Raw genomic sequence first — 72,089 nt, 5'->3', positions numbered from 1 at the left:
CAGTGCTCTCAATTGTGTTCAACTCCGTTGTGTTCTCTCTTTCAACTTTTCAACCTCTCAAGGTTAGTGGTTTCACTCATTGGTCGAAGAAGCAACTTAGTTTTACCACATATCTTCCTCTTCCTTTTCCCTCCGGCGCCATCCTAGATCTCGGGACGAGATCCTCTCATAGTGGTGGAGTGTTGTAACGCCCCGGATGCAACTTTCCATATTCGTAACTCCAACTCTTGCCTTTTCCGGAGATGATGTATGTTATTTCCTCCGTGGTTGGGTTTTTATATGTTGTTTTGCATTTTGTTCTTGTTATGCATCTCATCTCATGTCATCATCTGCATTTCATCCGCATGTTTTTCAAAACTTGCATCCGTTCGTGTTCCGCCGGTTCTCTCCGTTGTCCGTTCTGAGCCCGACCACACTCGCACGCGCCCGCGCCACCTCCAAAATATTATTTTATAAGTGGCATAAAAATGTTCTTGGAATGGGTTGCAACTTGCCGTGCGGTCTTATTATAGTGTAGACAGGCCGCCTGTCAAGTTTCGTCGCATTCGGAGTCCGTTTGACTGCCCAACCGTTAAATATATAACCGCCATATAGTCAGTCTAGCTTCGGACGTTTTTGGTATACGGAAGTTGTTGCCGGGCCTCTCTTCTCTCCTCTCCTATCAGCCCGAGGCCTCTCATCAGAGCCCGTCTAGCCCTCCTACACTTCCCCTCGATCCGGAGCCGTCCGATGTCAATCTGAGGCCCCGAAACGCTCCAAAACCCCCCATAGACTAAACCCTAGCCCCCTTTCCTATTTAAACCCCCCTCCTCCCAAATCTGGTCGCCCTAACCCCCCTCGTCCTCTTTTTTCACGCCAGCCCAACCCGCAGCCACCTCCTCCCACCTCGGGGGCCGCGCCGCCGCCTTCCTCCTCCAAATCCGGCGCCCTCCAGCCCACCTCCGCCACGTGGCACGTCTTGAGCGGTCAGCCGCCGCCCGGCCATCGCTCCCCGCCAACCAGGGATCGCCACGCGGCCTCCCAGCGCCCCCCTGGCATTCCCCTCGCGGCAGCCCGTCCAGGCCCAGGGAGGGCCCGCCAAGCCCATCGGGGCCCGTCCCCGAGCCCGTGCCCCTGTGCCTCGTCGATCCAGGGAGGAGAGGAGCTCCTCCCGTTCCCCTCGCCACCACCCGATGCGCCGCCGGCCGCCGCGCGCCTCCACCTCAGCCTCGTCCCTCTGCTCGAAGCGCCCTGCCAGGTCGCGCCGCCCTCGCCATCTCTCTCCATCTCTCCTCGCCCGGCCTCACGATATCTCTCTCCCTCCAACTCTGTAGGGCTTCGCCGGCACCGTTCTAGAAGGAGCCGCCGTCCTCGACTTGGATCCGGCCGGAGCTCGTCTTCTGGCCCCGGATCTGGACGATCCCGACCACCTCCGCCCGTTTCCCCGTCCCCGGCGCCATCTGCAGCTGCGCCAAGCCCGGCGCCGTTGCATCCTCTCCTTCCCCTGCTTCGAGTAGTGGTTCGAGAAAGAGCAGCTCGCCCGCTCTCCCCGTTGACCGCGCGCCTGGGCTGCCTCCCCTCCAGCGCCCTCCCGATCGGGCTCGAGCCAAGGCCCAGCTCGCTTCCGCCGCCCCTCAGCCTGCTGCCTTCACCGACTGGGCTAGAGCCCATGGTGAGGCCACCCCCAGCCCTCTCTTGTTTGCTGTTGGCCCAGCAGATTTGGCTCATGCATGTTTTTTTCTTCCTGCTGCGAATTTAACCTTATCGAGAAAAACTGCATATTTGCAGATTACCCCTTTTGTTCATGCATCTAATAACTTCATAATCATGTATCGGATTAAAACAATTTATATATGTAAAATGCTCAGAAAATTGTGTAGATTTATAATATGCCATTTTCATCCATGTTTAAAATGTTTAAAATGTTGTTTGTTTAAATTTGCATAAATCACATGCTAAAATGATTTGTTTCATAACTAAATAACCGTAGCTCCATTTTAAATAAACTTTATATGTAAATGGGGTGGAAAAATGCCTAGATTAACATGGTCCACTTTATTTTCCTGTTTAACAACCTTAAAATTGTGTTTAGGGCAGAACAGTACCAAATCCATAATTTGCATATGGGGATTTTTCGGAATTGTTGTTTGTTACTTCCGGCCTCATTTAAATTTGCATAGATAGGTAGTTTCATTATGCTTTACCTTCTGCCATGTTTAACAACATTTAATATTGTTTGGTAGCTTAAACGAGATCAACTAAATAACTCGATGTGGTGTTTCGTCAATATGCAACTCGTTGCATATTGAGCTCCACTTAAATTCTAGTATTGTTTGTTGCACTTTGCCATGCCATGCCTCTTTAAACCGGACATGCATCATACTTGATTGTGCATCATGCCATGATTATGCTTGTGTGTTTACCATGTTGTTTGTTTCTTTCCGGTGTTGCTTCTTAGTTCCGGTAATGTTGCGTTCATGAGGATTTGTTCGACTACTCCCGTTCGTCTTCTTCATGGACTCGTTCTTCTTCCTTGCAGGATTTCAGGCAAGATGACCGCTACCCTGGATCTCACTACTATCATTGCTATGCTAGTTGCTTCGTTCTATCGCTTTGCTGCGCTACCTATCGATTGTTCTTCAAGCCATCCCAAATTGCCATGAACCTCTAACCTTTGACACCCTTCCTAGCAAACCATTGCTTGGCTATGTTACCGCTTTTGCTCAGCCCCTCTTATAGCATTGCTAGTTGCAGGTGAAGTTGAAGATTGCTCCATGGTGGACATGATTTTGGTTGGGATATCACAATATCTCTTATATTATTAATGCATCTATATACTTGGTAAAGGGTGGAAGACTCGGCCTTTTGCCTGGTGTTTTGTTCCACTCTTGCCGCCCTAGTTTCCGTCATACCGGTGTTATGTTCCCGGATTTTGCGTTCCTTACGCGGTCGGGTGATTTATGGGACCCCCTTGACAGTTCGCTTTGAATAAAACTCCTCCAGCAAGGCCCAACCTTGGTTTTACCATTTGCCTCACCTACCCCTTTTTCCCTTGGGAGTCGCGCATCCCGAGGGTCATCTTTATTTTAGCCCCCCCGGGCCAGTGCTTGTCTAAGTGTTGGTCTGAACTAGAGCCCTTTGCAGTGCCCCCTGAGGGAAACTTGAGGTCTGGGTTTAGTTGTACGGATTGCTCATCTGGTGTTGCCCTGAGAACGAGATATGTGCAGCTCCTATCGGGATTGTCGGCGCATCGGGCGGTCTTGCTGGTCTTGTTTTACCATTGTCAAAATGTCTTGTAAACCGGGATTCCGAGTCTGATCGGGTCTTCGTAGGAGAAGGTCTATTCCTTCGTTGATCGCGAGAGCTTGTCATGGGCTAAGTTGGGACACCCCTGCAGGGTATAATCTTTCGAAAGCCGTGCCTACGGTTATAGGTAGATGGGAATTTGTTAATGTCCGGTTGTAGATAACATCACACCAGATCCGAATTAAAACGCATCAACCGTGTGTGTAGCCATGATGGTCTCTTTTCGGCGGAGTCCGGGAAGTGAAGACGGTTTCTGGGTTATGTTTGACGTAAGTAGGAGTTCAGGATCACTTCTTGATCCTTACTAGTTGACGACCGTTCCGCTTGCTCTCTTCTCGCTCTTATTTGCGTATGTTAGCCACCATATCTTGCTTAGTCACTGCTACAGCCTCACCACTTTACCCCTTCCTTTCCCTTTAAGCTTTGCTAGTCTTGATACCCATGGTAATGGGATTGCTGAGTCCTCGTGGCTCACGGATTACTACAACAACAGTTGCAGGTACAGGTTATGCGATGGTCATTGACACGAGAGCGATGCTTGCTTGCGTTGAGTTCTTCTTCTGCTTCTTCAATCAGGGGATAGGTTCCAGGTCGGCAACCTGGGCTAGCAAGGTGGATGTCGTTTGAGTTTCTGTTTGTGTTTCATCCGTAGGCGGATGATGCTCTTATGTATTGTGATGCTGTATTCGTGTGGCATTGTATGCCTTATGTATGTATCCCCATCTATTATGTAATGTTGATGTAATGATATCCACCTTGCAAAAGGGTTTCAATATGCGGGTCTATCCTTGGTGGGACCTTCGAGTTCCTTTTGGATAGGGTCGCATATTGGGCGTGACACGAGCTCTCCCTTGGCCTACTCCAGGTCCTGCTTTAGTCCAGAGACCTCTGTAGTACGAGCGGAAGCGGCCAGCAGCGACGCCTGCTTATTCACATAGACATCTTCTGTTAGACTCCTGCGAACATTATTTGATCCTCTGTTCAGCTTTTCTTTCCGAACACCAAACACAGCATGAGGGGCTACTGTCTATACTGTGATATTCTCTTAGAATTTTATTACTTACCTCAAAGCCTGTTAGACTTGCACATTAGAAAACCTCGCCACTCTATCTAGACTTGGGCGCTCCCACCCCGACGCGAACGCTGCTTCGGTCGGGGTAGTTGCAGTAATCTCGGGCAAAATAAGAGTTTGGCAGGGGCCTGGACCCTGCGCCTGTAACCCGATAAATGTGGTTCTCTGGCAGGCACAGGAGCGGAAGCAAGGTAGCTTGCTGGGGAGACTCATTTATTTTCATTGAAGGGGCACTGTGCCTCTGCACGAACGTACACGTGATAAGTTCCCGGTGAGGGAGTCCTGGACTAAGGGGTCCTCAGACAGCCGGACTGTTGGACTTTGAAGATAAAAGATTGAAGACTTTGTCCCGTGTCCAGATGGGACTCTCCTTTGCGTGGAAGGCAAGCTTGGCAATTCGGATATGTAGATCTCCTTCTCTGTAACCGACTCTGTGTAACCCTAGCCCCCTCAAGTGTCTATATAAATCGGAGGATTTAGTCCGTAGGCAACAGCAATCATAATCATAGGCTAGCTTCTAGGGTTTAGCCTCAACGATCTCGTGGTAGATCAACTCTTGTAATACTCATATCATCAAGATCAATCAAGCAGGAAGTAGGGTATTACCTCTATTGAGAGGTCCTGAACCTGGGTAAAACATCGTGTCCCCTGCCTCCTGTTACCATTAGCCTTATACGCATAGTTCGGGACCCCCTACCCGAGATCCGCCGGTTTTGACACCGACATTAGTGCTTTCATTGAGAGTTCCACCGTGTCGTCGCGATAAGGCTCGATGGCTCCTTCAATCATCTTCAACGACGCAGTCCAGGGGGAGGTTTTCCTTCTTGGACAGGTTTTCGTATTCGGCGGCTTCGTAGTGCGGGCCAATTTGCTTGGCCACCTGGACAGTGCAACGCCCCTGGCCATCAGGTCAGGTTTGGAAGCTTGAACTATACTGCCGATATCCGCAAAGACTTGATCTTCGACGGATTCGAGCCCATGTCAGGTATGCCGAACAGTGCAATGAGCATGACTTAGATCTGCCATCAGATAGTGTTCGGGATATCGCACCTGCGGCGGCCCCGGGAATAAATCCGGAGCAGATTGCACCTTACGGGGACGGGTGGATGGACCCCGCCACGGAGGCTACACACTCATCGGCGTTGGAGCCGAACACTGATCCCACCTCCTGTAAGGATGGCGTCATCGGACCCTCGGACTCTTCTCCGGCCACCGGATCTGAACCGCGTACTCCCGTGCCTATCGAATCTGATTGGGCACCAATCATGGAGTTCTCCTCCGTGGATATTTTTCCACACTCGCCATTGGGTGATGTGCTAAATTCACTAAGGTCACTTTCCTTGTCGGGAGACTCTTGGTCGAACTGTGTCCAGCTCAAGTGGGAAGCGGACAACGAAGAAATTCGTTCCCCACACACCACCTACTTAATAGCCACTGTCGATGACTTAACCGACATGCTTGACTTCAACTCTGAAGACATCGACAGTATGGACGACGATGCAGGAGAAGAACAGGAACCACTGCCTATAGGGCGTTGGACAGCCACCTCGTTATACGATATATATATATGGTGGACATCCCCAAAGATGGCAATGGCGATGAGGCAACAGAGGATAAACTCGTGGAGAAGCAATCTACGCACCAGCATCATAGGCGCCGCTCCAAGCCCCTCCATAGCAAAAATAGTGATACCGGCACAAGAGATAACAATCAGGATGGGGCCGAAGACGAACACAATCCTGCCCAGCCAGGTTTCGAGCAGGCCGAGCAAGAGGATGGGCAAGCTAGCCCTAAGGAACAGGCAACAGATGGAGAATCAGAGGATGATAATTACATGCCTCTCTCCGAAGACGAAGTGAGCCTTAGCGACGAAGAATTCATCCCCATTATTTCCCTTTTCAACCAAGAGACCGGTTGGGTATTAGGTCTCTACTACTTTCACCATATTATTTCCTCTTTGAATCAAGTCCTAGATTCATGCTACAACTTTCCCCCTTTCTTCGTTGTTTGAACAAAGCCCTAGATTCGAATGCATGAAGTAGCTTTACCTCTAATAATACTAAAAATTTAGGTGGCTTTGGGAGAGCTGATGGGAGTAGAAAAAGATGCACATGCAGACACGTGGGGAGCTGGGGCAGTAGAGCAAGGCCACTTTCGAAGAACTTATACCTGAGGGTCACCGGGATGTCGACGGCAGTAGGTCGGATCTGCGGACAATACGGCAGGGAGGAAGAAGGGACGGAGGACCTCCCGAGCCAGCGTTTTGTCGGAGAGAACAGCATGGGCAGAGGATCGGGCCCCTCCGACAGCTGTCGATTTCCTCCCTCGGCGGCGATGACCGCGTGAACGATGCACCTTTTAGTCCTCTACACACACCGGCCGAAGGGATCCGGCCGGAGCTGTGACCAGCGGTGAGCAGAGAGAAAATGTCGCTACCGCTGTCTTGTTTATATCTGGAGAGGATGAGAGAATGAAGAGAACAACCCTAGTAAAGCAAGCGCTCAGGTCCCTACGTACATATATAGTGGAGTGATTATATTTTTTTCTCCACAACAAGCGTTTCAATTTGTGTACGTGGCATAAAGAAGAGAAACTCTCTATTTAAGGTGACTACTGTATGACTCCTACTTACTACTAGTAGTACTACAGTATTGCTCACTCGTGCTCCCAGCCCCTCCATTCATTGAACAACCCCACGGGTGAATAAACATACAGCAAGTATTGTATTTATATAGAACGAACAAGCTCGAACTATTTTCGCGTAGTTAAAAGTTGAGGGCGGGGCTTTTCCCAGGCAGTACGCGTGGCAGTTTTCGGGTAGGCGGTTTGACAGAGTGGCGAGGAGGGTGAGCGAGTGACGGATTCTCAAACATACTGCTGGAAAGGTCGGGCTGTGCGATTTGACGGCGCATTATTGCTGGAAAGACATGTGATATGACCACTCACTATAGTCATGAATTACTAGCGCTCCGACCGGGGTGATGCCCCCCTTCCGTTCCGCGCTCTAATCTGGTGCATGACACGTCGACCTGGATGCTAGCTCTCCCACATGTCGGAGTAGTAAGAAGGAGCAAATAATGATGCGGTATATACTCGTACTACTACTAGTCAGGTCGGAGGAGTGCGAACCACGGCAGCCCAGTGAACCAGCAGTGCGAACCACGGCAGCCCAGTGAACCAGCAGTGGGAACCACGGTAGCCTAGTGAACCAGCAGTAGAAAACAATGTGGTGATATGGCCATAAAAAACAATGTGCTACGGTCCACACTCCTCTTTGTTTGTTTCCCTGAGTTAGAGCTAGTTTGGGTTGAAATAGCCTCAAATTATCGAAACAAGAGGGGTTAGTTTGAGCTTGTTTGCTCTAACCCAGCTAAAAAAACTAGCCCGGTGGAGAGGTTCTAATTGGGTTAGTTATCCTCGGGCCCAGTAAAAGAGAACTAAAAAAATCTCCCATGCCCGCACCAGATCGCTTCCCCCCTCTCGCACGACTCCTCTTTGCTCCCCATAGGGCCGCCCACCCAAGCGCCACTCGCCCTCTCTCTCCTCCGGCCGCCCTCTCCTTCCGGTCTCCGCCGCCCTACTCCGGCCGCCCTCTCCCTCCGGCCTTCGAATGTCGCCCCGCTCCCCCTTCACCAGTTGTTTTTCTCCCTCTGTCGTGCGCGGCGGCGGCGCATCTACCAGGGAGTTCGCGAGAGGGGTGAGTTTGTTCGTTCCTTCTCTGTCTCACTTCCATATCATTGATCTTGCTTGCTCTAGCGCTAATTCTTATTTGGAAAAGTAGATCCTGATCAAACTTGGTATATATTTGTGGTGCACTCATGGAATTGTTTGATGCTGCTTGAGGAGGTAATAAATCTTTCTAGATGCCCAAATATTTAGTTCACCTTTCTAGACATTTCAATTTCAGGCTTGCATTATTTCTAGAGGCCCAAAGATTCAGTTCACCTTTCTAGATATTTCAGTTTAGGGCTTGCATTATTTCTAGAGGCCCAAAGATTCAGTTCATCTCTCTAGGTATTTTAGTTACAGGCTTGCATTATTTCTAGAGGCCAAAAGATTAAGTTCCCAGTCGGCGGCAAGCGGCCCTGCTACCCATGCCGGTGTTGACCTCAACTCGCAAGGGCCAGGATCGGAGGGGTTCCCGGGGCTTGGGATCTACAGAGCCTTCCTCCAGAGCGATGATGGCGAGCTCCTCCCTCGGTGCGTGAGGGGCTCCGGGCTCCCACCCTATCATGAATGACTTCCGTGATGAGTTAGCTCATGCTTTGTTTCATGAAGTGGTTTTTTATTTCGTGAAGCTTGATTGACGACTTGTATGTTTAAGTGGGATATCTCATTTGTATGGACAAAGTAAAAATTATCATGTTTTGCATGCTTGATTTGTATAGATGGTTTGTTTATGTCAATTGTAAGCGGGAGGAGGCCACAGAAGAGCTGGCCACACCAAATCCGGCAGGAAATAGGGTCCAAAGTAGTCAAATGATTGAGAAAGAGCATTTATTGTCAATCTAACCCTGCCATCCATACACCTCTTTGGTTTAGAGTTAGTTCAGGGTTATAATCAAACCCTAACCTCTAACTGAGTTAGAGTTCTCCTCGTCTCGGTTCATCGCCATCATACTTTCCCCATTCCTGTGTTTTCAGTATCCTGCGAATCAAAGAGGCCCTTTTTTGCGGGAAAAATCAAAGAGGCCCTTAGACTGGTTTAGGTCCAGTCATTTTTTATAAACGTGTTATGTCCAAAATTTAATGAACGTGCTCCGATTTCTACGAAAATAATCCGGTTTCATGTAGTAATTCATTCATTTATTTATTCTTCTGCGGGGGTTGCATGTAATTTGTGAGGTCTGAAATGTAAAGTGCCCCGGCATATGCTCCGAGTCATGCATGCACTACGACCCAGACACTCTATGTCCCACATGTTGGCGAATGGGAGCACGTGGAAATAGCCTAGGAGTACATATAGGAGGATAAATGCGTGAAAAAATATGTTCTGTGAAGCGTAGCTGCGGTTTGAAAAGGAGACCTAAAGTGATGACAGCTATAGGTTGCACGCACCCAACTAGTGGTACTAGACATACGACTAATTTTTCCCTCAAAAAAAAGAGGCACGAGTGCTCAGTACTCCTATTCTATAAACATGAGTCCCATCTGACAACATCGTCCGTGCAACAGCTAGCTCTCCTCCCTCGTTTCTCTCTTCTAATTCTAAACTCGGCCGACACCCGGTGGGTGGGGTGGGTTTGCTCAACTGCGGCCCCACCTCACAGTGAAAACGTTGCGACTGTAATAAAAATGCCATATACTCCCTCCGTTCCTAAATATAAGCCTTTTTAGATACTATTTCAAATGGAATACATCATACAGATGTATGTAGACATAGTTTAGAGTGTAGATTCACTCATTTTGCTCCGTATGTAGTAGTCACTTGCTGGAATCTTTAGAAAGACTTATATTTGGGAACGGAGGGAGTACTGTACTAATAAAACATTAAGGGCACGAGGCGATGCAGTGCTGGTTACAGGAGGCAAGAAGAAGAGATGGATCCATCGACGATGTCCACCTCCTCGACTCAGGGCGTCGGCCCACCGAACGGCGCCTAAGTAGCAGCGGCTTTCACGGCCAGGTCGACGTGCTTCTGAACAATGGCGTCCAAAGATTCCAGCCGCCGGAAGAAGGCCAACGTCTTTCTGTCCTTGCTTGCCTTGTAGTGGCCTATGTAGACGATTTCCTCGCAGACATGGATGTGCAGGTCGACGGTTTCTTGCATGGCGAGGCGCTGCGCGGCGAGCGCGGCCTCGAGGTGCACATTCTTCGTCACGACCTCCCGCACCTGCAGGGCCACCAGGGCTTGAAAGATTTCGTCACCATGGAGGCCGATGAGGGCGGCAGGCAATGAGGAGCCTGGGCGCGCGGGCTGGAGCAATACGGAAAGGTCGTTCGCGCGCTTCTTGACGGCGGTGAACTTGCGGATGGAGTTGACCATCATGTCGTCCATGCGAGAGGCGAAGCCGGCGTCGGCGAGCGCTATGATGCGGGCGGTCGCCAGCACCGTCTGGAAATGCTGCGTTGTGCGGGGCCGCAGGCCGGCGCCTTGGATGATTTGGCACAGCCGACTGCCACTCGTGTCCATCGCCTCTATAGGTGCTTGTGGCTTCTGGTCACTTGGTCTTGGATTGGAGTGAGCAGTGTTACGCAGAGACTTGGGAGTAGATGGATTGGAGTGGTGGGGCGCCTTTATTATTTGAGAGTCAAAACTCTGTTGCATTCACATCGTGTTGACTCTATTCTGCTTTTCCAATTAGTTCCATCTGCATGTAATTGAGGATGCATCATTGACCGTTCAACATCCCGGGAACCGCTAACCTCTCCCTCCTTGGCATTCAAGCACCTATGGACCCGTCGACAATGAGGTGCCTATGGTGACTTCGTAAATTTCAAGATGATAGTGCCGTGCGTGTGTGCGTTCATAGGGGTGAGTGTATGTGCGTGTATATGAGCGGTTGCGTCTGTACTTTGTCAAAAAAAACGTAAATGCGTGTCAAAAAGAGACTAGTGAGTATACTCAATATTGTGCATAAAACGTAAATGCGTGTCAAAAAGAGACTAGTGAGTATACTCAATATTGTGCATCTCGGAGAGAAAAATGATAGAACTAGTACGTATTTATTTACGGTGCAGATTCACTCATTTTGCTCCAGATGTACTCCGTCTCGGTGTAGTCTAGTCACTTGTTGAAATCTCTAGAAGGGCAAATACTCCTTTGTGGTTTACATGGCTATACTAGCAAGTAGTTGTACATACTAGTACAATAGTGGGCTCACATAGCAATTTTGTCTCATGCAAGAGCCTGGCTATATGCGTGCGCCAATGATTGCAACTGCAACGTTCGGTTTGCACTTGGCTCTTCGCCTTTTCGAGAAGACGAACAATGATGTAACTACTGCTGCTTCTATAGTGTCGACTCCAGTGCTGCATGTCCGTCCACCGCGAGCGGGACGGATAGCTTGTTGTAGAAGCACTATTAAGCAAAAGCTTGTCCTCGTTTGTGAGCAACCGCGCGCATGGGCGAGGGAGAAGGCGTGTAGTAGTAAAATCAAGCTTCTCCTTGTTGTACGAGTTGACACGACACATCATAGCACTGGCCCCACATGCTTGCCTCGAAACTTGGCTGAAAGACCCGCAATGTACAATATATTTGCTGCAACCTCCAACATTTACCCACCACAAATTAAAATATATGTGGCCATATGCATCGTTCTGATGCAGAGGCCGAGGAGTCCCCCCTTTTCGAAAAAAACAAATTAAAATATATATTCCTGTCTTTACCAGATGAGCGTGCAAACTACAATCACCAGGGTGACAGGTAGGGCCAGAAGACTAATTGATTTATTTTTTTAAAACTTCGAGACGGCCACATAGCATGGAGCCGACCCCAACGATTTTAAGCTTGCATGCATGGTACACGCTATCCTAAACTACTCTACACATGAAACTGCCACTTGATAACCCGCAAGTATACGGGATAGTTGTAGCCTCTTTCAATAAGTAAGAGTGTCGAACCCAATGAGGAGATAAAGGTAGAACAAATACTCTCTCAAGACCTATCGGCCACTGATACTACTCAACGCACGCTTGACGTTCGCTTTACCTAGAACAAGTATGAAACTAGAAGTAATTTGTAGGTGTGATAGGATAGGTTTGCAAGATAATAAAGAACACGTAAATATAAACTAGGGGCTGTTTAGATAAAGATGCAATAAAGTAAATATAGCGAGTGTGGAAAACTGGTGGTAGGAGTTGTCAAATTGTCCCTAAGCAATTGACTATGTTACTAGACCGGTAATCACTATTGCAATTCTATTTGAGGGAGAGGCATAAGCTAACATACTTTCTCTTCTTGGATCATATGCACTTATGATTGGAACTCTAGCAAGCGTCCACAAATACTAAAGATTCATTAAGGTAAAACCCAACCATAGCATTAAAGCATCAAGTCCCTTTTATCCCATACACAACAATCCCCTTACTCGGGTTTGTGTTTCAGTCACGCATGCAACCCACTATAAGCGAATCATGAACGCATTGGAACACCCTACAATGGGGATCCCCCACGCTTGCGCGACACGGAGGGCACAATAGGACATCACCAATAATAAAATATGAAACTCAAACCAATCATAGCAATTCATCAATCACCAATAGGACAACGAAAATCTAGTCAGACATCATAGGATGGCAACACATAATTGGAAAATAATATGAAGCATAAAGCACCATGTTCAAGTAGAGGGTACAACAGGTTGCGGGAGAGTGGGCCGCTGGATATAGATGGGGGAAGGTGATGGAGATGTTGGTGAAGATGATGGCGGTGTTGGTGAAGATCGCGGTGATGATGATGGCCCCCGGCGGCATTCTGGCGCCACCAGAAGCAAGGGGGAGAGAGCCCCCCTTCTTCTTCTTCTTCCTTGACCTCCTCCCTAGATGGGAGAAGGGTTTCCCCTCTGTTCCTTGGCTCTCATGGCTTGGGAGGGGAGAGAGCCCCTCCGAGATTGGATCTATCTCTCTGTTTCTGCATTCCCAGATTCTACCCCTTCGCCGTTTCTTAAATATCTGGAGATCCGTAACGCTGATTGGGGTGAATCTTTCGCCCAGACTTTTCTCATAAAATTATCTTTCTTGTGCCAAAAGAAGAGCTTCAACCACCTTACGGTTGGCCCACGAGAGTCCAGGGCGCGCCCAGGGGGAGGGTGCGCCCCCTGTCTCGTGGCCACCCCGGACACTGTTTCGCGTTGATTTTACTTCCCAAAAATCATAAATATTCCAAAAAAAATCTCCGTCCGTTTTTATCCCGTTTGGACTCTGTTTGATATTGGATTTCTGCGAAACAAAAAACATGCAACATACAGGAACTGGCACTGGGCACTGGATCAATATGTTAGTCCCAAAAAATAGTATAAAAAGTTGCCAAAAGTATATGAAAGTTGTAGAATATTGGCATGGAACAATCAAAAATTATAGATACGACGGAGACGTATCAGCATCCCCATGCTTAATTCCTGCTCGTCCTCGAGTAGGTAAATGATAAAAAAAATTGATGTGGAATGCTACCTAGCATAATCTTTATCATATGTCTAATCATGGCATGAATATTAATACACGAGTGATTCAAAGCAATAGCCTATCAATTGACATAAAAAAATAATACTTCGAGCGTACCAATAAAGCAATCATGTCTTCTCAAAACAACATGGCCAAAGAAAGGTATCCCTACAAAATCATATAGTGTGGTTGTTGCTCTATCTTCATCACACAAAGTATTTAATCATGCACAACCCCAATGACAAGGCAAGCAATTGTTTCATACTTTAATCATCTCAAACTTTTTCAACTTTCACGCAATACATGAGCGTGAGCCATGGATATAGCACTATAGGTGGAATAGAATATGATGGTGGAGGTTATGAGGAGAAGACAAAAAGGGAGAAAGTCTCACATCAACTAGGCGTATCAACGGGCTATGGAGATGCCCATCAATAGAAATCAATGCGAGTGAGTAGGGATTGCCATGCAACGGATGCACTAGAGCTATAAGTGTATGAAAGCTCAAACTAAAAACTAAGTGGGTGTGCATCCAACTTGCTTGCTCATGAAGACCTCGGGCATTTGAGGAAGCCCATCATCGGAATATACAAGCCAAGTTCTATAATGAAAATTCCCACTAGTATATGAAAGTGAAAGCATAGGAGACTCTCTCTATACAGAACATGGTGCTACTCTGAAGCACAAGTGTGGTAAAGGGATAGTAACATTGCCCCTTCTCTCTTTTTCTCTCATTTTTTTTATTTTATTTTTTTCCCTTTTTTGTTTTTTCTTTCTTTTTGGTGGGCTTCTTTGGCCTCTTTCATTTTTCATAAAGTCCGGAGTCTCATCCTGTCGGGGAGACTGATCCACGAACACCTATGGGGCCGGCGGACCGAGCCCCTTTTGGTTCGGCGGGGGGCGGAGGTCGCACGAAGAGCAGATCGAGGCGAAGCACACGAGCAGTTTACCCAGCTTCGGAGCTCTCCGGAGAGATAATACTCCTACTGCTGCTTGTTTGATTGTATTGTGTTCTTGCTCGAGAGAGAGCTAAGTGTTTTTCTGGCTTCCGAATGATCCGAACCCCCACTACGTTGCGCATGAGCCTCCTTTTATATGCTAAAGGGGTCACCGACAGGTGGCAACGCAGAGAAGGGTACAAATGTAAAAAGCGAGGTGGTTGGTACAATTACTTGTACAGTGTTTCCTACCTAACCCTGACGGCAGGGGACAAGGGCATTAAATGCCCGTCTGTGTAGCCCAAACAGTGCAGAAAAGGACCGTCAGGGGTGCCACCGCTCGCCACGATGGCGATCTTGTCAGCTTCGCATGCCACCGCGCACCGCTGGCTGCACAGCCTTCCGCCACGCACGCCTGGAAAGGCCCCCAGAGCGACACGTTGGTGGATGTGCTGGAGCATGGGTACAGAGTGGCCGCCTGCCGCGGCAAGCGCCTTGCCACGGCCGTTGTCTTGTCGGGTCCGGAAGCTTGTCGCTCACCGGGCCTCGAGATGCCTTGGTTGGTCTTCTCGGCAAGCTCCTCTTGCCGGGGCCTTGTTGCCTTGCCGGGACGCGTGGCGCGTCGCGGCAAGTTCCTTGGGATGCCTTGGTTGGCCTTCCCGGCAAGCTCCTCTTGCCGGGGCCTTGTCTCCTGGGCTTAAATACTTTGTTCTTGAATGGCTCCAAGGGAACCACGGAGGACCTTGGCGGTCGCCCGGCAAGCCCTGCCGCGGGGCGCTGCAACTGCCCGTGCACAAGTTCGGGATACTAGGGTACCCCTACTCTAGTACACCGACAGGAGCCCCCGGGCCTGGGCCACACACGGTGCCAAGAGCTGATGGGCCAGGCCCAAAACAGGGCACAAGCACACGCGGCCTGGGTTACGCTGAATCTTGCTCCGTATCCACCGCGCCCTCCCCTAACGGCACGCGTTGAATGCGGCATCGTGGGAGAGATCGTGGGTGGTTTCTTTATTCGGAAGGGCGAAACGTCCGCCCCCTCCCTCTTTATAAGCAGAGGAAACAGGGGTAGTTCGCCCACCTCGCCATCTGTTGCCTCCAACTCCAGAAATCTCCGCCGTTCCCCCCTACTTCTCGAAGCAGAAAGAGACCAGCGTCCCGCTCCCCATTGCCACCAGCATCACCACCGCCGCCGATCTCCCCCACCACCTCCGCCATGGCACCAAAAGCCGACAAGGGGAAGGGCGTGAAGTCGGCCGAGGCGCAGCGGCTCGCGGCGCTGCGGAAGGAGCGGGCCCTCTTCCCCCCTCAGCTCGGTGCGCAAGAGCTGAGGGAGTACTACTACCTCTTCTGGTCGACGGAGACGCGTGCGCATCCGCGCACGAGGGTACTCCCGGCTGCAGCTTCGGAACTGGCTCCAAGCGGGTACCCGTTCTTCGCATTGTTCTTCTACTGCGGGCTCTGCCCGCCTTTTTCTGATTTCTTCTACGACATCATGAACACCTATGGGTTCCGCCTCCGTGACTTCACCCCCAACACCGTTCTGACCATGGCAGTTTTCGCACATTTGTGCGAAAACTTTGTCGGAGTCCACCCAAATGTAGCCCTTTTCCGCCATTTCTTCATGCCTCAGGTCGAGAGAGGAGAGCCGCTTGCCGGAGGGATCGCCTGGATCTCGAGGGTCGGCAAGAAGGAGGCGTATCTGGAGGGTGAGCTCCGCAGCAAGTGGGAGGAGTGGAGAGCGGAGTGGTGCTGGATCGTCGAGGAGAACCCGCAGCCGTTCACTGCCCTGCGCGAAGCCCCAATAGTGCGTGGCAACGATTGGAGCAATGTGGCCCCGGAGGACGACAGGCTGAAGATGGCCGTCACCCGGATCCTTCGCCTTAGGCTTGCCGGGCTCACTGTAGGCGCTGTCGGCGCAGATTTCCTTCGCCGCCGCATCGCCCCCCTGCAGGAGAGGGGGAGACCCGCCTGGGAGTTCAAGAACTCGGCGGATATCATGAGGCTGCGCCCGGGCCTCAACTTCAACTTCACCGTCCTGGAGCTGGATGTGATGCTCCTGGAGTTGTTTAAACGAGATCCCCAACATCCATTCACGCTGCCGAGGAGCGTCGTTCCGCTGTGCAACAATTCGTCGCTTGACCGGATCCACGCGATGATGCCGTTGTGCGATTCGCACGGAATCGCCCCAACTTGGCAAGAACCTGCGGATGACATCGTACAAGCATTCTTCGACGACTTGGTAGAAGTGCCGGTCTGCGCCGACGAACAGAACAGCCTCACCCGCGACACTACCGATGCGGAGCTGCAGCACATCGCCACTAGGGCGGAAGAGGCTGCGGCAGCAGCTGCCGCGGGCGCGTTCGGGTTCACCGTGGAGGAGGCAGAGGCGGCAAGCCTTGCCGAGCGCGAGGAGTTTGTCAGCAAGGAAGAGCTTGCCGGTCCTGAAGACGAACCGAGCGAGGCCGGCGAGGAAGAGCCCGAGCCTTCAGACAGCTTGCCGCAGGCGGAGCCCCCGGTCCCGCCAAGAAGGCGTCTCCGCAGGGCCGGGGACGTAGCGGGGCGTCCAACGAGCCAACAGCCGCCAAGCGTGCGACACGCGCTACCGCGGCAAGCAATGTTGCCGCGGGAGTGCCTCACGCTGCGGCGGCAACTGGAGCGGGATCTACCCGGTCCACCGCCACCGCCCCTGCCAAGCGAGCAAGGGATCCTACTCCTCCGCCTCGCCGCACCGGAGGGGAGCCGGACTTCGATCTCTCCGCGCTCAGCTCCGACGAGGAGGAAGAAGAGTAAGTTTCTTTGGTGTTCTTGTAGTTCTCCAATCTTGTTGCTTTTATCTTGTCTCTGACTTGCTTCGATCTGAATCCATTCCTTTTCAGGACGCTAGCCCAGAGAGCGGCGAAGAGAGCCAAGGCCCCGGTGATTGTCATCGAAGATGATCCCACCGTGTCAGCAGGTGGTGTGTTTGAGACCACCTTGACGGACCCTACAGCCACTCCCCAAAGCAGCCCCCAGCGCAGCCCCCAGCGTAAGTTTGTCATTTACTTCGTGCTGTCGGGCGCGCACGGGTGCTCTTTTCTCTACTGATATCTTGCTTGTTGATTTGTGTAGGAGCAGAACAGCCTCACCAGGAGAGCCCGGAAGCCGCCCCCGAAGTGCCATCCGCTTCAACTACGCCGCCAAGGGAGGGGTCCCCGGCAAGGGAGCGCTCTCCGGCAAGGGAGAACTCCCCGGCAAGGGACAGTTCTCCGGCAAGGGACGACACCAGTGATCCTCTGGCGGTTGAGACCGCGACCGCAGATCCTCGTACAGGTAATCTTCTTGCCTGAAATCTTCCCTTGGGCCCTTCTTCTTCTGAATTCCCTTTCTCGGATTTTTGCTTGACTTTTCTCCCTTCTTTGTTCTTCAGATCCATCTGCTGCGGAGCCAATGGAGACTGAGGGCGCTGGCGAGGAAGGCGCGCGTGGCAACAACGACGACGCCGCCGCCAACGAAGAAGAGGCCGGTGCTGATGAGCCCGCCGGCGAAGAGGCCGCCAAGGCTGCCTCCGCAGAAGCTGGCGAGGGGTCGGGCGATCGAACTGACGGCCCTGAGGCCGCAGGAGCGCCAGGCGCTGCGCCGACCGCCAATCCCTCCGCCGTTGCAGTGGATCCAGGCTTCGAAGAGCCCCAGCCCGGCACCTACTTGAAGGCCGGCGACGGTATCTTCATCAAGCTTTCCTGGGCGTCAAGCTCCAGGGCGCCGGTCGAAGGAGAAGCTTCTGACGAGGAGGTGCTCGCCTCCGCTGGGCTGGCACTGGTCAATGCGCCAAGGAGCAGCAGCGGCGAGTCTGAGGAGGAGCGGCTGCTGCGGAAGCTGCTGTCGCTCTACCGCACCCGACAAACCAAGCTGGCGTCCCGAGAAGCACTCGTCGCGAGGGCGGGAGTCGACATCGAGAAGCGCGCGGAGGAGCTCCGGGGTCTTAGGCAGGAAACTCTCTGGAGCTTGGCGGAGGAGCGGGAGCAAGTCGCCGAGGAGAGGAAAGCCTTCCTCCTCGCGAAGGCTGAGGTTGAAGAGCAGCAGCGGCTTGCTGCTGAGAAGCTATCTACGCAGGAGGGAGAGTTGGCGCAGCGCAAGGTCAACCTTGACAGCCACGAAGAGGAGCTTGCCGAGCGCGAGCAAGCGATTGGCGGGGCGCTCAAGGAAGCAAAGGACGCTGCCGCAGCTGCTGAGGCCGCCAAGAAAGAGCTGGAGGCGAAGGTGGCGCAGCTGGAGGCCAATATCAGGAAGAGCGGCGAGGAGCTTGCCGCGCTCAAGCGTGAGCGCGAGAAGGATGCTGCCGCCCATGGTGAGCTGCAGGGTCTTCTCGCTGAGAGGGGCAAGGAGCTCAGCGCCGCCAAGGATTCCAATGCAGACCTGGAGTTGAAGCTGGCTATGCTGACTCAGACGCTGGACGCCGCCAGGGAGCGAGAGGTGACCTTCTCGGAGAGGATCAAGGCCGACAAGGCGCTGCAGGCGAGCATCTCCGCAGTCATTTAGAGAGACTGTGGAGCACTGGACCGAGGGTCTGGTGAATATCACCGCAGTCATCGACGGGGAGCTGGCGCAGCTGGGGATGGAGGACTTTGGGTATCCCTCCGACGAGCATCTCCAACCCAGCGCCAAGCTCAGCCTTTTCTTCCAGGGCGTGGCGACGGCACTACAGCGACTCCGGGAGAGGATCCCAAAGCAGTTGGCCGACGAGTCGCGCAGGATTTGCGCAGGGGCTCTCCAGAAGGTGCTGATGAAGGTGGCCTTCCGCAACCCAGGCCTCACCAACGTCCTCAAGTCCTTGCCGCCTGACGCTGATCTGGACGCGCTCAAGGCCCTTGTCGCACCCATTGTGGACAAGGTGAGCGAGATCAAGAGGGTTGAGGGCGATCGCGTAGACTAGGCCACCCGTTTTCTCTTTCTCCTTGTCGCTGCTAGCCATATTACAAGATCAATCTGTTAGAGCTGCGACAAGTTATTTTGTAATATAACTCTATTTCTGTTATCAATTGCTATGTTATTTCCTTTACTAGATTCCTTCCTTTGTATGTTTTTACCCTACGCTTTTAGGGGACTTGCCGGCGCAGGCACCCGAGCCGCGAGCGCTGAGTGCGGGACGTCAGCAGCCTGCTGGCGGGCTTCCGACAAGAAACCTTGTTGCGACTAGTTGCAGCACACTTAAGTTGTTGAGCGGACTCGAAACAAAGTAAGGGCGCAACTAGCTACGAGTTGGTTCCTCCGCGCATGGGTTTTCCATACAAAGCACGGTCGTTCAAGGAAGATAACTTAAAAATTAAAACTAATTGCTCAAACTTTGGCAACTTAGCTTTTCTGTCGTTCGCTTTCCGGCAAGGCGAAACTTCCTTAAACGGCGCCTGGTCCACACCCTTATCTTCTCCTTTCCCCCCCGGCAAACTTGTGTGCGAGGGAATCTTCCTTTCCTTTGTTGAGAAAAAGAAAGAAGAGAAAATAAAGATATGGAGCCTTTCGGCTCGTTATTGCTTACCGGGGGTAGGTGCTGCACAAAGTGTCAGATAACGCGTGCAAGAAAGAATATAGTGCATGAAATTGACAAGATGTGCGGAGCACATGAGCTTTACTTATGCACGGGATCTGCGCCCGGCTTTGTACAAAGGATTACAGGCAACATCGGCAAGACATGTACAATCCGGCAACCGCGCCCTACGGGTAAAACTTATGAAGATGCTCAATGTTCCAGGAGTTGCTCACCGGAATGCCATCTTCGGTCTCAAGGCGGACAGCGCCAGGCCTAGTGACTCGTTTCACTCGGTAAGGGCCTTCCCACTTCGGCGTCAACTTGTTGGAATTCTTGGCGGACTGAACGCGCCGAAGAACAAGGTCGCCTTCCTCGAAGCTTCTGGCTTTAACTTTGCGGCTATGGTAGCAACGCAAAGCTTGCTGGTATCGAGCAGCTTATACAGCAGCCTGAAGACGATCCTCCTCAAGGAGCAGCTCGTCATCTTGTCGCAACTACTCTTGCTCAAGCTCATCATAAGCGAGCACCCAAGGTGACCCGTATATGAGTTCCGTGGGGAGAACTGCCTCTGCTCCATAGACTAGAGCGAAAGGCGTCTGGCCAGTGGCTCGATTTGGCGTCGTCCTGATTGACCAAAGAACCACCGGCAGCTCCTCAATCCAATTTCTTCCGCACTTGTGCAGCCTATCGAAAGTTCTGGTCTTGAGCCCACACAGCACTTCAGCATTTGCCCTCTCCGCTTGACCGTTGCTTCTCGGATGAGCAACAGAAGCGAAGAAGACCTTGGCGCCAAGATCTTGGACGTACTGCATGAAGGTGTGGCTCGTGAATTGCGTGCCATTGTCGGTGATGATCCTGCTAGGGATCCCGAAACGGCAAACAATTGACCTGAAGAACTTGACCGCTAACTGTGCTGTCACCTTCCTCACTGCTTCCACTTCCGGTCACTTTGTGAACTTGTCGATTGCAACGTACAAGTACTCAAAGCCCCCGACAGCTCGGGGAAAGGGGCCGAGGATGTCGAGCCCCCAGACCGAAAATGGCCAGGATAAAGGGATCGTCTGGAGAGCTTGAGCTGGCTGGTGTATCTGCTTGGAATGGAACTGGCACGCTTCACACTTGGTTACTTGTGCAGTTGCATCCTGGAGGGCTGTCGGCCAAAAGAAACCTTGCCGGAACGCTTTGCCGACAAGTGCTCTTGCGCCAATGTGGTGACCACGTATGCCTCCGTGTATCTCTGCCAACAGCTTTTGTTCGTCTTCCCGGCAAATACACTTCAATTTCACACCGTTGAGTCTTCTTCTGTACAGTGTGTTGTCGACGAACTGGTACATACTTGACTTCCAGGCTACTTTTTCCGCTTCTTCTTGATCTTCGGGAAGTTCTCCTGTCTGAAGGAAATGGACAATCTGCTGCGCCCATGCTGGAGCTTGTGGCTCGACAGCAAGGACTAAAGGCACATCTGCTGCTGCGGGAACATCCGCTTCTACGGCGAGAACCTGCGGTTCTGCCGGAGCTTGATGTTCCTCGGCAAGCTTGCTGGAGCAAAGCTTGTCGGGAGCGTCTGCTATGAGGAACAAACCATAAGGCTTGCCGGAGCAGACCGCTCCTCAGCACCCTTGGTGTTGATCTTGGGGACCTTCTTGGCGGCGGCTTCGGGAATCTCTGTCGGAAAATAGTCACCAGAAACCAACTTCCTCTTCTTGCTCTGTCCAGTTGATGGCGTTACAGACGGTTGAGTCAGCTTGAGCACAAAGATCCCTGGTTCCACAGGTAACTTTAGCGCGGCGCACTTCGACAGGCCATCAGCAATGTCATTCTGAGCTCTCGGAACATGCTCCATCTGTAGGCCGTCAAAGTGCTCCTCTAGCTTTCTCACTTCATCAACATATGCTTCCATCAATGGACTCTGATAGTTCTTGTTCACTTGGCGGATGACAAGCTGTGAGTCACCCCTGACAATGAGCTTCTTAATCCCAAGGTCTGCTGCGATCCTGAGACCGGCAAGCAATCCTTCATACTCTGCAGTATTGTTGGTTGCTTGCTCCATGGGAAAGTGCATCTGGACTACGTACTTGAGGTGTTCTCCGGTGGGTGCGACAAGCAGCACGCCCGCACCAGCGCCTTGTAGCGAGAAGGCACCATCAAAGTACATGAGCCACTCTCTGCTTGCCTCTTTGACGGGGATGCTCGTCTCTAGAATTTATTCATCTTGTGTTGGCGTCCACTCTGCTATGAATTCTGCCAATGCTCTGCTTTGGATAGTTGAAGTGCTCTCAAACTTGAGGCCAAAGCTTGACAGTTCCAGCGCCCACTCGACAATCCTGCCTGTCGCTTCTAGATTTTGCAGTATCCTCTTCAGCGGAAAGCGAGTGACGACTGTGATCTCTTGTGCTTGGAAGTAATGGCGCAGCTTTCTCGAGGCCATGAGGAGGCCGAAAAGCAATTTATGCACACCAGAGTACCTTGACCTAGCCCCCTGCAGAAGGGAACTGACAAAGTAAACTGGGCGCTGCACCATTCTCTTCTGCATCCTATCATGCTCCTGCGCAGATCCATCCTTGTCGGGACCGGAGCTTGTCGGCGAAGCCCCCTGCCTGTCGCTGGATGCGTCTGCCGTGGTTGCCGGCTCATCATCTGCCTCCCTCTCCGCCACTAACGCAGCACTAACCACTTGATTGGTTGCCGCTATATACAGCAACAACTTCTCTTGTGGCTTAGGTGCGACAAGTGTTGGAGTGGAGGACAGGTATCTCTTCAAGTCCTGCAGCGCAGCCTCCGCCTCCGGAGTCCATTTCATTGGACCTGCCTTTTTAAATACTTTGAAAAATGGCAGGGCACGCTCAGCAGATCTAGAGATAAACCTGCTGAGAGCAGCCACGCAACCGGCAAGCCTTCGTACATCCTTGACGCGCTTTGGTGCTTCAATCTGCTCAATGGCCTTGATGTTGTCGGGATTGGCTTCAATTCCCCGCTGAGACACGAAGAACCCGAGAAGCTTGCCGGAAGGGACTCCAAACACGCACTTCTCGGGGTTAAGCTTGAGGTTGATCTTGCGCAGATTTGCAAATGTCTCGTCTAAATCTTGAATCAGGGTCGCCCTGTCCTTGCTCTTGACCACTATATCATCCATGTAGGCTTCCACATTTCTGTGCATTTGTGGCTCAAAAGCGTGGTGGACTACCCTTGCAAATGTTGAACCAGCATTCTTCAAACCGAAAGCCATCTGTACGAAGCAGTACGTGCCACACGGGGTGATAAATGCGGTTTTATGTTCATCCTCTTCTGCCATGAAGATCTGATGGTATCTGGAGTATGCATCAAGGAATGAAAGCAAATCACATCCGGCTGTGGAGTCAACAATCTGGTCAACGCGCAGCAAGGGAAATGGGTCTTTGGGACAAGCTTTATTAACATCAGTGAAGTCAATACAAAGCCTCCATTTCCCGTTAGCCTTGCGCACGACAACAGGATTGGCCAACCACGTAGGATGGAGCACTCCTCTGACAAGGCCTGCTGCTTCCAACTTCTTGATTTCTTCTGCGATGAATTCTTGGCGCTCCACTACCTGCTTCCTGACTCTCTGCTTGACGGGCCGCGCATGAGGACAGACGGCAAGGTGGTTCTCAATTACTTTCCTGGGAACACCGGGGATATCAGATGGTTGCCACGCAAACACGTCGACATTCGCCCGCAGGAAAGCAACGAGCGCGCTTTCCTATTTGGGGTCAAGAGTGGCGCTGATGGTGAAGGTACCACTAGCGCCGTCTTCCTTGGCGGACACCTTCTTGGTCTCAGGTGGAGCTGCCATTGCCTTCTTACACTTGCCGGTGGAGCTCGATGGTGTGTCCTTGACGGTAGCGCAACACTCCGAAGAGGTGCGCTTGCCGGAGTGGGCATCAGAACTCTTGCCGGACTTGGTCTTCTTCTTTCCCCCGGGAGCTTCAGCGGCAAGTGATTTGCGATCTGTTGTGGATGTTGCTTCCCGGTAGATCTTGTCGGCACAGATAAGAGCATCCTTCTTGTCGCCAGGGACAGAGATGACACTTATCGTGCCTGGTATCTTCAGTACATTGTATGCATAGTGAGAGGCTACCATGAACTTGGCAAGTGTTGGACGGCCAAGGATTCCATTGTAAGGCAATGGAAAGTCAGCAACATCAAACGTAACCCTCTCAGTCCTGAAGTTCAACTCGCTGCCAAATGTTACCGGCAACGTGATCTTTCCCTTCGGCTTGCTCCTTCCCGGGTTGATTCCTTGAAATGTGCCGGTTTCTTCGAGCTAGCTGTCAGGGATCTGGAGTTTCTGGAGCACCGTGGAGGAGATCAGGTTCAAGCCGGCCCCGCCGTCAACTAACATCTTAGTGACCTTGAGGTTGCGGATAGTTGGCGAAACCAACATCGGCAAGCACCCGACCGCAGTTATGCGATCAGGGTGGTCCTCAATATCAAAGATGATAGGCGTGCTGGACCATTTCAGAGGCTTGAGTGACTCGACGGGTGGTTCTGCTGCATTAACTTCCCGCACCCACTGCTTGAGCTGGCGGTGCGAAGTATGCAGAGAAGCACCGCCGTCAACGCACAGGACCTCTATGGCTTTCTGGAACTCCTGCTCATCAGTCTCCTCATCATCCATGTCTTCATCGTCGTCGTCATCTTCATCTTTGTCGCGACCGCGAGGAGGTATGTCTCCTTGCCGCTGCTTGGCCTTGCCGCGGCGTCCTCCTCGGCCGGGACGTTTCTTGCCGGACCCCCCAGCACCTTCCTGGGCCTTCTCCTTGTCGCGCAGCTCGTATTCAGCCTTTTGCTGTTCAACAAGCTGCTCCACTTTCTTGCAGCTCTGGAGATCGTGGCCCTTGGTGCGGTGGATCTTGCAATACTGCTTGTTGGTGCCGTCCTGCTTGTCGGCGACCGCCACAGCCTCTGCGGTAATCTCCTTGCCGGAGTCACCAGCTTTGGCCTTCTTGGCGCCACCACCGTTGCTGGACTGCTCAACAACTAGCACCTCTTTGCCTTTCTTCTTCCTGTTATTTCGCCGCCGGTTCTTCCTTGCCGGGGCTGCATCCTCACTATCAGATCCTCCTGCTCCTATGTTCTCTCCGGGGAGTCTCCTCCCTTCCTCAGCACGTGCACACTTGTCGGCCAGGGCATATAGCTCATTGACGTCTCTGATCTTGCACATCGCCATTTCCTCCCGCATCCTGCGGTTTCGCACGTTCTGATGGAACGCGCTGATCACCGCGGCAGGGTGGACGTGTGGGATGTTGTGCTGTACGCTGCTGAATCTCTGAATGTACTTGCGCAGGGGCTCTCCTTCCTTCTGGGCGAGCAGATGAAGGTCACTTTCTTGGCCATGAGGTTTGTGGCCGCCTGTGAAGGCGCCGACAAACTGATGGCATAGATCCGCCCAAGAGGATATGGAGTTGTCCGGCAAGTGCATGAGCCAGGATCTGACGTTGGGTTTGAGCACCAGTGGGAAGTAGTTGGCAAGGATCTTGTCATCCCGACCCCCGGCAGCCTGCACCGCAATGGTGTAGATGCTGAGGAACTCCGACGGATGCGTCTTTCCATCGTACTTCTCCGGTACGTCTGGCTTGAAGTTCTTCGTCCTGGGCCACTGGACTTGCCGCAGCTCACGAGTGAACGCAGGGCAACCTACCGCGTACGGCAGATCGCCTGGTTCGCCTGGCGCATGCATGTCAACAGAGGGCCCAGCGCGCTTGTCGGATTGACGTCGCGCTTCTCTTTGGCGCTCGATGCGAGTACGAGCGTCTTCTTGCTGTCGATCGTGAAGAACTTGGCGCTGATCACGACGAGCTCGTGGATCCGACAATGCGGTGGAGTCGCTGTCGAGGTGGATCCGGCGAGTTGGCGAACTTGGCCTTCGGGGTGGTGATTTCATGGTGGTTGCACCCCCACCAGTTTCGTCGCCACCGGCTCGCGCCTGGCAACCCTGTCGCGGCAGCGACGCGCTCGGCTGCGGCGGAGTGTCGCCATTGGCGTAGCCGATGAGACTCTGAATGGTGGCCCTCCATTCGTCGATCTTGTCCGATGTCGGAGGGTAATCTAGGAGCAGTTGAGCTCGCGCCAAAGCTTCTGCCGGAGTGGTGGGTGGCGGTGGCGGACGGCGCGAGGAACGGGATATGCTCGGACTTCTAACTATGTTAGAAGGAGCATCATCCCATCCGGGCGACTGTGTCTCGCTCGTGCTGGTATGCTGGCGTGCATGCTGGCCTTGAGCGCCCGGGATCCACCAGCTTGATCTTGGCCCAACAAACGTATGGTACTGCGAGTACCATGACGCTGTCGGTCCTGCGCCTCCTGAGATGGGCGCGGAACAAGCGCGGACGTCGAGGTCTGCGCCGCCTTGCCCTTGGACCTGGCAGCATCATGAGCTTCCTCGTCGATGTTCGTCCTTCCGCCGACGTCTACCCCACCACCCGTTTGCTTCGGTGGCGGTGGGATCGACGTGGACGGAACTGCTGCCTCCGAAGCCTTCTTCTTCGGTGGCATGTTGATGAAGGAAAATGAAGATCTAGCTCGTGTGGACGCCAGATCAGGTTCACACAGCCTCGACGCCCCCCTACCTGGCGCGCCAAAGATCTCGGGGAGACTGATCCATGAACACCTATGGGGCCGGCGGACCGAGCCCCTTTCGGTTCGGCGGGTGGCGGAGGTCGCACAAAGAGCAGATCGAGGCGAAGCACATGAGCAGTTTACCCAGCTTCGGAGCTCTCCGGAGAGATAATACTCCTACTTCTGCTTGTTTGATTGTATTGTGTTCTTGCTCGAGAGAGAGCTAAGTGTTTTTCTGGCTTCCGAATGATCCGAACCCCCACTATGTTGCGCATGGGCCTCCTTTTATATGCTAAAGGGGTCACCGACAGGTGGCAACGCAGAGAAGGGTACAAATGTAAAAAGCGAGGTGGTTAGTACAGTGTTTCCGACCTAACCCTGATGGCAAGGGACAAGGGCATTAAATGCCCGTCTGTGTAGCCCAAACAGTGCAGAAAAGGACCGTCAGGGGCGCCACCGCTCGCCACGATGGCGATCTTGTCAGCTTCGCATGCCACCGCGCACCGCTGGCTGCACAGCCTTCCGCCACACGCGCCTGGAAAGGCCCCCAGAGCGACACGTTGGTGGATGTGCTGGAGCGTGGGTACAGAGTGGCCGCCTGCCGCGGCAAGCGCCTTGGTTGGTCTTCCCGGCAAGCTCCTCTTGCCGGGGCCTTGTTGCCTTGCCGGGACGCGTGGCGCGTCGCGGCAAGTTCCTTGGGCTGCCTTGGTTGGCCTTCCCGGCAAGCTCCTCTTGCCGAGGCCTTATCTCCTGGGCTTAAATACTTTGTTCTTGAATGGCTCCAAGGGAACCATGGAGGACCTTGGCGGTCGCCCGGCAAGCCCTGCTGCGGGGCGCTGCAACTGCCCGTGCACAAGTTCGGGATACTAGGGTACCCCTACTCTAGTACACCGACACATCCCGACTTGTGGGGGAATCATAGTCTCCATCATCCTTTCCTCACTGGGGCAATGCTCTAATAATGATGATCATCACACTTTTATTTACTTATAACTCAATATCTAGAACAAAGATATGACTCTATATGAATGCCTCCGGCAATGTACCGGGATGTGCAATGATCTAGCATAACAATGACATCAAAAAACGGACAAGCCATGAAAACATCATGCTAGCTATCTTAATATCATGCAAAGCAATATTACAATAAATGCTCAAGTCATGTATATGATGATGATGGAAGTTGTATGGCAATATATCTCGGAATGGCTATGGAAATGCCATAATAGGTAGGTATGGTGGCTGTTTTGAGGAAGATATAAGGAGGCTTATGTGTGAAAGAGCATATCATATCACGGGGTTTGGATGCACCAGCGAAGTTTGCACCAACTCTCGAGGTGAGAAAGGGCAATGCATGGTATCGAAGAGGCTAGCAATTATGGAAGTGTGAGAGTGCCTATAATCCATGGACTCAACATTAGTCATAAAGAACTCATATACTTATTGCAAAAATCTGCAAGCCATTGAAAACAATGTACTACGTGCATGCTCCTAGGGGGGTAGATTGGTAGGAAAAGACCATCGCTCGTCCCCGACCGCCACTCATAAGGAAGACAATAAATAAATAAAATTGTGCTCCAACTTCATCACAAAGTGGTTCACCATACGTGCATGCTACGGGAATCACAAACCTCAACACAAGTATTTATACTGATCTACAATCACCCACTAGCATAACTCTAATATCAACACCTTTATATCGCAAAACTATTGCAAGGAATCAAACATATCACATTCAACGATCTACAAGTTTATGTAGGATTTTAAGACTAACCATGTGAATGACCAATTCCTATCATCTCTCTAAATAGATATAAGTGAAGCAAGAGAGTTTAATTCTTTATATAAAATATATGCCCACGCTCTAACAAATATAAGTGAAGCAAAACAGCATTCTACAAATGGCGGTTGTCTATGTTAAGAGAAACAGGCAATCCAAACTTCAAAAGTTATAAGTGAAGCACGTGAAGCATTCTATAAAACCATACTCAAAAGATTTAACTGAAGTGCAATGAGCATTCTATAAATCAACCAAGGACTATCTCATACCAGCATGGTGCATAAAATAAAAGTGAAAACTAAATGCAGAAGACGCTCCAAGACTTGCACATAATGCATGAACGAAACGAATTCGAAAACATACCGATACTTGTTGAAGAAAGAGGGGATGCCTTCCGGGGCATCCCCAAGCTTAGACGCTTGAGTCTCCTTGAATATTTACTTGGGGTGGCTCAGGCATCCCCAAGATTGAACTCTTGCCTCTCTTCCTTTTCCTCATATCGAGACATCCTCGATTAGACAGTACATCCACACAAAACTTCAACAGAAAACTCGGTAAGATCCATTAGTATAATAAAGCAAATCACCACTCTAAGTACTGTTGCAAACCAATTCATATTTTGTTTTTGCATTGTGTATACTGCAACTTAACTTTTTCATGGCTTAATACACTAATATAAATTGATAGATTCATCAGAAACAAGCAAACTATGCATCAAAAACATAATCTATCAAAAACAGAACAGTCTGTAGAAATCTGAACATCCACCATACTTCTGCTACCCCAAAAATTCTACCAAAACTAGGAAAAATAAACAAGTTCTATAGCAAGACAGTGCAATAGGAATCAGAACCAATTGACGTTCCAGTTAAAAATGTAAAATCGCGCACTACTGCCAAAGTTTCTGTCCTACACCGTACAAACCAACAAGCATTGTAAACATCCTAAAGGCAAGCCTTGGCACATTATTTTTATAATACAATGGAATTGTACAAGGGGATAATTATTTTTGATGAAAAGTTTCTATAATTAAGATTCACAAAGTTTCCGTGAGCATGAACAAATTTCAAGGAGCTCTCCCACTTCAACAATGCTTGTCTTTCTCACTTTCACTTTCCTTTTTGAAAAGTTTTCGGGTTCCCCTCTTTATTTTTTTGTTTTTAAAATATATGAAAGAACTCAACAGAAATAAATAACTCTCTAAAACTTTCGGGTTGTCTCCCTGGTAGCGCTTTCTTTAAAGCCATTAAGCTAGGCATTTAGTGCTCAAGTAATGAATCCACCCAGATCCCAAGGTATATCAAAGCCAATTTTAATTAACAATGATTTGTAATTTAGTGGTGAGCACAAAGTAACATATATCATGCAACAACGAAGTCTAACTCTCTTCCTATGCATCGGCATGTCATAAAAGAACAATTCATGCACACCAAGTAAAGGCCAATGCATAGTATAAGCAGTTTCTTGTAATTCTATCGTGTTGGAAACATAAAGAGGCATATATGTAGTTCCTCTCTCATAATTATTGCAAGAAGGAGGAGCAAGGACATGCATATTATAGTTTTCAAAATTATCATGTGCAATGGTAAAAGGCAACCCATCAATATAATCCTTAATAAGCACAAACTTCTCCGATATAGTGTAGTTTGGAGAATTCAAAAAGATAATAGGATTATCATGCGTGGGTGCAATAGCAACAATTTCATGTTTAACATAAGGAACTATAGCAAGTTCATCTCCATAAGCATAATCCATATTGGCATCTTGGCCACAAGCATAGCAAGCATCATCAAAAAGGGATATTTCAAACAAATTCAAGGGATCATAGCAATCATCATAGCAATCATCCTTCGGTAAGCACAAAGGCGAATTAAATAATGTATGAGTTGGAGGGTTACTCTCATTAGAAGGTGGGCACGGGTATCTAATCCGCTCTTCCTCCTTTTGTTCTTCGCTCTCCTCATCGTCTTTTTCATCCATTGAGCTCATGGTTTCATCAATTTCTTCTTCCATAGCTTCCTGCAAAATATTAATCTCTTCCTGGACAGCGGAGAAGTCCTCAATATATGGTTTAACATAGGAATTAGAAGCATAATTATCATAACAATATTGAAATATGGCAAAATTTTCAGATTTGTAAAGAGTAGCATCATACTTTTCAATCAAAGAGGCAATCTCATAAGCACCTTTAAAAGCAACAAATTCTTCAATTTGTTGAACATCATAGTAATTGTAAACACCCTTAGCATACGAAGATACGATTCCATTATCACTAAACAAGCATTGATAGGGTAGGTGTTTCTTAGGGTCTTCAGAACAACAAGTAAACTCATATATTTCACATAAATTCCAAGCATAGCATTGCAATGCAAATGTTGAATTTGATCCCACAATAGTTTCTCTTTTTCAGATATACGGCGTCGCACAAAACAAGCATGCTCATGTAAAGATTTTCCCTCAACTAAACTAGTGGGGGTTTCAGCACGAGCACAAAGGGATCGAAGATGATCCAAGTAGAAAGCTTCAGGAGTGTGATAGATTTTGAGTGGTTCTTCAACCACTGGTTCAGTAGGTACAACTAATTTTTTTGGTATTTTGCGTTTCCTACCCATAGCTAAAGATAGAAAACAACTAAGAAAAGCAAATAAAAAATTACTTAGTGATAAAGCAAACAAGCACACGCGAGAATATTCACCCCATGCTATGACTCCCCGGCAACGGCGCCAGAAAAAGGTCTTGATAACCCGCAAGTATATGGGATAGTTGTAGCCTCTTTCGATAAGTAAGAGTGTCGAACCCAACAAGGAGCTAAAGGTATAACAAATACTCTCTCAAGTCCTATCGGCCACTGATACGACTCTACGCACGCTTGACGTTCGCTTTACCTAGAACAAGTATGAAACTAGAAGTACTTTGTAGGTGTGATAGGATAGGTTTGTAAGATAATAAAGAACACATAATATAAACTAGGGGCTGTTTATATAAATATGCAATAAAGTAAATATAGTGAGTGTGTAAAAGTGGTGGTAGGAGTTGTGAAATTGTCCCTAAGCAATTGACTATGTTACTAGACCGGTAATCACTATTGCAATTCTATTTGAGGGAGAGGCATAAGCTAACATACTTTCTCTTCTTGGATCATACACACTTATGATTGGAACTCTAGCAAGCGTCCGCAAATACTAAAGATTCATTAAGGTAAAACCCAACCATAGCATTAAAGCATCAAGTCCCCTTTTATCCCATACGCAACAATCCCCTTACTCGGGTTTGTGTTTCAGTCACTCACGCAACCCACTATAAGAGAATCATGAACGCATTGCAACACCCTACAGCGGGGATCCCTCACGCTTGTGCAACACGGAGAGCACAATAGGACAGCACCAATAATAAAACATGCAACTCAAACCAATCATAGAAATTCATTAATCACCGATAGGACAACAAAAATCTACTCAGACATCATAGGATGGCAACACATCATTGGAAAATAATATGAAGCATAAAGCACCATGTTCAAGTAGAGGGTACAGCGGGTTGCAGGAGAGTGGACCGCTGGATATAGATGGGGGAAGGTGATGGAGATGTTGGTGAAGATGACGGCGGTGTTGGTGAAGATCGCGGTGATGATGATGGCCCGGGCGACGTTCCGGCGCCACCGGAAGCAAGAGGGAGAGAGCCCCCCTTCTTCTTCTTCTTCCTTGACCTCCTCCCTAGATGGGAGAAGGGTTTCCCCTCTGTTCCTTGGCTCCCATGGCTTGGGAGGGGCGAGAGCCCCTCCGAGATTGGATCTATCTCTCTGTTTCTGCGTTCCTAGATTCTACCCCTTCACCGTTTCTTAAATATCCGGAGATCCATAACTCCGATTGGGGTGAATCTTTCACCCAGATTTTTCTCGTAAAATTAGCTTTCTTGTGCCAAAAGAAGAGCGTCAACCTACTTTTGGGTGGCCCACGAGAGTCCAGGGCGCACCCAAGGGGAGGGCACGCCCCCCTGTCTCATGGCCACCCCGCACAGCGTTTCGCGTTGATTTTACTTCCCAAAAATCATAAATATTCCAAATAAAATCTGCGTCCATTTTTATCCCGTTTGGACTCCGTTTGATATTGGGTTTCTGCGAAACAAAAAACATGCAACAGACAGGAACTGGCACTGGACACTGGATCAATGTGTTAGTCCCAAAAAATAGTATATAAAGTTCCCAAAAGTATATAAAAGTTGTAGAATATTGGCATGGAACAATCAAAAATTATAAATACGATGGAGACGTATCACCACACGAGAGTCCGGGCTGCGCTTGGCTCTTCGCCTCTTCGGGAAGTCGAACAATGATGGAGTACTACTGCACTGGAGGAGTACGACAGTACGCTTCTGCCCATCTGACGCCGATTGAACTGCTGCATGTCCACCGCGTGCGGGAGGGAGAGCGTGTAGAGAAAGCTTCTCCTAGTCTTGCCAGCCACCACGCTCATGGGCAAGGGAGGGACGCTCCTGACTTTGCGTGTATGACAGGTGGGCCCGACAGGTGTGTGGCTAACCTGTCATACAGCCAAAGGCAGGTGCAGTTAAGTCCACCAGGGAGAGGATAATCAAACTTCTTGTTGATGTACGGGTTGATGCGACACATCAAAGCACTGCACTCGATATATTTCAATAATTTGTGTTTACCGATGCATTAGTTACAACGCATGCATGCATGCCGTGACTCTCCTTTTGATACTTGCATGTGTTGATTTAATGCACCTTGAAGTAGTATAAAGTATGTGAAGGTAAAGCTTTGTAATGCCCGATCCCAAGTCGAGAGATGGTTGTGCACGAGGAGGGCGAGATCATGCAGACCAAACAGGACCCGACGATGGAGCTCTCTAAGGTCTCGATGGACCTTACTGTGTTCCACTGCCCCTTGTGCCTCAGCCCCTTGAGGCCTCCAGTGTATGCGGTTCGAATACACCTCGTCCGTTCGGCTGATTGAGCAAGGTGCAGGTTTCTTGATTGATGTGTTGTTCGATTGATTTCTGTAGTGCAAGGGAGGGCACCTGGCCTGCCCGGACTGCCGCGTCAAGCGCCCCGAGAACCAACGGGAGTGCCAGAAGTGCGATCGCGGCGGTGGCTTCGACGTACGGAACACGTCGGTGGACTCCATCCTTTTGTCGGTGAGGGTGGAGTGCCCGCATGAAGGCTGTGGGCTCTACGTCACTTACCACAAGCTCGCCGATCACCAGAGCATGTGTCCGCTCGCGCCCTGCAAATGCCTCGTGCCCGTCTGCGGCTACGAAGGCCCGCCCCTGGCGCTCTACCACCACATCAGCACCGCGCATCCCATGCCCGTGCACATGATCTAGTACGGCAAGGTGCTCCAGCTGCAAGTGCCACTGTCGGAGGCACGGCTATTGCTATTCGCGGAGGAGGACGGTCGTGCGTTTTCTTGGTCGGCGGCGTGCTCGACATCGGCGCACCTATCACCGTATCGGTCGTCTGCATTAGAGTAGGGGCATCCCCACTACCGCACTACATGGCCAAGCCATGGGCAAACAGCCCGCTGGGGGAGCCCAAAGGCACGACCAACACCGTCAAGGTGGAAATGGAGGTGACAAGCAGCAAGGATCCTGGCGACGTTGACGTGCAGGAGCTGACCTTATTCACAGTTCCGGCAAAGCTGCCGGCCGGTGCTAAGCTGGTGTCCCTCCACATTCAGATTGACAAGCTCACATCCTAAATGTTTCTACAGTGCCTTCTGTTTATCTTAGTAGTATGCTAATATAGGGATTACCTCGGTCTACTTAACTTAAGATATGGTTGGTTTTGGTGGGGATGCATCAATTACTTCGACATCAGATCAGTAATTTTCCAACAGTCGAACGGATATTTTGTGTCTGTTGGATATAAAGTTCCATTGGGTAAGAAGTACTACTTATCATCAAAAAGGATAAAAGGAGATGTATGTAGACGTATTTTAGTTCTAGATACGTCCCTTTTTATCCATTTTGACGACAAGCACTCCCTCCGTTCCACAATACATGCCTTCCATTTGTCAAAATATAGATGGACCTAGACATGTTTTAGTATATAGGTACATCCATGATAGAGCCAATCGGATGGTTGAGAACACTACAATTCGTAGCTACAGATGCGTGTGTGACTCCCAGATGCAGAGGCCGGGGGTCATCATCCTCCTTTTCGAGAAAAAACAGACGCGTGTGTGAGAGGACGAGTGCGTGTGTGCACCTCTTCTCTTCCTGTATAATGTACTAAACTCAGAGTACAAGTTTTTGTGGGTGGCACGGTGGTGCGTGCGAGAAGTCCTGAGAGATAGGTTTAATGTGTCTGAAAAAAAGACTAGCCTAGAGCTCGCCACGCGGTTATTCCTGTCGAAAGCCAGATTAACAGTAAGATATGTATACGACGGTGCCAGTTATTGCACGTACACAGCAGTACTCCCTCCTTTCCGGTTTATAGGGCTTAATTCAAAAATCTCACCAACCAAGATGGTGAGTGGTGGAATATTTTTTGTAGTTTGCAAAAGCACCTAATTAATGCTCTTGTTTTTCTCAAAAAATTAAGTTTATCAATGCATTAATTGCAATGCATGCATGCATAAAGTACATGCATTGGTCAATTTTCTCTTAATACTTGCATGCAATGATTTAATACACCTTGTAATCTGAACATGTGATGGGGAACAACCAAATTGAGCCTTATAAAATGGAAAAACTAAAATTTTGAGATAAGCCCTATAAACCGGAAAGGAGGGAGTAGAAAAAGAACTACTCTATCCAGGAATAGTGCCGCACTTCGAAACTAGAACCGTCAATAAATTTTGAGCTTGCGTCTCGTCACATTTCAAATTACTCTACGCTATATTGAATTGCAAACCTGTTCACACCGATCACAACCTAAACGGTTTCCCACATAGGAGCGTATTAGTACCACGCTATATTGAATTGCAAACCTGTTCACACCGATCACAACCTAAACGGTTTCCCACTTAGGAGCGTATTAGTACTCGGTTTTAAATACTAGTATGCCAAAATGACTGCACATTCCTCCTCAACTCCTCATCCACAAAAACAAACAAGTCATTTAGCATCCTTCCCTTGCGTCTGCCATGGCCAGCGTGAGTTCTGGGTCAAGAGATTGCCACCAGGGATAGGCAAGCATGGAAGCGGAAGCACGAGAGATGTTCTGCCTCGCTGCGAGAGCAGCCGACATGTCTCGCCACGCAGAATAAGCAGCACAGAGGTCCCGCCGTGCCGCTGAAGCAGCACGGAGGTCCCGCCATGCCGTCGATGCAGCAGACTGGTCCGGCCGCACCGCGGAAGCAGCAGAGATGTCCCGCCGCACCGTGAATGCAGCAGAGATGCCCCGCCGTGCCGTGGTGGCCTGGGAAATTTTTTGGCGGGCAGGCGACTACTATTACAGGCGCATGCATGCAATTGTCCATAGCCAGATGGATCAGATCTCCGGCTGGGCAAGGTTGCAGGAGGACATGAAAGCCTTGCTTGAACAGGCTACCGGCATCATCCGGCAACTAAGGGAGGGCAATGAGAGGCTCTGGGCCGAGCGCGAACTGCTGAGGGAAAAGATCGTCCGAAGTGTAGACCCATGCCTTGTTGAAGAGGACCGACATCATCATCAAGAAACTTATGGACGAGAATGACATGCTCTGCAACGAGCGCAAAAGGGTGGAGGAGGAATCCGTGGATGTTCTCAAGAAGCGTATTGAGGAAACGAAAGAGCTCATCGCCGCTCGCCACAGAGACTAGTTCCCGCGGCCTGTAGGAACACATCAAGAAAGTAGAGATCAGCGAGCCAGATACTTGTCTTCCTTCTTATTTTGCCCTTGTGTATTTCGGGCATAGCCGCATGTGGCTTTTTTAATTATCTTTCTAATTATGTAAGACAATTAATCGTCCTTATATATTCATCAGTCTTGCTATAAGTCGCAGTAGATGCTATATAGGTCCGTCGGATCTTACATCAAGATCCGTGCTTTCAGATTTTATTTTTTCTCTCTTAAATCTCAGTCGAGTGACACATAGCCACGCCATTAAACAGAGGCTCGGGCGCCACTAATGGCGAAACCTCGGGAGAGAGGTGGACGGCAGATGGAGGTCAAAGGGCTCTCCTCCTGATAAGCACGCGTAGGGGTCTGATCGCATGCCTCTCGTACTCAAATAACTACCCTGCACGGCGCCTCCTAGCTAATAAAAAATGGGGACGTGTGGCGGCACGTAAATGGTACTAGTAAGTAGAACGCCCACGGTTTCAATAATACTTGTGTTTCCGATTGTAACGTGACATCACTTGTTCCAAAATGACTTTGTTGATTGTTAATGTGTGCGCCTTCGCAAATTGGACTGCAAAATTACCACAACATTTTGGTGCCATGTCATGGCACCAAGCCAAGTTTCATTATTTTCATGCGTGTTTTGGATTTACAAGAATTAAAAAACTAAGTTTCTCAATGTTTCCAACCCATCCACGACGCTCAGAATTTTGAATTTCATTCCCATTTCTTGCATGGAACCTTGAAATTTACCCGAGGACACACATGTGATTTTTTAACCAACTTTAGTGCACTGGAACATGTGCTTGTATTTCAAATTTGAATTATGCACACAAAGGTGACACGTTCCCTCCCAGAACCACGTGCCTTCTTTAGAGAAGCTCCGATTTGCAAGAAGCTTATACCAAAATTTGTTCCTATTCGGCCAATTTTTTTTACCACGGCATGGTACTACCATGACATGACACCATGCCAAGTTTCATGATTTTAAAGCCAAGTTTCTCAATGTTCTCGACCGAGCCATGATGCCCAGATGTTTGAATTTTATTCTCATTTTTTGCACGGGACCTAGAAATTCGCTAGAGGACACAAATGTGATTTTTCAACCAACTTTGGCGCACGGGAGCATGTGCTTGTAGTTCAAATTTGAATTATGCACATTAAATGACCAAAAGCTCAATTAATGTGTAAATAAGGCCAAACGTAGCTGGAATAATTCCAAAATTTAATAGTGCACTCATGTAGTTCTATGTTGCCTTTGTAAGTAAACTCAAGGGGGACAGCGTATATCGTATCACACTCAAAGGTGGCACGTTCCCTCTAAGAACCACGAGCCTTCTTGATAGAAGCTTCGGTTTGCAAGAAGCTTATACCAAAATATGTTCCTATTCAGCCAGTTTTTTTACCATAGCATGGTAGTACCATGACATGACACCCATGCCAAGTTTCATGATTTTCAGATATGTTTTGGATTTACAAGAATTTTATAATCAAGTTTCTCAATGTTCTTGGCCGAGCCACGATCCCCAGATGTTTTAATTTTATTCTCATTTCTTGCATGGGACCTAGAAATTCACCTGAGGACACAATTGTGATTTTTCAACCAACTTTGGTGCATGAGAGCATGTGCTTGTAGTTCAAATTTGACTTATGCACATTAAATGACCAAAAACTCAATTTTAATGTATAAAAACGACAAACGAACATGGAATAATTAACAAATTTAACAGGGCACTCATGTAGTTCTATGTTGCCTTTGTTAAGAAACTCAAGGGGGGGGGCAGCGTATATCGTTTCACACTCAAAGGTGGCACGTTCCCTCTTAGAACCACGAGCTTCCAAATCGGCCCAATTTTTTACCACAACATGTTAGTGCCATGACATGACACCATGCCAAGTTTAATGATTTCCAGGCGAGTTTTGGATTTACATGAATTTAAAATCTAAGTTTCTCGATGTTCTCGGCCGAGTCATGATGCCCAGATGTTTGAATTTCATTCTCATTTCTTCCATGGGACCTAGAAATTCAACCAAGGACACACATGTGATTTTCAACCCACTTTGGTGCACCGGAGCATGTGCATGCAATTCATATTTAGATTATGCACATTAAAAGTCCAGAAACTTAATTAATGTATAAAAAGGCCAAATGAACCCGAAATAATTCCAAAATTTAACAGGGCACTCATATAGTTCTATGTTACCTCTGTAAAGAAAATCAGGGGGAGGCAGCGTATATCGTTTCGCACACAAAGGTGACACGTTCCCTCTCGGAACCACGAGGCTTGTTGAGAGAATCTCCGGTTTTGCAAGAAGCTTATACCAAAACTTGTCCCAATTCAGCCAAAAATTATACATATGAAAATAGTGTTTAGATTATCCCGAACATCTCGCTACCTAGATCAATAATGTACTATGATTTGAAATCAATATAAAATGGACACAAATATTTGAATTGGAGAGCGTATGGTACATGTAGTTCATAGTGAAATATGATTACTGCTATACACATGTTTTTTGTTATCAAGATAATATTTAAATTATTGTATTACTTGATAACAATCATATTCAAATAAGGAAAATTTATTCAAATTTAGTCCATATGGCAGATGTCGGTGTACTAGAATAGGGATACCCTAGTGCCCCGAACTTGTGCACGGGCAGTTGCAGCACCCCGCGGCAAGGCTTGCCGGGAGAACGCCAAGATCCTCCGTGGTCCCCTTGGGGCCATTCAAGAACAAAGTATTTAAGCTCAGGAGACAAGGCCCCGGCAAGAGGAGCTTGCCGGGAAGGCCAACCAAGGCACTCCAAGGAACTTGCCGCGACGCGCCACGCGCTCCGGCAAGGCAACAAGGCCCCGGCAAGAGGAGCTTGCCGGGAAGACCAACCAAGGTACCTCGAAGCCCGGTGAGCGACAAGCTTCCGGACCCGACAAGATAACAGCAGCGGCAAGGCGCTTGCCGCGGCAGGCGGCCACTCTGTGCCCGCGCTCCAGTGCATCCACCAACGTGTCGCTCTGGGGGCCTCTCCAGGCGCGTGTGGCGGGAGGCTGTGCAGCCAGCGGTGCGCAATGGCATGCGAAGCTGACAAGACTGCCATCATGGCGAACGGTGGCGCCCCTAACAGTCCTTTTCTGCACTGTTTGGGCGACCCAGACGGGCATTAAATGCCCTTGTCCCCTGCCATCAGGGTTAGGTAGGGTACACTATACAAGTAACTGTACCAACCACCTCACTTTTTACATTTGTACCCTTCTCTGCGTTGCCACCTGTCGGTGACCCCTTTAGCGTATAAAAGGAGGCCCATGCGCAACTTAGAGGGGGTTCGGTTCGACTCACTCGTAACCCGCAAAAACACTACGCTCTCTCTCTCTAGAGAAAGAACCTAATAGAACCAGACAAGCAGCAGTAGGAGTGTTATCTCTCCGGAGAGCTCCGAAGCTGGGTAAACCGCTCGTGTGCTTTGCCTCGATCTGCTCTTCGTGCGACCTCCGCCCCCCGCCGAACCGAAAGGGGCCCGGTCCGCCGGCCCCATAGGTGTTCGTGGATCAGTTTCCCCGACATCTTTGGCGCGCCAGGTAGGGGGCATCGAGATTGTGTGAACCTGATCCGGCGTTCACACGAGATAGATCTTCATCCCCTTCATCAACATGCCACCGAAGAAGAAGACTCCGGCGGCAGCCGCTCCCGCCACGTCACTTTGGAGCAAACGGGTGGTGGAATGGACGCCGGCGGAAGAATGGACGTCGACGAGGAAGCTCATGATGCTGCCAGGTCCAAGAACAAGGCTGCACAAACCTCGGCGGCTGTACACGTTCCACGCAACTCTCAGGAAGCGCAAGACCAACAGCGTCATGGCACTTGTAGCGCCATACGCATGATAGGCCAAGACCAAGCTGGTGGATCTCGGGCGCTCAAGACCAGCATGCACGCCAGCGTACTGGCATGAGCGGGGCACGGTCGCCTGGACGGGATACTGCTCCTTCTAACATAGTTAGAAGTCCGAGCACATCCCGCTCCTCGCGCCGTCCGCCACTGCCACCCACCACTCCAGCAGAAGCTTTGGCGCGAGCTCAACTTCTCCTAGATTACCCTCCCACGTCGGACAAGATCGACGAATGGAGGGCCACCATTCAGAGTCTCATCGGCTACGCCAACGGCGACACTCCATGGCGGCCGAGCGCGTCGCCACCGCGGCAAGGTTGCCGGGCGCGAGCCGGTGGCGACGAAACGGGTGGAGGTGCAACTACCATGCAATCACCGCCCCGAAGGCCAAGATCGCCGACTCGCCGGATCCACCTCGACAGCGACTCCACCGCATCTTCGGATCCACGAGCTCGTCGCGATCAGCGCCAAGTTCTTCATGATCCACAACAAGAAGACGCTCGAACTCGCATCGAGCGCCGGAGAGAAGCGCGACGTCAATCCGACAAGCGCGCTGGGCCCTCTGTTGACATGCATGCGCCAGGGGAACCAGGCGATCTACCGTACGTGGTAGGTTGCCCTGCGTTCACTCGTGAGCTGCGGCAAGTCCAGTGGCCCAGCAAGAAGAACTTCAAGCCAGACGTACCGGAGAAGTACGACGGCAAGACGCATCCGTTGGAGTTCCTCAGCATCTACACCATTGCGGTGCAGGCTGCTGGGGGACGGGATGACAAGATCCTTGCCAACTACTTCCCGCTGGTGCTCAAGCCCAACTTCAGATCCTGGCTCATGCACTTGCCGGACAACTCCATATCCTCTTGGGCTGATCTGTGCCATCAGTTTGTCGGCGCCTTCACAGGCGGACACAAGCCTCATGGCCAGGAGAGTGATCTTCATCTGCTCGCCCAGAAGGAAGGAGAGCCCCTGCGCAAGTACATTCAGAGATTCAGTAGTGTGCAGCACAACATCCCAGACGTCCACCCTGCCGCGGTGATCAGCGCGTTCCATCAGAACGTGCGAAACCGCAGGATGCGGGAGGAAATGGCGATGTGCAAGATCAGGGACGTCAGTGAGTTATATGCACTGGCGGACAAGTGTGCACGTGCTGAGGAAGGGAGGAGACTCCCCGGAGAGAATGTAGGAGCGGGAGGATCTGACAGTGAAGATGCTGCCCCAGCAAGGAAAAACCGGCGGCGGAACAACAGAAGAAGGAAAGGCAAAGAGGTGCTAGTTGTTGAGCAGTCCGGCAACGGTGGTGGCACCAAGGAAGCCAAAGCTGGTGACTCCGGCAAGGAGGTTTCCGCAGAGGTGGCGGTCGCCAACAAGCAGGACGGCACCAACAAGCAGTATTGCAAGATCCACCGCACGAAGGGACATGATCTCCAAAACTGTAAGAAAGTCGAGCAGCTTGTTGAGCAACAGAAAGCTGAATACAAGTGGCGCGACAAGGAGAAGGCCCAGGAAGGTGCTGGGGGATCCGGCAAGAAACGTCCCGGCCGAGGAGGACGCTGCGGCAAGGCCAAGCAGCGGCAAGGAGATAGACCTCCTCGCGGCCGCGACAAGGATGAAGATGACGATGACGATGAAGACATGGATGATGACGAGACTGATGAGCAGGAGTTCCAGAGAGCCACAGAGGTCCTGTGCGTTGACGGTGGTGCTTCTCTGCATACCTTGCACCGTCAGCTCAAGCAATGGGTGCGGGAAGTTAATGCAGCAGAACCACCCGTCGAGTCACGCAAGCCTCTGAAATGGTCCAGCACGCCTATCATCTTTGATATTGAGGACCACCCTGATCGCATAACTGCGGTCGGGTGCTTGCCGATGTTGGTTTCACCAAGAATCCGCAACCTCAAGGTCACTAAGATGCTAGTTGACGGCGGGGCCGGCTTGAATCTGATCTCCTCCGCGGTGCTCCAGAAACTTCAGATCCCTAACAGCGAGCTCAAAGAGACCGGTACATTTCAAGGAATCAACCCGGGAAGAAGCAAGCCGAAGGGAAAGTGTCAGGACCCCGACTCAATGCCACATCGATCTAGCATGTAACACCTCATATCACTTTGCGGCCTCACGCACGGTATTCCCACGGGTGTCGCCTTACCTTTGCCCGGGACCGTTTGCGCCTTTTGGCACACGTATATGACAGTGTCGCTAGCATCCATATGATAAGGAGCCCGGGCTGACATGGCTAGTCGTAAACCCAAAGTGGCACAGACTTACAGGGACAGGCATCCATGACCCAGCATCGAACGTGTCGGTCATCAGCGAGTGAATCCAGGTTGTAGCACTAGGCTAGCAGGACTCCGGTGAACCGGGCTGTAGCGGGCTAACAGGACTCTGGTATTCGTCGCGTGACATTTCCCCGAAGGGACAGACACAGGAACGAAGAAGGACACATGCCGGCCAGCCTAAGTGTTCCGGAGCAGTAGCAAGCTACCATGGCTCAGTGAAACACTAGGAGACATTTCCCCGTAAGAGAGGCTACTAAAGATAAACAACTAGATGGTCAGATCCCACACATACCAAGCATTTCAATAACATACACACAATATGCTCGATATGTGCAAATACAACATGGCATCACAACATGACTCTATGACTCAAGTAATTTATCAATAGGCTCCGAGGAGCGAGATATTACAAACATGGGTCTCATGACCCAACATTCAGAGCATACAAAACAAAGCACAAGCGGAAGCTATCATGTCTGAGTACAGACATCTATAAATGAAAAAGGCTGAGAAGCCTGACTATCTACCAATCCTGCCGAGGCACAAGATCGTAGCTGAGCTAACAAGCTAAATGTCGAAGTCCATGCGGAATTACTAACGAGAACGAAGTCTCTCTGCAAAAAAACATAAATAGGCAAACGTGAGTACAAATGTACCCAGCAAGACTTACATCAGAACTAACTACATATGCATCATTATCAACAAAGGGGTGGTGGGGTTTAACTGCAACAAGCCAGCTTTGACTCGGTGGCTATCCTAAACTACGACTGCAAGCGACTCTTTTGAGGTGGCGCACACGAGTCCACATATTCACCATATCAATACACCACTATGGATCCGCTCCCGTCTCCCTACGAGAACGCCATCCATAGCACTCACACTTATCTTGCGTATTTTAGAGTATCCACTTTCACTTGTCTATGAACTGATATAAGCAACCCAGAAGTCCTTTTCCGCGGACACGACTATTCGAATAGATGATGTTAACCCTGCAGGGGTGTACTTCTTCACACACGCTCTCACCACTTACCGCCGTTTACACGACATGTACTCGGCAACCTTCAAGCGGAAGCCCAACGTGGGTGTCGGCCACGGCCTGCCTAAACACTCAAGTCTCTATTCCAGGTTTATCGCCTATTCGGGTTCCATCCATGAGGAGATCCGGCCGGAGTTTCGCTCACAGCCCCAAACGATGTGAACAGGGTTCCGTGACACCAAACGGGCGCCCGGTTTACCCGGCCACGTGCCTACCGCATCACAGCCCACCCCTACGGTTAGCGCTGCGCACGGCCTCCAGCATACTACAAACACCAGAAACTACTTGCAACTCCTGGACAGAGGACAAGGGTGATTAAGAAGCCGAGAGGGTCCATTGGTTTCGGGCCCAATGCGTGGTAGTAGCTGAATCATGGATCACAAACACAGAACTCAGTTCCTGAGGACGGCTGCAATGAGACAACCCACCATGTACTCCTACATGGCCTCTCACCGCTACCTTTACCAAATCGTGTTCACACGCTTAGCTCACACACCGTAGGACATGTTCACACACCTCTGATTCATCCCCGATGAATCAGACCTGACTCAACTCTAAGCAGTAGCAGGCATGACAAACAAGCATGAATGAGTAGGCACAACAGGGCTCAAACAACTCCTACTCATGCTAGTGGGTTTCATCTATTTACTGTGGAATGACAGGTCATGCAGAGGATAAAGGGGTTCAGCTACCGCAGCAAGTAACAGATGAATCGTTGTTGCCCTAATGCAGTAAAAGAGAGCAGGAGCGAGAGAGTAGGATTGTATCGGAATGAACAAGGGGGTTTTGCTTGCCTGGCACTTCTGAAGATAACATTGAGTCTTCATCAGTGTCAACGATCACATCATCGGTATCACGTCTATCGAGAGGGGACAAATACCGGCAACACAGAAGGGAACACAATCAATGCAATGCACAATATGATGCATGATCATGACATGGCAAAATGAATGTGTTTTGAGCCAATGCAACTAGCAACAGATTAAATGAAGTTGGTTTGAATACAAGATTCAAATTCAAACTCCATATGTGATTATTTAAATGCCCTTTATTTGATTTGTGCTAAAAAGCAGCTATAAGTTGTTCTAACATGCATGAAAATGGTACAGATGGATTCCTTGAATTTTTCTGATAATTTTTCATATATAAATTATTTAATTTGGAGCTACGGTTAATTTTCTATGATTTTTAGAAGTTTTGGGTATTTTCTGGAATTTCCTGAATTATTTAAAATCTAGAAAATCATTTAATGCGTCAGCATGACATCACCTTGACGTCATCAGGTCAACAGGGCAGGTTTAGGTCAAACCTGACCAGTGGGGTCCACTGGTTAGTGACACAACTAATTAACCAAGTTAATTAGCCTTAAGTTAATTCTAACTAAAATGTTTGTGGGGCCGGGGCCCACTGGTCAGCGACTAATCAGCTAACTAACCTAGGTTAATTAGTGTTAAACTAATACTAACTAAAATGTCAGGGGGGTGGCCCACACGTCAGTGACACACGGGGAAGGTCAAACCTGGGTCAACTCGTCGGAGTTGACCCGCGGCTCGTCGCCGGCGGAGCCAGAGACGGCGGAGGGGTGCGGTTTCCTTCCTCCGGCGACCAAATGGCCGGCGGAGGGCGTCTACGTGACGCAGGCACTCGTCCGCGTCGAGTAGTGGCAGCGGCTGGGCCTAAGATGGCCGGAGTCGTCACCGGCATCGACCGTGGCGGTCGCCGGAGCTCGGGCGAGCTCGGGGTCGACGCTACGGTGGCCGGGGAGGCTCGTGCGAGGCACCTACGTGTTCTAGGCAGCGCGGGGAGGAAGCTGAGCACGACAGCCGGGCCACTAGGTGGCCGGGGGCACGTCGGCGGCGATCACAGGCGGCGGCGGGTTTCGGTCATCAAGGGGGCGACGGCTACGGCAATCAAACGAAGAGGGAAAGAGGGGGAAACGGTGGCGGAGCTCACAGGGGTTGCAACGGTGGCCTCGGGGAGCTCGGGGAGGCGTCGGAGGGGGCGAATCGACAGCGGCGGTCCTCGGTGGCCGAGGAGGGGGAAAACGTCGGGACGGCGCTTCAGGGCTTCTCCGGTCGCGTGAGCCGACGGGGAGGTCGAGGGAGGCACTGCGGAGCTTAGGAGCGCGTCGGGGAGGAGAGGGGGTGGCGGTGGCCGCGAGGAAGCTTGTCGGTGGCGGCGGCTCCGTTCGGTCCGGGCGAGAGAGAGGGAACAGAGGAGAGATGGGGACGAGGGAGTGAGCGGGAGGGTTCCAGGGGTCGAGGCGGCACCGAGGAGAAGGCGCGAGGCGTCGTGGTGGCCTCAGGCGAAGCAGACGAGCAGGGTGGTGGCGTGGCGAGCTCGGGCGCGTGCGCCGAGTCCCTCCTCTGCCTACTGGCGCGAGGAGGAAGGCGACCGGGAGGAGGAGGTGGGCTGGGCCGCACAGTGCTGGACCAGCACAGGAGCTGGGCCGGCTCTGGTGGGCTGCACGGGTAAGGCCATGTAGGCTTTCTGCTCTGTTTTATTTAATTCTGTTCTGTTTTTCTTTTATTTAATTCTTTTGCCACTGTTTTGAATTAAAAATAATTCAAACAATGCCAAAAACTCCTCTGAATATTTTATATTGCTAGATGGATTTTTTCCAAAAGCTTATAAAATATTTCAGGGGTATTTGAAATTATATTCTAATTATATGAATATAATTCAAATTCAAATAGTTAATGAATTAAATCCAAAGTCCCAAAAATAATTCCTTAAAAATGTTCAATATTTTGGTTGGGGCCAGAACCCTTACCAAAAATTATCAAACATTTAAGAAGAGCATTTTGGAGCAATGAATGAGATTTCTAGGGTTTTTGCCCTTCTTTTATTTAGGGTTTTGAGGCTTCCGATTTCCCTCAGTTCAAGTTTCAGAATTTAAACATGATGCACACATGAAGCTAGCCTAGAGCATTACCAGAAGCTAGGGATGTGACAACTCACCCCCACTAAACAAAAATCTCGTCCCGAGATTCAAGCGTAGGGTAAGGTGAAGGGGTAACGCAACTAGTACAATCTTCACGATGCAGGGTGCACTTCAATTGAACGTTGATTCAGTCACCATCATTGTCTTGAAGTCTTGCTCTGAGAAATCCTGTCAACATGACATGGAGGGCAGAAGGAGACTCTAGAAGGGTCGATCTCCTCGAAGATCGAACAACTCAGGATTAACTCACGGAATGAGACATAGAACCATCTCTCGGGTTGAGACACGAGATACACATCAAGAGGGGTGGAAAGAAACGGATGACGAAGGTTCACTAGGTAGACAACAATTTCATACCTAAGAAGGTGGTAAACGATTGTCAACGTAGCGAGGAGTTGAGTTGCCATGATACCACGATGAAACATCCTGGAGGAGGGTGATTCGTAGATTATTTCCTTAAGTGGCAAAAAGAATTATCTTGATTCAGAGATCATTGAAACTCTTCATACCAGCCTAAGGCAATTCACAACGATCGTTTGGAGGGGGTCAGTAGAATGGCATACTCGGACTCGGATGATGTGGATTACCTTGTTGAAGACAACGCAATGGATGATTTTTGCTTATCACCGGAAATGGAAGGGACCCATGGTAGAATGGCACATTGGCGGTGCAAGCTGGGAACAGAATGCAAATGCTGGGAAAGATTCTGGTAACTGGGGAAGAACCCAACAATAGAGAGTGAATTCACTGTTTAAAAAGATCATAGCATTGCCGAGGAAACTGAGAGCAAACCCAGCTAGTGCCGATGATAACACGTAGCGCTTGTGCGTGCTCTCAAGAACTTGAGCATTTCCACATTCATCAAGGTTTTACCAATATCCGTGTCAAGGATCCTGGCAACACAACTTACTACCATGATGAATGGTGATGGAGGATGCAGAGGCAGAGGAGGATAACACTTCTCAGATTACACCTTAGCGAAGCCAAGGAACAAAATCTGGATGATCGACCGAGAGACATTTAGCACTCCGCTTCTAATGTTCTCCTTGATGTGCTAGTGTAACCCATTCCTAGAAATGGTCTGGTATCTAGAACATCAAGTAAAGGTCGGACTTCGGGAACACAAAAATCCATAGGGGTAACTAGGAAGTAAATCCTACGAAATCCCTATGGGGAGGTGGCCAACTTCCTCAATCAAGATACTACAATAATAGGTCTCCTGGCGGGGTGTGTTGGCCACGACATCCACTTTACCGGTTATCGAGGGACCAATATTATAGTTCTTGGGAAATGTTCCAAACCATCATATCTGCCTGAGATTCAGATCTGGTTGGTGTCAGGATATTCCAGACTCATCGAGTCTAGAAAGAAAAATGAAAGTTTGCAACACAAATCGACGAGATGACGTTGCGAGATTCTCGGGGAGCGAACTACGATAGAAAGCTCCAAAACATGAGCTGGTTCTGCTACAAACATGTGAACACGTTGTCCCAGACAAGCATGACCACGTGGTAGTCTTATAATAGAACACTACCGAGTTCAGGTGGGGAACCATCAACGAGGATATCAAAATCCTTGCATAAGGTATACTCTTAAGAAGGAACTTCTTCTCCTTGAACAAATCAATCAGTGGCTTGGTGTGCTAGGGATACATATAGATTGAAGGTTGCAAGTCTTCAAACCACAGAATTCTTCGCACATGTGCATGACTGACTTGCGATGATTCCAGAGGAAGCAACATTGACTTTCTCGAGTCCACGGCGGCAACTTGCATCAAATGCACATGAACTAGAGGAAGTCACTTCTTACATCCGAACATATGCTTCATGAGCTAGCATGAACAAATGCTTTCAAAAGTTTCCAACACTAGCTTAATGTTCAGCAAAATTATGGAGAAGACAAGGATGTTGTCAATGGGCACAACAACAATTCATCTGGGTTTCCTTTTAAAAGGAATTCCATAGTTAAGTGAACAAGTGATAGCATTGGTTAGACCCAAAAGATATAATGGTGTATGCTCGAGGGATCAACCACGAGTAAGACAACATTACGAATATCGTTGGTTCTGGTCTGATTGGATGATAGCCCATACTCCAATCAAAGGTTAGATAAAAATGATAGGTCCAGCAACTGATCACAGGGACCAATCGATGAAGATATCATCTTTCTTCAACACACACTACACAAGAATATCCCTTTGGAACGAACTAAGTCAGGCAAGCTTTTATCTTCCAACCCTCCAAGTTGTCGTTTAGCTTAACCAACTAGCTCAGGGATATCTAACACCGATTCTTGGAGAGAATGTGGTTCACAAGAAACCAACTTGATCACGAGCTCAACACAACGGTCAGGTGACAACCTGGTAATACTTCCGAGAAGATCTTCGGAAAATCACGAACCACCGATATGTTACTAAGCTCGAGATCAATCTTGCTTTTCAGGGCAAGATGATATGATCAAATGGGTGAGGACTTGACAAAATCCTAACTCATCAATCGAAGGGTGCACCAAAATAAGGACTAGGTAGCACGATCAGTCTTAGAAGGATGATTCAAAAACCAACACGCTAAGAATGAAATTATTGTCCTTTAACTACCAAGCAACGAGGTTGCTAGGAGTATTGATTTCACACACCATGATTCACTTGTCGGCATTCCAGTTACAATAACACAGAAACTGAGAAATTATCAATGATGATCAGAAGTATTACTGCGTCAAGAATTCATAAGATGGTGTGCAATTCCCATGATATTCCTGATATAAAGATGGTAATACTTCAAGGTAGAACAGACCAGAAGCTGGATTAGCATTTTGATCTGCGGAATACAATTTCTTTGACCCAATCCTAGATATGGATGAGGTACTGGAGTTTGTTTCTCCTAGTCATTCTGCGATGGAATGGCTTGACGGACCACAAGAGTAATAGGCATCGATAAACGAACGCACGCATACTCTTGACTATCAATTGATAGACGAGGGTCAGAATGAAACTAAAGAGAACAACTCAAAGGAACATATAATTTTCTGAGTTGTGGATGCATAGATTAGTATGTCGAACCAAGTTCAACATATTTCTTCCGGATAACCCATGCAGAAAGGTAGAACTGGCAGAGTCACGATTTATGAATGGAGAACTCCTCAAGAATAATCCTGTTGTGATATTTCAGTTCAACGAGGAACTTCTGCCATAAGTAGTTCATGGTATTTGGAAGAAGAAGGTACCACGGACTTCAAGGACTATCGCAAAGGTTACTAATATCCTAAAGGCACTAGCAATTACTATCAAAATGAAGTAGGTAGAGTGAATCTCGGGTTCAAGAACCCAGGAACAGAATACCTATTACTAAGTAGCATCACGGGATGCTTTCGAGAATGATGGCCAGAATCATCACACTGGGAACACAAATCATGGCTAAATTACTAGATGATCCCCTAAGACACCTAGGGTCATAATAATATCTCCAACATATATGTCAAGGTAACGGAGTACCTCAACTCACTGATTAGTGTGGTTAATCTGGCCCATGGGAACATTGAAACGGGAAGAAAGGATTTGCAAATGCATCAGACTACTTAGAAACCTGGGATGACTCGGACAGCATAACGGCTGTAAATGCTCAGAAAAGATTTGAGACATTCACAAAAATGGTGGCATAACCACTCAGAAGCACAATATCAAGATTTCGAGATCAATAATTAAGATACGGAAGTAGTAGAAACTGAACTCAAGCTTAAATCCAACAATCTTATAAGTCTACGGATTAGTAACACGTGATCCTGATAGAAAGAAGAGATAGCCTAGTTCTTAATCCCCGTCGAAGAGAAGATGATGACTCAGATCAGAAGGCCATGAGGTATAAGGAGTAAAAAGAGCGTTACGTTCCATCCCACAATCAATTCCCCTACATATAACTAAAGAATTTCTAGACTCAACTTCGACCAGTTTGGCTTGGTAATCCTACAGGCAGTCAAGCTCTGATACCAACGCTGTCAGGACCCCGACTCAATGCCACATCGATCTAGCATGTAACACCTCATATCACTTTGTGGCCTCACGCACGGTATTCCCACGGGTGTCGCCTTACCTTTGCCCGGGACCGTTTGCGCCTTTTGGCACACGTATATGACAGTGTCGCTAGCATCCATATGATAAGGAGCCCGGGCTGACATGGCTAGTCGTAAACCCAAAGTGGCACAGACTTACAGGGACAGGCATCCATGACCCAGCATCGAATGTGTCGGTCATCAGCGAGTGAATCCAGGCTGTAGCACTGGGCTAGCAGGACTCCGGTGAACCGGGCTGTAGCGGGCTAACAGGACTCTGGTATTTGTCGCGTGACATTTCCCCGAAGGGACAGACACAGGAACGAAGAAGGACACATGCCGGCCAGCCTAAGTGTTCCGGAGCAGTAGCAAGATACCATGGCTCAGTGAAACACTAGGAGACATTTCCCCGTAAGAGAGGCTACTAAAGATAAACAACTAGATGGTCAGATCCCACACATACCAAGCATTTCAATAACATACACACAATATGCTCGATATGTGCAAATACAACATGGCATCACAACATGACTCTATGACTCAAGTAATTTATCAATAGGCTCCGAGGAGCGAGATATTACAAACATGGGTCTCATGACCCAACATTCAGAGCATACAAAACAAAGCACAAGCGGAAGCTATCATGTTTGAGTACAGACATCTATAAATGAAAAAGGCTGAGAAGCCTGACTATCTACCAATCCTTCCGAGGCACAAGATCGTAGCTGAGGTAACAAGCTAAACGTCGAAGTCCATGCGGAACTACTAACGAGACCGAAGTCTCTCTGCAAAAAAACATAAATAGGCAAACGTGAGTACAAATGTACCCAGCAAGACTTACATCAGAACTAACTACATATGCATCATTATCAACAAAGGGGTGGTGGGGTTTAACTGCAGCAAGCCATCTTTGACTCGTTGGCTATCCTAAACTACGACTGCAAGCGACTCTTTTGAGGTGGCGCACACGAGTCCACATATTCACCATATCAATACACCACTATGGATCCGCTCCCGTCTCCCTACGAGAACGCCATCCATAGCACTCACACTTATCTTGCGTATTTTAGAGTATCCACTTTCACTTGTCTATGAACTGATATAAGCAACCCAGAAGTCCTTTTCCGCGGACACGGCTATTCGAATAGATGATGTTAACCCTGCAGGGGTGTACTTCTTCACACACGCTCTCACCACTTACCGCCGTTTACACGACATGTACTCGGCAACCTTCAAGCGGAAGCCCAACGTGGGTGTCGGCCACGGCCTGCCTAAACACTCAAGTCTCTAGTCCAGGTTTATCGCCTATTCGGGTTCCATCCATGAGGAGATCCGGCCGGAGTTTCGCTCACAGCCCCAAACGATGTGAACAAGGTTCCGTGACACCAAACGGGCGCCCGGTTTACCCGGCCACGTGCCTACCGCATCACAGCCCACCCCTACGGTCAGCGCTGCGCACGGCCTCCAGCATACTACAAACACCAGAAACTACTTGCAACTCCTGGACAGAGGACAAGGGTGATTAAGAAGCCGAGAGGGTCCATTGGTTTCGGGCCCAATGCGTGGTAGTAGCTGAATCATGGATCACAAACACAGAACTCAGTTCCTGAGGACGGCTGCAATGAGACAACCCACCATGTACTCCTACATGGCCTCTCACCGCTACCTTTACCAAATCGTGTTCACACGTTTAGCTCACACACCGTAGGACATGTTCACACACCTCTGATTCATCCCCGATGAATCAGACCTGACTCAACTCTAAGCAGTAGCAGGCATGACAAACAAGCATGAATGAGTAGGCACAACAGGGCTCAAACAACTCCTACTCATGCTAGTGGGTTTCATCTATTTACTGTGGAATGACAGGTCATGCAGAGGATAAAGGGGTTCAGCTACCGCAGCAAGTAACAGATGAATCGTTGTTGTCCTAATGCAGTAAAAGAGAGCAGGAGCGAGAGAGTAGGATTGTATCGGAATGAACAAGGGGGTTTTGCTTCCCTGGCACTTCTGAAGATAACATTGAGTCTTCATCAGTGTCAACGATCACATCATCGGTATCACGTCTATCGAGAGGGGACAAATACCGGCAACACAGAAGGGAACACAATCAATGCAATGCACATATGATGCATGATCATGACATGGCAAAATGAATGTGTTTTGAGCCAATGCAACTAGCAACAGATTAAATGAAGTTGGTTTGAATACAAGATTCAAATTCAAACTCCATATGTGATTATTTAAATGCCCTTTATTTGATTTGTGCTAAACAGCAGCTATAAGTTGTTCTAACATGCATGAAAATGGTACAGATGGATTCCTTGAATTTTTCTGATAATTTTTCATATATAAATTATTTAATTTGGAGCTACGGTTAATTTTCTATGATTTTTAGAAGTTTTGGGTATTTTCTGGAATTTCCTGAATTATTTTAAATCCAGAAAATCATTTAATGCATCAGCATGACATCACCTTAACGTCATCAGGTCAACAGGGCAGGTTCAGGTCAAACCTGACCAGTGGGGTCCACTGGTCAGTGACACAACTAATTAACCAAGTTAATTAGCCTTAAGTTAATTCTAACTAAACTGTTTGTGGGGCCGGGGCCCACTGGTCAGCAACTAATCAGCTAACTAACCTAGGTTAATTAGTGTTAAACTAATACTAACTAAAATGTTAGGGGGGTGGCCCACACGTCAGTGACACACGGGGAAGGTCAAACCTGGGTCAACTCGCCGGAGTTGACCCGCGGCTCGTCGCCGGCGGAGCCAGAGACGGCGGAGGGGTGCGGTTTCCTTCCTCCGGCGACCAAATGGCCGGCGGAGGGCGTCTACGTGACGCAGGCACTCGTCCGCGTCGAGTAGTGGCAGCGGCCGGGCCTAAGATGGCCGGAGTCGTCACCGGCATCGACCGTGGCGGTCGCCGGAGCTCGGGCGAGCTCGGGGTCGACGCTACGGTGGCCGGGGAGGCTCGTGCGAGGCACCTACGTGTTCTAGGCAGCGCGGGGAGGAAGCTGAGCACGACAGCCGGGCCACTAGGTGGCCGGAGGCACGTCGGCGGCGATCACAGGCGGCGGCGGGTTTCGTTCATCAAGGGGGCGACGGCTACGGCAATCAAACGAAGAGGGAAAGAGGGGGAAACGGTGGCGGAGCTCACAGGGGTTGCGACGGTGGCCTCGGGGAGCTCGGGGAGGCATCGGAGGCGGCGAATCGACAGCGGCGGTCCTTGGTGGCCGAGGAGGGGGAAAACGTCGGGACGGCGCTTCGGGGCTTCTCCGGTCGCGTGAGCCGACGGGGAGGTCGAGGGAGGCACTGCGGAGCTCAGGAGCGCGTCGGGGAGGAGAGGGGGTGGCGGTGGCCGCGAGGAAGCTTGTCGGTGGCGGCGGCTCCGTTCGGTCCGGGCGAGAGAGAGGGAACAGAGGAGAGATGGGGACGAGGGAGTGAGCGGGAGGGTTCCAGGGGTCGAGGCGGCGCCGAGGAGAAGGCGCGAGGCGTCGTGGTGGCCTCAGGCGAAGCAGACGAGCAGGGTGGTGGCGTGGCGAGCTCGGGCGCGTGCGCCGAGTCCCTCCTCTGCCTACTGGCGCGAGGAGGAAGGCGACAGGGAGGAGGAGGTGGGCTGGGCCGCACAGTGCTGGACCAGCACAGGAGCTGGGCCGGCTCTGGTGGGCTGCACGGGTAAGGCCAGGTAGGCTTTCTGCTCTGTTTTATTTAATTCTGTTCTGTTTTTCTTTTATTTAATTCTTTTGCCACTGTTTTGAATTAAAAATAATTCAAACAATGCCAAAAACTCCTCTGAATATTTTATATTGCTAGATGGATTTTTTCCAAAAGCTTATAAAATATTTTAGGGGTATTTGAAATTACATTCTAATTATATGAATATAATTCAAATTCAAATAGTTAATGAACTAAATCCAAAGTCCCAAAAATAATTCCTTAAAAATGTTCAATATTTTGGTTGGGGCCAGAACCCTTACCAAAAATTATAACATTTAAGAAGAGCATTTTGGAGCAATGAATGAGATTTCTAGGGTTTTTGCCCTTCTTTTATTTAGGGTTTTGAGGCTTCCAATTTCCCTCAGTTCAAGTTTCAGAATTTAAACATGATGCACACATGAAGCTAGCCTAGAGCATTACCAGAAGCTAGGGATGTGACAGAAAGATCACGTTGCCGGTAACATTTGGCGGCGAGCTGAACTTCAGGACTGAGAGGGTCACATTTGATGTTGCTGACTTTCCATTACCTTGGCCGTCCGGCACTCGCCAAGTTCATGGCAGCCTCTCACTATGCGTACAACGTACTGAAAATGCCAGGCCCGATAAGTGTCATTTCTGTCCCTGGCGACAAGGAGGATGCTCTTATCTGTGCCGACAATATCTACCGGGAAGTAGCAGCCGCAGCATACCGCAAGACACTTGCCGCTGAAGCTCCCGGGGGGAAGAAGAAGACCAAGTCCGGCAAGAGCTCTGATGCCCACTCCGGCAAGCGCACCTCTTCGGAGTGCTACGCTATCGTCGAGGACGCACCATCGAGCTCCACCGGCAAGTGTAAGAAGGCAATGGCAGCTCCACCTGAGACCAAGAAGGTGTCCGCCAAGGAAGACGGCGCTGGTGGTACCTTCACCATCAGCGCCACTCTTGACCCCAAATAGGAAAGCGCGCTCGTTGCTTTCCTGCGGGCGAATGTAGACGTGTTTGCGTGGCAACCGTCTGATATCCCCGGTGTTCCCAGGAAAGTAATTGAGCACCACCTTGCCGTCTGTCCTCATGCGCGGCCTGTCAAGAAGAGAGTCAGGAAGCAGGCAGTGGAGCGCCAAGAATTCATTGCAGAAGAAATCAAGAAGTTGGAAGCATCAGGCCTTGTCAGAGGAGTGCTCCATCCTACGTGGTTGGCCAATCCTGTTGTCGTGCGCAAGGCTAACGAGAAATGGAGGCTTTGTATTGACTTCACTGATGTTAATAAAGCTTGTCCCAAAGACCCATTTCCCTTGCCGCGCATTGACCAGATTGTTGACTCCACAGCCGGATGTGATTTGCTTTCATTCCTTGATGCATACTCCAGATACCATCAGATCTTCATGGCAGAAGAGGATGAAGAGAAAACCGCATTTATCACCCCGTGTGGCACGTACTGCTTCGTACGGATGCCTTTCAGTTTGAAGAATGCTGGTTCAACATTCGCAAGGGTAGTCCACCACGCTTTTGAGCCATAGATGCACAGAAATGTGGAAGCCTACATGGATGACATAGTGGTCAAGAGCAACAACAGGGCGACCCTGATTCAAGATTTAGATGAGACATTTGCAAATCTGCGCAAGATCAACCTCAAGCTTAACCCCGAGAAGTGCGTGTTTGGAGTTCCTTCCGGCAAGCTTCTCGGGTTCTTCGTGTCTCAGCGGGGAATTGAAGCCAATCCCGACAAGATCAAGGCCATTGAACAAATCGAAGCACCAAAGCGCGTCAAGGATGTACGAAGGCTTGCAGGTTGCGTGGCTGCTCTCAGCAGGTTTATCTCTAGATCTGCTGAGTGCACCCTACCATTTTTCAAAATTTTGAAAAAGGCGGGTCCAATGAAATGGACTCCGGAGGCGGAGGCTGCACTGCAGGACTTGAAGAGATACCTGTCCTCCACTCCAATACTTGTCGCACCTAAGCTGCAAGAGAAGTTGTTGCTGTATATAGCGGCAACCAATCAAGTGGTTAGTGCTGCGTTAGTAGCGGAGAGGGAGGCAGATGATGAGCCAGCAACCACGGCAGATGCATCTAGCGACAAGCAGGGGGCTTCGCCGACAAGCTCTGGTCCCGACAAACATGGATCTGCGCAGGAGCATGATAAGATGCAGAAGAGAATGGTACAGCGTCCAGTTTACTTTGTCAGTTCCCTTCTACATGGGGCTAGATCAAGGTACTCTGGTGTGCAAAAGTTGCTTTTCGGCCTCCTCATGGCCTCGAGAAAGCTGCGCCATTACTTCCAAGCACATGAGATCACAATCGTCACTCGCTTTCCGCTGAAAAGGATACTGCAAAATCCAGAAGCGACAGGCAGGATTGTCGAGTGGGCACAGGAACTGCCAAGCTTTGTCCTCAAGTTTGAGAGCACTTCAACTATCCAAAGCAGAGCATTGGCAGAGTTCATAGCAGAATGGACGCCAACCCCAGATGAAGAAATTCCAGAGACGAGCATCCCCGTCAAAGAGGCAAGCAAAGAGTGGCTGATGTACTTTGATGGTGCTTTCTCGCTGCAAGGCGCCGGTGCGGGCGTGCTGCTTGTCGCGCCCACCGGAGAGCACCTCAAGTACGTAGTCCAGATGCACTTTTCCAAGGAGCAAGCAACCAACAATACTGTAGAGTATGAAGGATTGCTTGCCGGTCTCAGAATCGCAGCAGACCTTGGGATCAAGAAGCTCATTGTCAGGGGTGACTCACAGCTTGTCGTCCGCCAAGTGAACAAGAACTACCAGAGTCCATTGATGGAAGCATATGTTGATGAAGTGAGGAAGCTAGAAGAGCACTTTGACGGCCTACAGATGGAGCATATCCCAAGAGCTCAGAATGACATTGCTGATGGCCTGTCAAAGTGCGCCGCACTAAAGTTACCTGTGGAACCAGGGATCTTTGCGCTCAGGTTGACTCAACCATTCGTAACACCATCAACTGGACAAAGCAAGAAGAGGAAGTTGGTTTCTGGTGACTACTTTCCGGCAGAGCTCCCCGAAGCCGCCGCCAAGAAAGTCCCCAAGATCAACACCAAGGATGCTGAGGGGCAGTCTGCTCCGGCAAGCCTTATGGTTTGTTCCGTTGAAGCAGACGCTCCCGACAAGTTTTGCTCCGGCAAACTTGCCGGGGAACATCAAGCTCCAGCAGGGCCGCAAGTCCTTGCCATAGAAGCGGATGTTCCCGCAGCAGCAGATGTGCCTTTAGTCCTTGTTGTCGAGCCACAAGCTCCAGCATGGGCACAACAGATTGTCCATTTCCTTCAGACAGGAGAACTTCCCGAAGAGCAAGAAGAAGCGGAAAGAGTAGCCCGGCAGTCAAGTATGTACCAGTTTGTCGATAGCATACTGTACAGAAGAAGACTCAACGGTGTGAAATTGAAGTGTATTTGCCGGGAAGATGGACAAAAGTTGTTGGCAGAGATACATGGAGGCATATGTGGCCACCACATTGGCGCAAGAGCACTTGCCGGCAAAGCTTTCCGGCAAGGTTTCTTTTGGCCGACAGCCCTCCAGGATGCAACTGCACAAGTAACCAAGTGTGAAGCATGCCAGTTCCACTCCAAACAGATACACCAGCCAGCTCAAGCTCTCCAGACGATCCCTTTATCCTGGCCATTTTCGGTCTGGGGGCTCGATATTCTCGTCCCTTTCCCCCGAGCTGTCAGGGGCTTTGAGTACTTGTACGTCGCAATCGACAAGTTCAAAAAGTGGTCGGAAGTGCAGCTAGTGAGGAAGGTGAAAGCACAGTCAGCAGTCAAGTTCTGCAGGTCAATTGTTTGCCGTTTCGGGATCCCTAACAGGATCATCACCGACAACGGCACGCAATTCACGAGCCGCACCTTCATGCAGTACGTCCAAGACCTTGGCGCCAAGGTCTGCTTCGCTTCTGTTGCTCATCCGAGAAGCAACGGTCAAGCAGAGAGGGCAAATGCTGAAGTGTTGCGCGGGCTCAAGACCAGAACTTTTGACAGGCTGCACAAGTGCGGAAGAAACTGGATCGAGGAGCTGCCGGTGGTTCTTTGGTCGATCAGAACGACACCAAATCAAGCCACTGGCCAGACGCGTTTCTCTCTAGTCTATGGAGCAGAGGCAGTTCTCCCCACGGAACTCGTATACGGATCGCCTCGAGTGCTCGCTTATGATGAGCTTGAGCAAGAACAGCTGCGACAAGACGATGCGCTGCTCCTTGAGGAAGATCGTCTTCAGGCTGCTGTACGAGCTGCTCGATACCAGCAAGCTTTGCGCCGCTACCATAGCCGCAAAGTTAAAGCCAGAAGCTTCGAGGAAGGCGACCTTGTTCTTCGGCGCGTTCAGTCCGCCAAGAATTCCAACAAGTTGACGCCGAAGTGGGAAGGCCCTTATCGGGTGAAACGAGTCACAAGGCCCGGCGCTGTCCGCCTTGAGACCGAAGATGGCATTCCGGTGAGCAACTCTTGGAACATAGAACATCTTCATAAGTTTTTCCCGTAGGGCGCGGTTGCCAGAACACGTTCCGGCAACCACCTTTTGTAGAAGTCTTGCCGCTGTTGCATGTAATCCTTTGTACAAAGCCGGGCGCAGATCCCGTGCATTAATAGAACCCCATGTGCTCCGCACAACTTGTCCATTTCATGCATTAGTTTCTTTCTTGCATGTGTTATCTGACACTTTGTGCAGCACCTCCATCCGGTAAGCAATAATGAGCCGAAGGGCTCCATATTATCATTTTCTCTTCTTTCTTCTTTTTCAACAAAGGAAAAGAAGGTTCCCTCGCACACAAGTTTGCCGGGGGGAAAGGAGAAGATTGTGGTATGGACCAGGCGTCGTACCAGGCATCGTACAAGCAAAGTTTTGCCTTGCCGGGAAGCAAACAACAGAAAAGCTAAGTTGCCAAAGTTTGAGCGATCAATTTTTTAAATTTTTGAGTTATCTTCCTCGAACGACCCTGCTTTGTATGGAAAACTTGTGCACGGAGGAACCAACTCGTGGTTAGTTGCCCCCTTACTTTGTTTCGAGTCAGCTCAACAACTTAAGTGTGCTGCATCTAGTCGCGACAAGGTTTCTTGTCAGAAGCAGCGCCGCCAGCAGGCTGCTGAAGTTCCGCACTCAGCGCTCGCAGCTCGGGTGCTTGCGCCGACAAGTTCCCTAGAAGCGTAGGGTAAAAACAAACAAAGGAAGGAATCTGGTAGAGGAAATAACATAGCAATTGATAACAGAAATAAAGTTATATTACAAGATAACTTGTCGCAGCTCTAACAGACTGTTTTCATAACATGATTAGCAGCGACAAGGGAAAAGAAGAAATGGGCGGCCTAGTCTACGCGTCCGCCCTCGACCCTCTTGATCTCGCTCACCTTGTCCACAATGGGTGCGACAAGGGCCTTGAGTGCGTCCCGATCGGCGTCTGGCGGCAAGGACTTGAGGACATTGGTGAAGCTGAGGCCTGGATTGCGGAAGGCCACCTTCATCAGCACCTTCTGGAGAACCCCGGCGCAGATTTTGCGCGACTCGTCGGCCAGCTGCTTTGGGATCCTTTCCCGGAGCCGCTGGAGTGCCATCGCCATGCCCTTGAAGAACAGGCTGAGCTTGGCGCTGGGTTGGAGATTCTCATCGGAGGGATACCCAAAGTACTCCATCCCCAGCTGCGCCAGCTCCTCATTGATGACTGCGGCAATATTCACCAGACCCTCGGTCCAGTGCTCCACAGTGTCTCTGAATGAGTTCTGGGTAACTGCGATGCTCTCCAGCAGCGCCTTGTCAGCTTTGACCTTCTCCGACAAGGTTTTCTCCCGCTCCTTGGCGGCCTCCAGCGTCTGCGTCAGCGTGGCCAGCTTCAGCTCCAGGTCTGCATTGGAATCCTTGGGGGCGCTGAGCTCCTTGCCCCTCTCAGCGAGAAGACCTTGCAGCTCACCGTGGGCGGCAGCATCCTTCTCATGCTCACGCTTAAGCACGGCAAGCTCCTCGCCGCTCTTCCTGATATTTGGCCTCCAGCTGCGCCACCTTCTCCTCCAGCTCTTTCTTGGCGGCCTCTGCGATCGCGGCAGCGTCCTTTGCTTCCTTGAGCGCCCCGCCAAGTGCTTGCTCGCGCTTGGCGAGCTCCTCCTCGTAGCTGTTGAGGTTGGCCTTCCGCTGCACCAACTCGCCTTCTTGCATGGACTGCTTCTCGGCAGCCAGCCTTTGTTCCTCCTCAGCTTCGGCCTTCTCGAGAAGGAAGGTCGTGCGCTCCTCGTCGAGTCGCTCCCGCTCCTGTGCCAGGGACCGGAGAACTTCTTGATTTTGGCCCCGGAGCTCCTTCGCGCACTTCTCCATATCCACTCCCGCCTTCGCGACAAGCGCTTCCCGGGAAGCCAGCTTGGCTTGCCGGGCGTGGTAGAGTGACAGCAGCTTCCGCAGCAGCTGCTCCTCCTCAGGCTCGCGACTGCTGCTGCCGGGCGCGTCGACCAACGACAGTCCGGCGGAGGCGAGCACCTCCTCATCAAAAGCTTCCCCCTCGACCGGCGCCCTGGAGCTCGACGCCCAGGGCAGCTTGATGAAGATACCGTCGCCGGCCTTCAAGTAGGCGCCGGGCTGGGGCTCCTCGGAGCCCCACTCCACAGAAGCGGCAGAGGGATCGGCGGTCGGTGCACCGCCTGGCGCTCCTGCGGCCTCAGGGTCGTCAGTGCGATCGCCCGACCCCTCGCCGGGTTCTGCGGCGGCAGCCTCGGCGGCCTCCTCGCCGACGGCCTCATCAGCACCGGTCCCTTCCTCGCCGGCGCCCTCTGTCTCCATTGGCTCAACAGCAGATGGGTCTGAAGAACGAAGAAGGGAGAAAAATCAATCAAAAAGCCAAGAGAAGAAAATCAGAAGAAGAAGAACCCAAGGGAAAGTTTTTGGACAAGGGAATTACCTGTGCCAAGATCTGCAGTTACTGTCTCGGCCGCCGCAGGATCGACGGTGCTGCCCCTTGCCGGAGAGTTCTCCTTTGCCGGACTGCGCTCCCTTACCGGGACCCCCCCCTTGGTGGCGTAGTCGAAGCAGATGGCACTTCGGGACCAGCTTCCGGGCGCTCCTGATGTGGCTGATCTGCTCCTACACAAATCAACAAGCAAGATATCAACAAAGGAAAAAGCACTCATGCGCGCCTGACAGCAGAAAGCTAACTATGAACTTACGCTGGGGGCTGCACTGGGGGCTGCTTTGAGGAGTGATTGCCGGGTCCGTCAAAGTGGTCTCGGACCCAGCCCCTGCTGACACGGTGGGGCCATCTTCGATGACGATCACCGCGGCCTTGGCCCTCTTCGCCGCTCTCTGGGCCAGCATCCTGAAAAGAAAGGAGTCTAGATTGAAGCAAGTCAGATACAAGATATAAACACCAAGATTGAAGAACTACAAGAGCACCAAAGAAGCTTAATCTTCTTCCTCCTCATCGGAGCTGAGCACGGAAAGATTGAAGTCCGGCTCCCCTCTGGTGCGGCGAGACGGAGGAGTAGGATCCCTTGCTCGCGTGGCGGGGGCGGTGGCAGCGGCCTGGGAAGATCCCGCTCTAGTTGCCGCTGCTGCGTGAGGCGCTCCCGTGGCAACATTGCTTGCCGCGGTAGAGCGTGTCGCACGGCTTGGTGGCTGTTGACCCGGCTGCCGCCCCGCTGCGTCCCCAGCCCTGCGAAGGCGCCTCCTTGGTAGGGCCGAGGGCTCCGCCTGCGGCAAGTTTTCTGAAGGCTCGGGTTCTTCCTCGCCGGCCTCGCTCGGTTCGGCTTCAGAACCGGCAGGTTCTTCCTCACCAATGAACTCCGCGCGCTCGGCAAGGTTTGCCGCCTCTGCAGCCTCCGCCTCCTCCACAGTGAACCCGAACACGCCCGCGGCAGCTGCGGCCGCAACCTCTTCCGCCCTAGTGGCGATGCGCTGCAGCTCCTCATCGGTGGTGTCACGGGTGAGGCTCTTCTGCTCGTCAGCGTGGACCGACATTTCTTCCAAGTTGTCGAAGAACGCTTGCACGACGTCATCCGCAGGTTCTTGCCAAGTTGGAGCGATTCCGTGTGAATCGCACAACAGCATCATGGCACGGATCCGGTCAAGCGAAGAATTATTGCATAATGGAACGACGCCCCTCGGCAGCGTGAATGGGTGCTGGGGGTCGCGTTTGAACAACTCCAGGAGCATTGCGTCCAGCTCCAAGACGGTGAAGTTGTAGTTGAGGCCCGGCCGCAGTCTCATGATGTCCGCCGAGTTCTTGAATTCCCAGGCGGGCCTCCCCCTCTCCTGCAGGGGGGCGATGCGGCGGCGGAGGAAATCTGCGCCTACAGCGCCTACAGTGAGCCTGGCAAGCCTGAGGCGAAGGATCCTAATAATGGCGATCTTCAGCCTCTCGTCTTCCGGGGCCACGTTGCTCCAGTCATTGCCGCGCACAATTGGAGCTTGGCGCACGGTGGTGAAGGGCTGCGGATTCTCCTCGACGATCCAGCACCACTCCGCTCTCCACTCATCCCACTTGTTGCGGAGCTCACCCACCAAATACTCCTCCTTCTTGCCGACTCTCGAGATCCAGGAAATCCCTCCGGCAAGCGGCTCTCCTCTCTCTACCCGAGGTATGAAGAAGTGGCGGAAAAGGGCAACACTGGGGTGGACTCCGACAAAGTTTTCGCAAATGTGCGAAAACCGCCATGGTCAGAACGGCGTTGGGGGTGAAATCAAGGAGGCGGAAGCCGTAGGTGTTCATGATGTCGCAGAAGAACTCCGAGAAGGGCGGGCAGAGCCCGCAATAGAAGAATAGCGCGAAGAATGAGTACCCATTTGGAGCCAGCTCCGAAGCAGCGGCCGGGAGTACCCTCGTGCGCGGATGCGCCCGCGTCTCCATCGCCCAAAAGAGGTAGAAGTACTCCCTCAGCTCCTGCACGCCGAGCTGGGGGGAGAAGATCGCCCGCTCCTTCCGCAGTGCCGCGAGCAGCTGCGCCTCGGCCGACTTCACGCCCTTTCCCTTGTCGGCTTTCGGAGCCATGGCGGAGGTGGTGGGGGAGGTCGACGGCGTTGGTGATGCTGGTGGCAATGGGGGGCGGAGCGCCACTCTCTCGGCCTCGAGAAGAAAGGGGGGAGCGGCGGAGGTTCGTGAAGATGGAGTAGTAGCAACCAGCGGGGGGGAACGAACTGCCCCTGTTTCCTCTGCTTATAAAGAGGGATGGGGCGGACGTTTCACCCTTCCGAATAAAGAACCACCCATGATCTCTCCCACGATGCCGCATTCAACGCATGCCGTTAGGGGAGAGCGCGGTGGATACGGAGCGAGATTCGGCGTGGCCCAGTCCGCGTGTGCCCGTGCCCTGTCTTGGGCCTGGCCCAACAGCGTTCGGCACCGTGTCTGGCCCAGGCCCGGGGGCTCCTGTCGGTGTACTAGAATAGGGGTACCCTAGTACCCCGAACTTGTGCACGGGCAGTTGCAGCACCCCGTGGCAAGGCTTGCCGGGAGAACGCCAAGATCCTCCATGGTCCCCTTGGGGCCATTCAAGAACAAAGTATTTAAGCTCAGGAGACAAGGCCCCGGCAAGAGGAGCTTGCCGGGAAGGCCAACCAAGGCACTCCAAGGAACTTGCCGCGACGCGCCACGCGCTCCGGCAAGGCAACAAGGCCCCGGCAAGAGGAGCTTGCCGGGAAGACCAACCAAGGTACCTCGAAGCCCGGTGAGCGACAAGCTTCCGGACCCGACAAGATAACAGCAGCGGCAAGGCGCTTGCCGCGGCAAGCGGCCACTTTGTGCCCGCGCTCCAGTGCATCCACCAACGTGTCGCTCTGGTGGCCTCTCCAGGCGCGCGTGGCGGGAGGCTGTGCAGCCAGCGGTGCGCAGTGGCATGCGAAGCTGACAAGACCGCCATCGTGGTGAACGGTGGCGCCCCTAACGGTCCTTTTCTGCACTATTTGGGCGACCCAGACGGGCATTAAATGCCCTTGTCCCCTGCCGTCAGGGTTAGGTAGGGTACACCGTACAAGTAACTGTACCAACCACCTCACTTTTTACATTTGTACCCTTCTCTGCGTTGCCACCTGTCGGTGACCCCTTTAGCGTATAAAAGGAGGCCCATGCGCAACGTAGAGGGGTTTCGGTTCGACTCACTCGTAACCCACAAAAACACTACGCTCTCTTTCTCTAGAGAAAGAACCTAATAGAACCAGACAAGAAGCAGTAGGAGTGTTATCTCTCCGGAGACCTCCGGAGCTGGGTAAACCGCTCGTGTGCTTCGCCTCGATCTGCTCTTCGTGCGACCTCCGCCCCCCGCCGAACCGAAAGGGGCCCGGTCCACCGGCCCCATAGGTGTTCGTGGATCAGTTTCCCCGACAGCAGACGACAATATATATGTTCACATGGTGGAGTAAAATGTTCATATATGATGGAAGATCAAAATGTACGACTACATCAATAATAAACCACAAGGTCACCTAACGATATATTCAAATTTAACATAACATGGATTCAAAAATTGAAATTTGAGATCTTGGCATTTGTAATCATATAAAAGGGACATTACTCTTTCTTTGGTGGGAATTGATTTGTTTTTTGTTGTTGTTGAGGGAAGTGCGAATCGATTTGGTACTGTGCAGGGTAATCTTGTTCTCCCGATTTTTTTTACATTTTTCTTGTAGTTTTTTCAATGGCATCTATAGCAATATAGTAAAAGGGGACATGACTCTCTTGTGTCTTGTATGAATTGTTTTTTTACATGTTAAGTTTTTCTGCCGAACAAGGAATCCGCACCTTGTTATCCCAAAATTTTCAAGCTCGAGTATCTTTTCTCTCACCTACTTTGAAACTCCCGCCTCTTCAACCCGCACCGTGCCTTGTTATCTCGAAATTTGGACGCGCGCGAGAACTCCCTGCTCATCCGAAATCGGTCCCGCAGCCTAGACACGTGAAATCCCCCTTCTACCCCTTAGCCGGAAATGAAGCTCCACGTCGCGGTGTCAAAACAAGTGGGGGTACGCTGGTAACTTACCCTACATTTCGGACAAGCGCGTCCCTAAGCTTGGCTCCCCCCTCCCCCTTCACCCCCCCATTCATACACCGAGGCCACCAAAACCCGTGAAACCCCACGCTCCTCCGTACTCCTACCGACCGCCGCCCAGCCGGAGACTCTTCCCCGACTACGTCGTCCATCGCAACAGCTCGCCGTCCCTCATCCACCGCAAGGGATGAGGATCTGTTGTCGATCTCGTTGTCCCGCCGGATCAGCCGCCCCGTCCTCCACCTCCAAGGAGATGCCCCGATGTTCACCTCGTCTATCGCGCCACATCAATCCCCACAGTGCCGTCTTGACCGGCCCCACCGGAACCGCAACACCCTCACCAATTCTTCTGATGAAGCCGAGGCCAACTCGGCATCACCAAGGAGGTTCTGCACTCACCGTTTCCTTTTATCTTTTATTCGATCTCACGGGGCTGCCGGTGCTCGATACCGAGCAGACATGGCGGGTCTCCATCTACGGCGTCGTCGCCGGCCACATCATCCATGGCATCTCTCCCCCATGTCATTGCTTCCTCGGCGGTGACTTCCACAACGGCACTAGTTGCAGCTGCTCCAGCTCTTGCTTGAGCTGCGGCTCTGTTCTTGCTGTCGGTCACGCTGTTGCACTGCTCTTGCTTTCGTTCATGCTACTGCTCTGCTCTTGCTCTCGCTTGCGCTGCTGCTGCTATTGCACGACCTCCGGCAGCTACAGGAGTTGCTGCTTTAGCACTCGCTCGCGGTGCTACTGCACGACTTGCTCTCTGCTAGTGTGTTCCCTGCCCGAGCGTCTGCTGATTTAGATCACTGTTTCTCTGCTACTAGTGCTCGAACGCCCTAAACATCTATTGCAATGCTCTGTTACTAGTTCAATCAGTTTCAATAGTACAATTCGGTTTCGACTGTAAAGTTCATTTTCTTTAGTTAAGTTCAGAGTGAACAGTACTTACAGCATCTGTCAGAGAGGCCATGGCGCAGCTGATGCGTTTTACATCTAGTACTTTCTGATGATGTATTTTACATCATCTATTGCAGGTGATATTAGGGTGCCACTTCAGATTAACGTTGTATGTCTTGTCCTGCTTCAGCCTCCTCGCCGTACACCTTAGCGGAGCTGCTCCAACGATAGAACCGTCCATCACAGCAGAGTAGTACCCTCGGCGCCTGATACATCTCCATCGTATCTATAACTTTTTATTGTTCCATGCCAATATTATTCACTTTCATATACTTTTTGGCAACTTTTTATATTATTTTTGGGACTAACATATTGATCCAGTGCCCAGTGCCAGTTCCTGTTTGTTGCATATTTTTTGTTTCGCAGAAACCCAATATCAAACGGAGTCCAAACGGGATAAAAATGGATGGAGATTTTTTTTGGAATATTTATGATTTTCTGGAAGTAAAATCAACGCGAAACGGTGTCTAGGGTGGTCACGAGGTAGGGGGGCGCGCCCTACCCCCCAGGTGCGCCCCTGAAACTCGTGGTCCAACCGTAAGGCCGTTGACGTTCTCCATCTGGCGTAAGAAAGCTAATTTTACAAGGAAGATCTGAGCGAAAGATTCACCCCAATCGGAATTACGGATCTCCGGATATAAAGGAAACGGTGAAGGGGTAGAATCTTCCAACGCAGAGAACGCAGAAACAAAGAGATAGATCCAATCTCGGAGGGGCTCTCGCCCCTCCCAACCCATGGGAACCATGGACCAGAGGGGAAACCCTTCTCCCATCTAGGGAGAAGGCCAAGGAAGAAGAAGAAGAAGGGGGGCTCTCCCCCCTTGCTTCCGGTGGCGCCGGAACGCCGCCTCGGGCCATCATCATTACCGCAATCTTCACCAACACCGCCGTCATCTTCACCAACATCTCCATCACCTTCCCCCATCTCTATGCAGCGGTGTAACCTCTCTCTTACCTGCTGAAATCTCTACTTAAACATGGTGCTCAACACTATATATTATTTCCCAATGATGTATGGCTATCTTATGATGTTTGAGTAGATCTGTTTTGTCCTAATGGCTATTAGATGATCATGATTGGTTTGAGTTGTATATTTTATTATTGGTTCTGTCCTATGGTGCCCTCCATGTCGCGCAAGCATGAGGGATTCCCGCTGTAGGCTGCTGCAATACGTTCATGATTCGCTTATAGTGGGTTGGTGAGTGACTGAAACACAAACCCGAGTAAGAGGGATTGTTGCGTATGGGATAAAGGGGACTTGATACTTTAATGCTATGGTTGGGTTTTACCTTAATGAATCTTTAGTAGTTGCAGATGCTTGCTAGAGTTCCAATCATAAGTGAATATGATCCAAGTAGAGAAAGTATGTTAGCTTATGCCTCTCCCTCAAATAAAATTGCAATAATAATTACCGGTCTAGTTATCGATTGCCTTGGACAAATTACTTTCTCATAACAAAAATCTCTCTACTAATATTTACTTTATTGCTTCTTTATCTTAACGGCCCCTAGTTTATGTTTACGTGTTCTTTATTATCTTGCAAACCTATCCTATCACTCCAACAAAGTACTTCTAGTTTCATACTTGTTTCCGGTAAAGCGAACGTCAAGCGTGCGTAGAGTTGTATGGGTGGTCGATAGAACTTGGGGAATATTTATTCTACCTTTAGCTCCTCATTGGGTTCGACACTCTTACTTATCGAAAACTGTTGTGATCCCTATACTTGTGGGTTATCAAGACCTTTTTCTGGCGCCGTTGCCGGGGAGTCATAGTGTGGCGTGAATATTCTCGTGTGTACTTGTTTGCTTTATCACTAACTAATTTTTATTTGCTGTTCTTAGTTGTTCTCTATCTTTAGTTATGGATATGGAACGCAAAATACCAAAAAAATTAGCTGTACTTGCTACTCATGAGGATGGGGTAACTCCTAAAACCCTCGATTCTCATCATCAGAAAAATATTTTGTACTACTTTGATAATCCTGAGAAAACCCCACTCAACTTTATAATGGGAGTAACATTGGATCAACGTGAATACTTTAGGGATTATCGCTCGACACAAAAAGGGAAACTATTATGAGATCAAATTCATATATTGAAGTGCTATGCTTGGCAACTATGCGTGGAATATGATTATACTTGTTGCTCTAGGATGAATTCTCTGCATCTTCCCTTTTCATGCAAATTTAATGATAATGAAACCTTAGCTTCTTATGCTAATGGTATATATGATTACTATGATGTGGAACAAATAGAAGAATTTGTTGCTCTTATGGGTGCTTATGAAATTGAAGCTATGTGTAAAGATTTTGAGAATTTTGATGATGTTGTTTATAGATTTAGCTATCCTCAAATATTGCTATGAGAATTATAAATACAATTATGAAATTAATGCACTTATTTAGAAAGTCTCCGCTGTCCAAGAAGAGATTAATATTTTGCAGGAAGCTATGAAAGAAGAAATTAATGAAACTATGAGCTCATTGGATGAAAAAGATGATGAGGAGAGCGAAGAACAAAAGGAGGAAGAGCGGATTAGCTACCCGTGCCAACCTTCTAATGAGAGTAACCCTCCAACTCATACATTATTTAATTCCCCTTCGCTCTTACCGAAGGATGATTGCTATGATGACTGTTATGATCCCTATGATTCTTTTGAAATATCCCTTTTTCATGATGCTTGCTATGCCTGTGGCCAAGATGCCAATACGAATTATGCTTATGGAGATGAACTTGCTATAGTTCCTTAAGTTAAACATGAAATTGTTGCTATTGCACCCACGCATGATAGTCCTATTATCTTTTTGAATTCTCCCGACTACACTAGATCGGAGAAGTTTGTGCTTATTAAGGATTATATTGATGGGTTGCCTTTTACTACTACACATGATGATTTTGATGAATATAATATGCATGTGCTTGCTGCTCCTACTTGCAATTATTATGAGAGAGGAACTATTTCTCCACCTCTCTATGTTTCACATACTGTGAAATTGCAAGAAATTGTTTATACTATGCATTGGCCTTTACTAGGTGTGCATGAATTGTTCTTTTATGACATGCCGATGCATAGGAAGAGAGTTAGACTTCGTCATTATATGATTTATGTTACTTTGTGCTCACTACTAAATTACAAATCATTGTTAATTAAAATTGGCTTTGATATACCTTGGGATCCGGGTGGATTCATTACTTGAGCACTAAATGCCTAGCTTAATGGCTTTAAAGAAAGCGCTGCCAGGGAGACAACCCGGAAGTTTTAGAGAGTCATTTATTTCTGTTGAGTGCTTTCATATAGTTTAAAAACAAAAATAAAGAGGGGAACCTAAAAACTTTTCAAAAAGGGAAGTGAAAGTGAGAAAGACAAGCATTGTTGAAGTGGGAGAGCTCCTTGAACTTTGTTCATGCTCACGGCAACTTTGTGAATCTTGATTACATAAAATTTTCAACAAAAATAATCATCCCCTTGTATAATTCATTTATATTATAAAAATAATGTGCCAAGGTTTGCCTTTAGGATGTTTACAATGCTTGTTGGTTTGTACGGTGCAGGACAGAAACTTTGGATGTAGTGCGCGATTTTACATTTTTAACTGGAACGTCAATTGGTTCTGATTCCTTTTGAACTGTCTTTCTATACAACTTGTCTATTTTTCCTAATTTTGGTAGAATATTTGGGGTAACAGAAGTATGGTGGATGTTCAGATTGCTACAGACTGTTCTATTTTTGACAGATTCTGTTTTTGATGCATAGTTTGCTTGTTTTGATGAATCTATCAATTTATATTAGTGGATTAAGCCATGAAAAAGTTATATTACAGTAGGAACAATGCAAAAACAAAATATGAATTGGTTTGCTACAGTATTTAGAGTGGTGATTTGCTTTATTATACTAACGGATCTTACCGAGTTTTCTGTTGAAGTTTTGTGTGGATGTAGTGTCTAATCGAGGATGTCTTGATGCAAGAGCTCAAGCTTGGGGATGCCCGAGGCACCCGAAGTAAATATTCAAGGAGACTCAAGCGTCTAAGCTTGGGGATGCTGGGGAGGCATCCCCTCTTTCTTCAACAACTATCGGTATGTTTCGATTTGTTTCGTTCATGCATTATGTGCAAGTCTTGGAGTGTATTTTGCAATTTAGTTTTAATTTTTCTTTTATGCACCATGCTGGTATGAGATAGTCCTTGGTTGATTTATAGAATGCTCATTGCACTTCACTTAAATCTTTTGAGTATGGCTTTATAGAATGCTTCATGTGCTTCACTTATATCATTTGAAGTTTGGATTGTCTGTTTCTCTTCACTTAGACAACTGCCATTTGTAGAATGCTCTTTTGCTTCACTTATATTTGTTGGAGCGTGGGCATATCTTTTGTAGAAAGAATTTAAACTCTCTTGATTCACTTATATCTATTTAGAGAGATGACAGGAATTGGTCATTCACATGGTTAGTCATAAGATCCTATATAAGCTTGTAGATCGCTGAATATGATATATTTGATTCCTTGCAATAGTTTTGCGATATAGAGGTGATAATATGTGGGAGGTACTACTAGATGGTTGTGTTTAGTAAAGATGTTGGTGTTAAGGTTTGTGATTCCCGAAGCATGCACGTATGGTCTACTAACTATGTAACCAAATTGGCGCACATTGTATTTTGATTGTTTATCTTTGCGTGAAGGTCGGGGGCGCGCGATGGTTAACTCCTACCAACCTCCCCCCTAGGAGCATGCGTGTAGTACTTTGTTTCAAGGGCTTCTAAATTTTTGCAATAAGTATGTGAGTTCTTTATGACTAATGTTGAGTCCATGGATTATATGCACTTTTGCCTTTCCATCTTTGCTAGCCTCTTCGGTACCATGCATTGCCCTTTCTCACCTCGAGAGTTGGTGCAAACTTCGCCGGTGCATCCAAACCCCGTGATACGATACGCTCTATCACACATAAGCCTCATTATATCTTCCTCAAAACAGCCACCATACCTACCTATCATGGCATTTCCATAGCCATTCCGAGATATATTGCCATGCAACTTCCATCATCATCATATTCATGACTTGAGCATATTGCTTTGCATGATCGTAAGATAGCTAGCATGATGTTTTCATGGCTTGTCCGTTTTTTATGTCATTGCGACGCTAGATCATTGCACATCCGAGTATACCGCCGGAAGCATCCATATAGAGTCATATCTTTGTTCTAGTATCGAGTTGTAATATTGGGTTGTAAGTAAATAAAGTGTGATGAACATCATTATAGAACATTGCCCCACAAAAAAAGGGAAAGGGCAAAGAAGCCTAAATAAAAAGGGGGCCAAAGAAGCCCACCAAAAAAAGGGGCAATGTTACTATCCTTTTTCCACACTTTTGCTTCAAAGTAGCACCATGTTCTTCATGTAGTGAGTCTCATATCTTGTGCTTCAAAGTAGCACCATGTTCTTCATATAGATTGTCTCCTATGTTGTCACTTTTATATACTAGTGGGAATTTTCATTATAGTACTTGGCTTGTATATTCCAACGATGGCTTCCTCAAATGCCCTAGGTCTTCATGAGCAAGCAAGTTGGATGCACACCCACTTAGTTTGTTTTGTTGAGCTCTCATACACTTATAGCTCTTAGTGCATCCATTACATGGCAATCCCTACTCCTCACATTGACATCAATTGATGGGCATCTCCATAGCCCATTGATTAGCCGCGTTGATGTGAGACTTTATCCCTTTTTGTCTTCTCCACATAACCTCTATCATCATATTCTATTCCACCCATAGTGCTATATCCATGGCTCACGCTCATGTATTGCGTGAAGGTTTAAAAAGTTTGAGAATACTAAAGTATGAAACAATTGCTTGGCTGACACCGGGATAGGCATGAGGGGTACCTTGTGTTAAGAAAAGGGAGCATACAAGACTATATGATTTTTGTAGGGATAACTTTCTGAAGCATTGATGTTTTGAAAGACATGATTGTTTGTTGGGATGCCCTAAGTATTATTGCTTTTATGTCAAATGATAGACTATTTCTTTGAATCACTCGTGTCTTAATATTCATGCCATGATTAGACATATGATCAAGATTATGGTAGGTAGCATTCCACATCAAAAAATATTCTTTTTTATCATTTACCTACTCGAGGACGAGCAGGAATTAAGCTTGGGGATGCTGATACATCTCCGTCGTATCTATAATTTTTTATTGTTCCATGCCAATATTATTCACTTTCATATACTTTTTGGCAACTTTTTATATTATTT

The sequence above is a fragment of the Triticum dicoccoides genome, chromosome 2B (genome assembly GCF_002162155.2).
Source record: "Triticum dicoccoides isolate Atlit2015 ecotype Zavitan chromosome 2B, WEW_v2.0, whole genome shotgun sequence".
Lineage (NCBI taxonomy): Eukaryota > Viridiplantae > Streptophyta > Magnoliopsida > Poales > Poaceae > Triticum > Triticum dicoccoides.
Note: the sequence above shows the minus strand (reverse complement) of the source record.